General features: G+C 44.8%; 2 protein-coding genes across 6 annotated transcripts; both read left to right on the forward strand.

Annotated features, from left to right (window-relative positions):
• Positions 1-16,480: 16,480 nt before the first annotated feature.
• Positions 16,481-47,522, forward strand: phactr4b (phosphatase and actin regulator 4b). 5 transcript variants are annotated; one of them, XM_076280536.1, is made up of 14 exons: positions 16,481-16,784; positions 29,443-29,616; positions 30,133-30,213; positions 31,475-31,996; positions 33,749-34,123; positions 37,176-37,310; positions 38,616-39,189; positions 39,992-40,290; positions 41,121-41,340; positions 41,863-41,918; positions 42,754-42,815; positions 44,117-44,254; positions 45,172-45,248; positions 45,671-47,522. In XM_076280536.1, exons 1-14 carry the CDS (start codon positions 16,730-16,732, stop codon positions 45,684-45,686), a joined length of 2,784 nt encoding a protein of 927 aa, XP_076136651.1. In that variant the 5' UTR covers positions 16,481-16,729; the 3' UTR covers positions 45,687-47,522. The 5 variants fall into 5 exon arrangements, with proteins under 5 accessions (XP_076136651.1, XP_076136648.1, XP_076136649.1 ...); XM_076280533.1 differs by lacking the exon at positions 16,481-16,784 and adding an exon at positions 22,870-23,904 and having other exon boundaries at positions 37,179-37,310; XM_076280534.1 differs by lacking the exon at positions 16,481-16,784 and adding an exon at positions 22,870-23,904 and having other exon boundaries at positions 31,478-31,996.
• Positions 47,523-48,312: 790 nt separating this feature from the next.
• On the forward strand, positions 48,313-58,295 carry rcc1 (regulator of chromosome condensation 1). The gene is made up of 10 exons (XM_076279481.1): positions 48,313-48,408; positions 49,823-49,908; positions 50,022-50,248; positions 51,100-51,279; positions 51,477-51,573; positions 51,886-52,008; positions 52,178-52,324; positions 53,287-53,406; positions 55,961-56,113; positions 57,448-58,295. The coding sequence occupies exons 2-10, from the start codon at positions 49,836-49,838 to the stop codon at positions 57,621-57,623; spliced, it is 1,296 nt and encodes a 431-aa protein (XP_076135596.1). The 5' UTR covers positions 48,313-48,408; positions 49,823-49,835; the 3' UTR covers positions 57,624-58,295.
• Positions 58,296-71,740: the final 13,445 nt, after the last annotated feature.

Here is a 71,740-nt window from a genome sequence, read left to right on the forward strand (position 1 = left end):
TGAGAGAACATATTGCTATGCAGTGTGCCGTCACACAGCCGTCCAGGATGTCTGGTTTGTCTGAGGTATTTTACCAGGTTTTTCACTGCGGACAAGTGTTCTCCGCTCCACCAAGGTGTATGCGTAGTGCTCAGTAATGTCCAAAAATGAAACAAGAACAGCTTTGCGGGACATTAAATTTCCCAGAGGAGAAGAAAATGACCAAAGCCTCTTTAACCAACCCGTTGAAGTAAACTCCAGCTTGATCCTTCTGGATGTCTTTGGAGCAGGATGTCTTTTTTTTTGCCCATTAGAATGTACCGGTACTCACAAAGAGCCCTTGCAGATTGCTGGCCACAGAGTCTTTCTTGGAGGTTTGCTGATAGACTTACTGTCAGGATGGCTAGAACATGTCCTGCTCTCACCCTTCTCCAGATGTGACAGGCCTTTAGTTAACAAGCCGGCCGATGACATCGGCTCTCAGCTGTGCACTGTGTGCTGTGGAGCAGTGGACTGATTCAACATGCATGGAGCAGCTCGGATGGTATTAATCGTGTGTGTGTGTGTGCGTGTGCGTGTGCGTGTGCGTGTGCGTGTGCGTGTGCGTGTGCGTGTGCGTGTGTGTGCGTGCTCTTGCAGGCGCTCAGCTAGAGATGTGCCCAGTGGTGTTTGAAGAGTTAAGCGCTGTGACAGGAACTAGGCCATTTACATCCCCTTTTCACGCCTGCCATCCCAAGGGAGACTGGTAGGCTATGTGTGTCCAGCCTGTCAACTGAGTGTAATTGATGCACAACACTGTGTGTGTGTGTGTGTGTGTGTGTGTGTGTGTGTGTGTGTGTGTGTGTGTGTGTGTGTGTGTGTGTGTGTGTGTGTGTGTGTGTGTGTGTGTGTGTGTGTGTGTGTGTGTGTGTGTGTGTGTGTGTGTGTGTGTGGTTCAGTGTGGGTTAATGTATAAGCACTCTCTGTAAGGTATAGAACTGTAGGCTGTTCAGAAACCCCCTGACCCTACTCTGCATATGGAAACTGAGCTCCTGTTATTTTCTTTCAGCAAACAGTGTAAGACACAAGTGAGGAACTTCCATAAATTTGTGTTAATGTATCACACACACAGATACACACAAACGTTTGTATGTGTAGACACATTTGAACACTGCTAACTGTGTGTCTGTTAGGATTCATTGTTTAAACCCTTACTGTGTGTGTGTGTGTGTGTGTGTGTGTGTGTGTGTGTGTGTGTGTGTGTGTGTGTGTGTGTGTGTGTGTGTGTGTGTGTGTGTGTGTGTGTGTGTGTGTGTGTGTGTGTGTGTGTGTGTGTGTGTGTGTGTGTGTGTGTGTGTGTGTGTGTGTGTGTGTGTGAGCGAGTCACTGTGCTGACAGGCTTTGAAGTGTGAAGAATCATGTCATCTGGAGCATACCCTGACATCTGCTGCTTGTCATATTTCTGTGTGTGTGCTTGTGTATTTATTTATGTATGCTCACCATCTCCCACCTCCACACCTAGTGTGTGTGAGCTCTGCAGCATCAGTGTGAAGCTCTTCTCACTCCTTTATGAACCTGAAACCCCCCTGTTTGGTCTGCGGTGGCCTAATGGTTCATTTGGTTCCTCTCGCTACTGTTCCTGTTCCTACTGTGAGCTTCCTTCCCCATAAAATCACACACACACACACACACACACACACACACTTCACAAGAACAAATCTCAGCTCTCTCTGATCGGAAGCAGAAATGAACATGTGATGATGCATGTGAAAGGGACTTAGTCAGGGTTTATTTTGCCTTGCTTTGTTTTCTGTGCTGTGTGTTGCCACTCTCTGATGCAAGAGGGAGCCTGTGACATCATGGCAGATTGATCGATCGCAGCATTGATCGCTGACATCACTGACTGCCTGCCGTGGAAAGGCAACTACCTCAGTGAAGAGGCCAGAGTTCAGGAGAAAGGGCTCAACGCTCTGAAATCATCGACGACTAAATCAGAATCCCTCTGAACTCTGTGACGCCTAAAGCACAGCAAGAACTCTAGTAGGCACTGAACGCTCAGTAATCCTCAGCGAAAGGAGGCATTGTGAAAGTTTGTAAGGTGGCAGGTTGTGGAGCCGGGTGACATGGCAATTTGTAGCTTTCACTGATGGAAATAAACTGCTAACTCACACGGGTGCAGAGTTTGCAGTCAGAAACTGACAGGTGTGACCTGCTGTAACCGCTTTTTAGTGTGATGTTTTATGGATTTTTAAATTATTACTTTTGAATGTATTTAGAGTTTACATTTTTGATTCTCAGTTATTCACAAGTGTCATTGTCCAGCCCTGCAAAGGTGTTTTGACAAGTGTGGACATGAGCATTCTCATAATTCATGCCTGGTGCTTTTGATCTAAGATTGACCAACGTCCAACCAGTGAAGTTCAAGACTTAAGTTTACCAAGATCCCACCAGTGATGTTTAAATGTGTGTGTGTTTGTGTGATTAGCTGTAATGCTAAGCGGCATTATGAATGTCCTGCCTCTCAGCTTTCTGAGCGGCTGCACATGTCAGTCTTCTCTATCCAGAGTCCACTTCTCTGCCCATTCTCCTGCTGATTGTTAAGGTTAAAGCTGGTCATGGTTAAGACTTCCGGAGGCTTTTCCTGCTTCTGCTGACACGCTATGGTCAGGAACGTGCTCTCTCTGTGCTGCTGGAGGGAGAACAGATAGCCTGTCTGTCCGTCATGCTGGTCAGCTTGCTTTCTGCTGACCCTGCGGTCATCCTCACTCCATTACACCCCATACAGATCGGCCTCAAAGCCACAGTATCACAGCTTCAGTTTCACTGTGCAGCAGCGTAAGATCCTCAGCCCACTGCGGGAGTTATTCACCTCCACTGAATGGGAGACATGTAGCAGTGGAACAGCTACAGTAGATGTGTTTATTTGGCAGCGTGTGTGTTTGTGCCATGCAGGGTGATGGTGAATTGTATCAGGGTTGTTTTGTGTGGAAGCGGAAGTGGCTTAGGCTTTGACGTCATATTATGAGGCATATGTGTGATACTCAGTCTCTCTGTTTACTGTAGGGGGGGTTGAGTCACCATCTCATCACACCTGCCTGTGTTGAGTATGAGCACAGTGTCCCTTGGCTTTCTCCCTGCAGACTGCAGTGCAGTGTAGTGTAGAGTGGAGCTGAGTGGAGTGATATTTGCAGTAGAATCCTCCGGAGGGACAGCTGCTCCTAGTAGTGCAGCTCTCTTTAGGACTCGCCTTTACCACGGCCACACCATCTCCCTGTTACTGAAACACTCCTCCACAGCCACACCATCTCACACCATCTCACACCATCTCACACCATCTCCCTGTTACTGAAACACTCCTCCACAGCCACACCATCTCACACCATCTCACTGTTACTGAAACACTCCTCTCCTGCATTGTTCCCTACATTCTCTCCATTGTCCTTTGTCTGTCTGTATGTCTGTCTCTCTCTCTCTCTCTCTCTCTCTCTCTCTCTCTCTCTCTCTCTCTCCCTCCCTCCCTTCCTGGGCCCTTCTGTCTCCCTTCCCCTCCCTCTCTCACCACAGTCCCTCCCAGCTGTTCCAGCTTTCCTGTGTGAGAGGGCTAATAGCACAGCTCGTGAGTGAGATTTATGCGTGTGGTTAGCACTGTGCAGCTTTTCGGGATAATTCTGGTGGCGGAAACCCCAAATATGCTCGGCGCGCCAGGCAGCGCTCTGCCAGCCTAACATGGACAGCCCAGGGTCTGCTAACCCTTGAGTAGCACAACTCGTAGTGTGGCCAGATTCTGGGCCTGTGGGCATGTGTGTGTGTGCCCACTGTAAGGGCTGAGCTACACCAGGCACGTAACTTAAGCGTTCCGTTGCGTCTGCTGCAACAATTAGCTTCCACTATAGTCAATGGAAGTAGCTACACCAGACATGATAGCGGTGCGTACGTTCAAAAAAAATAGACCATTAATCTAAAATGGATTTTTAACGTCGAGAATGGAATGCTTCAGTTACGCGCCTGGTGTAGCTTCCCTGTAAGTTGTCGGAATGTTGAAAGAACATCAGGTACAGTGGGTAGACCCCACCATAGGGTCATGGCCTATGTTTGAGAGCATCATACAGTAGCTTCGATTACTTTATATGTGTGTGTGTGTGGATGTCTTGCCTAAAGTGTCACATTCTTTTGTCTGGCCTGAATCTATATGTAGGTATGTGTGTTTATAGAAATGTGCACACACACGCACATGCACACGCACAGCTTGTCCTTTACTGTCCCTGACAAAAAAGGTGCAGTGATGGCAGATCTGCTCGAGTTAGCGGTGCTAAAATAAGCTGCTAACGCCTTCACACACTGTTCCCAAGGTTCAGCGCTGTCCTTCTGACTGTGCCACTTGTTCACAGAATAGGTTTCTCTTTCTTTCTTTCTTTCTTTCTTTCTTTCTTTCTTTCTTTCTTTCTTTCTTTCTTTCTCCTTTTCTCTCTTTCTCTCTTTCTCTCTCTCTTTGTTCTCTTGTCTCAGTGACGTCTCTACATCCTGGGCAGAGGCCTTGGGTATCATCAGCGCCTACCGTTCTTGCTTGATTCCATACATCTCTGTTCTATGGTTCTTGGGATTCTGCCTATAGACTAGAGTTCTAATTAAAGAACCTTCTCAGAAATCTCCTGGAGGATGGACATCAGGGGTGTGCATGGGAATTTAACCCATGAATCTCAGAATTGCATTGAACATTATTTGGTTAGCACTTATTCAGCCAATTGTGAAATAAACATTGTCAGCCTTTAAGAAGCCTGCCATGGTTGTTATTGGAAAAGAATGAGGTGTTCGTTGTTCTCAGCATTCCCACAGCATTGCCTGCATTGTGTGATGGATCAGCCAGTCTGTGTGCCAGAGCAGAATAAGTTTTCTCTACTCCCTACCACTTTGCACTCTTCTTTCTGTCCTTTCCTCCACATCTGCTTTCCTCTGTTCTCCACCATTTCAAACTCTCCAAACTAAACTCCTCAAACTATTGGTGCTCAGTTGAACGCACAGGTATAGTCTAGTGCCAAAGCACCTAGGAGAAGAAAAACCTGTACAGAAGCCTGAACAAAAAAAAAGCTCTATTGGAGAAGCTGTGTGTGTGTGTGTGTGTGTGTGTGTGTGTGTGTGTGTGTGTGTGTGTGTGTGTGTGTGTGTGTGTGTGTGTGTGTGTGTGTGTGTGTGTGTGTGTGTGTGTGTGTGTGTGTGTGTGTGTGTGTGGAACTGTGATTAGGAGATGGGGAGGAGCTGTCGCTCTGGCGTGTCTCCGTGGCCGATCGATCCCTGCAGGGCCCACAGACAGGTTCACTAGCACTCCTCTCTCTCGCTCTCTTTCTCTACCTCCAGCGCCATCGACCGCATCTCTCCGTCTGCATCCCCTTCCATCTCTCACTCTCTCCCTCTGTCCTCCTCTCTGTCTTGCTCTCTACATTTACAGTATATTACCTCTCTGTTATCTCGCTCTCTCTCTACTCTCTCTACTCTCTATCCCTGTGCCTCTGTTTCTATCTTTCCCTTAGTTTCTCTCAGTTTCTCTCTCTCTCTCTCTCTCTCTCTCTCTCTCTCTCTCTCCCTGTCCAAGTCTATTATAACTTGGCACATCATCTCTGTCAGTCTCTTAATCGTTTCATTTTCTCTCTAATTGTCTCCAGCTCAGTTTGTCTAAGAATGCTCTGTATCCACAGATCACACACACTCACTAATCACGAGTTCACTGCACTGCTTCACTCTAGTAGGAGTTTCTTCTTCAATTAGAGCAGGTCGCGGAGCTGGAGCACTTCAGACAGGTGCACAAGGCCAGGGCCGTGCTGTTTGATGGTGTCGGTCGCTGCATAAATGCATTTAAAGTGTGGCCTACCAACCTGTCAGAGTGGGCTGAAGTGGGTTTTTTTTTTTTTCAGTTGAGTGAGTGTGCGTGAGTGAGTTCACAGATGGGTTCATTAGGCCCCTTAGTCATGATTTGTGTGTGTGTGTGTGTGTGTGTGTGTGTGTGTGTGTGTGTGTGTGTGTGTGTGTGTGTGTGTGTGTGTGTGTGTGTGTGTGTGTGTGTGTGTGTGTGTGTGTGTGTGTGTGTGTGTGTGTGTGTGTGTGTGTGTGTGTGTGTGTGTGTGTGTGTGTGTGTGTGTGTGTGTGTGTGTGACAGAGCAGACTGACCGAATGTGTTGTTTTCTCCTCTGACAGGTTGGCGTGATCAAGGAAGACGTGGCATATTCAGTGTGCAGCTGGACAAACACAGACACGCACACACACACAGGCGTACTCACATATTGACGAAGAAGACCAAGGCATCGCTAGGGATCTCCATCTTACAAGGCCAATGACCTTCAACAGTGTAAGCCCACACTATCACATGCACACACAGTCACACACACACACACACACACACACACACATATCCCTTTTCTATCAACAGAGAACCAGTTCCGTTTCCGTTCGCGAAACAACATTTGAACGGTTCGGAGCATTTCGACCAAACAGAAAACGGTTTGGAATGTGCCACTTTGGTTCGGGGCTTGAACCAAAAAATACTTGTTTTTTCCAGCGAACCGGAGTGGGCGCGTGATTTTACCGTTCAGATGGGAGAAGGCTAAAAGCATGAGTTTTCCCTCTGTATCAACGGTTGCCATGAGTAAACAACACTAAACAGCTAGCACCACACTGCAGACGTTAATTAGCATTTTACCCAACTAATTTGTGCCGTGTCATATCATCCTCCTGTTTATGCATATCATTAACTCTTCTTTATGCATGCAACAGCCTCTTTTGATGACTCATCCCTGGTTCCGTTCAAAACTGGTGGAAGTGCGAGCTGGTTCACTAGATCGCACCTAGGTTCAAACAATTCTTAACTGAACTGGTTCAAGAATAGGGCTGCACGATATATCTAAAATCTATCGTTATCGCGATATCAACGCTTGCGATGGACATACCGCAAAGATTACGTAATTTTCGATAAATTTCGATACATTTTCTGTGCCGTGCGCATTCCATACAGTCTGGTGTATTCACATTCTGAATGTCAACATATTTTACCAAACCGATGCTGTCATGCTGCCCAAGAAGCCCGTCCCCTACCAGTTTAGGTGTGTGGTGTTTTAGGTGTCGAAGCGGGAGCTAAGTCGTGATGGCTGAAGATAGTGAGTCGAGCGAGGTAGGCTACACTTGGGTGAAGAGGAATTAGTGACTAAAAGGAAAAGCACGTCTGTTATATGGGAATATTTTGGTTTTATGAAGGATGCCGTGTTACAAACACAGCGCAAATGCGTCCTTCTCCACCGTGTTAAAATAAACAATTTCTTTCGTTATCGTTATATCAGAAGATATCTGTCTTTCACTGTCTGTAAGGCTTGTATTTCATGATTTGCATTTAGCAAAAGCCTCAGACAGCAGCACAGAGGTAATCAGGATTCGTTATTTGTAAAAGTTGTTTAACCTACTTCTTAGCCTGGACTGTGCGATTGCAGCCCAATTACTTTCACTTTCCGCTGCCCTCGTAGTCGGCATGCCGGTAGCCTAATAACGTGGGATGCACAGCCTATGAGGTTACAGACTGAGATGACTGCCGCGATATAGCAAGTAGCTTCTTTGCTAGGCCCATCGAAGGCTGGCAATGTGGAATATTCCGCTGGTTGGTGCACAAGTGTTCAGATTGGCTGTCCATCCGTCTTTTATGAGGATTAGGAGTAGATCTTCCACACAACTTCGATAGCCTATCAGGTCTCTTAGCTGTCCACTTCCATCAGGCCATATATAGCCTAGGCTACATTATATTTTATATTGTTTATGTAGAAAATTATACATTTATTTCTGTAATTATACATTTACCCCCCCCCCCCCCCCCCCCCCAAGCAGAATGGGGGGAAAAAACATTAAATATACTGCTCAAAAAAATTAAGGGAACACTTCAATTATACACTGGATCAGTAATCTGACACTGTTTGGTTCTGAGCACAAGTAAAACTTTTGAGGCGAGTGTTTTATTTTGCAAGAACTGTTTGAGAATGGGGAAAAGGGTGGAAGGTTTCAAAAATGTGTGGAAAACCTTTTTTGAGCAGTATATTTAAATATCGCAAATTATATCGTTATCGCAGTACTCAATAATGTTATCGCATATCGCATGTTTTCCTAATATCGTGCAGCCCTATTCAAGAACACGTTTTCTGTTGGTCGAAAAACGCTCACAGTGATTTTAAGTACATTTTCATTATGGAAACTCATAACATAGAATGTGTCTTATAACATAATTAATATCAAAAGGCCACTCCGCATGTCTATTTGTTCTTATCTAAAACGCCATCCGAAGAGTGAAGGCCTTCATTTTAGGCTATATGGTGCAGAAGTATAGATTTCTAGGTGAACTAATTTCAGGGAACTCTTTTGTTGATCTCTCTCTCTCTCTCTCAGGATTATCTTGTTGTTGCATCCCAGGCTCTGTGATGGAAAATCGTGGTGAGTACTTTCCACATTTTGCTCTCTCTCTCTTTGTGTGTGTGTGTGTGTTTGTTTATTGATGTGTGCGTGTTTGTTTGTTGATGTGTGCTTGTGTGTGTGTGTGTGTGTGTGGGGGGGGTGTTTGAGAAGACAAATGAGTACCTCAGCCTCTCACTCGTGCGTGCAAGGGCCATTGCGTTATTTATCTTGTAGAGTGAGGGAAAGAGTGAGTGGGTGGCTTACAGAACGAGTGAGTGGGTTGACGAATGAATCCATCAATGGATGGATGGATGCCCACGTATGGACAGAGTGTGTGAATGAATGGTTAAACAAACAGAGATACAATCTGATGAATGAAAGGACAGTGACCCATCCTTCACCTTTGTGGTAAAACGCCAAGTGCTCTGTCCACTGCAGCAGTGAGAGGCATAGAGGGGGTTGCTTTTTGCCATACACTCACTCCTTGTAAACATCTGTGCAGAATGAATACAGCTCTGACTGTTTCCACATCCTGACCTTGAGCTGAGCCTTTGTCTGTCATTGCGGCTGTTTCTCATTCTGCGTAAATGTACGCAAAGCTCTCCCAAAGGCCCAGCTGCAAGGCTACACTTCACTTAACAGTCAGTCTGGTGTAGAGATACTCGATCCTCCATCCTCCCCTGCCCTCCCCTCCACAGTCCTCCCACTCGCCTCTGTGTGCTCTTCATCTTCCCTTGCTTTGCATACCTGACTGAACTCACAAGTGCCGCTCTGGATTACCTGAGCACGACCCATTTAGTGAGTCAAGATCAGTGTCATTATACTGATTTTAATCATGCATGATTGGAACAGGGGTGATTTAGATGGGTATATTATTTGGATGGATATGGATGGATGGATTGATGGATATTTGGATGTGGATGGATGGGTGGATATTTGGATATAGATGATGTGGATGGATGGATGGGTGGATATTTGGATGTAGATGGGTGGATGTTTGGATGTAGATGATATGGATGGATATGGATAGGTAGATATTTGGATGGATGGATGGATGTGGATGGATATGCACGGATGGATGACTGATTGTCAGTGCAGAGGGTGGGTGTCTTACTTGCATGATTGCCATGATTGGTTCGGACAATATACTGCTTTGAGTGTCTAAGAGTGGATTTCTCCAAATCTTTCTTAAACTCGATTTGCCCAACCGGAACTTGAACAAATGGTGAAAGATTGTTTCAGTTGGAGGTATTTTGAGAGGCGTGTTGATGACTCACTGTGTGCTCAGCTGATGTTGGGGCTGTGGCTGGTGGATGTATTAAAGAATAGTTGACCTCAGAGTGATACTTTGCCGGCGTCAAATATAACAGAAAAGGGCTTAAGTGCTTCCTATTTGAATTATATTTCTTGTGTGTGTGTGTTCGTGAAAGGGCTTTGGGGGCTTTTTATCATGACATCTTTTTGGGTTTGTATTTGTTTTTACTTATATTCGTGTGTGTAGCCAGACGGACCTGGGTTGCATAAGTGTAGAGACTGCATTTGTGCTGGTTGACTGATCTGTTTGGCGTGAACTAGTGGTTGTTGCCGTGACCAGTTGACCTTATGTGCCTCCCCTGGTGTTGGAGCTGGGGGTGTGTGAGTTTAGTTGAGCCTGTGTGCCGGCTATTTCAGTTTAAGGGGCCTCTGGGTTAATTACTGTGATAAAACCCTGATGGAGGTAAGCGCTCCTTAGAGACACGCTTTGTAATTCGCTCTCAGCCCTCCGGAACATTGCATCTTCTCAGACAACTCTCGTTCTGTTTATCTGTCTCTCTCTCTGTCTCTCTCTCTTTCTCTCTCTATCTCTCTCTCTCTGTCTCTGTCTGTCTGTCTGTCTCTCTGTCTATCTCTCGCTGTCTCTATCTCTCTATGTCTCTCTTTCTTTCTTTCTCTCTCTATCTCTTCTCTCTATTCATCTCTGATGTGTGTCTCAGTCTCTTGCTCCCTCCCACCCCTACAGGCATTCTGAGTTCAGACTGAGCAGGTGGGCAAGCCTGATAATTTGTTCATTTCTGTGTGCTGTAGAGACCCGGGGAAAGATAAGACGACGCAGGGAAAGGCACTTCTCTCTCTCCAGCCCCTCTGCTGCAGTAATGTAGCCCTCGCTGGCGCTGGGACCAGGGCTTTGTCAGTTAGTTGGTTGCAGCTGAAGATGACACCCTGTGAGGTGTGTGTGTGTGTGTGTGTGTGTGTGTGTGTGTGTGTGTGTGTGTGTGTGTGTGTGTGTGTGTGTGTGTGTGTGTGTGTGTGTGTGTGTGTGTGTGTGTGTGTGTGTTTGAGAGAGAGAAAGAGACAGAATGTGTGTATGTGTGTGTGTGTATTTGAGAGAGAGAAAGAGACAGAATGTGTGTGTGTGTGTGTGTGTGTTTGAGAGAGAGAAAGAGACAGAATGTGTGTGTGTGTGTGTGTGTGTGTGTGTGTGTGTGTGTGTGTCCACACTTGTGCCCCCTGGAGCAGAAGGTTCAGTTTAGCCCTTTTTTTGGGTCACATGAGGAGGTTTGGAAGCGTCTGCAGAGTGTCAGGCCCTCTTTGGAAGCGTGCCCCAGCAGAGACGCTTCTAAGTGGGCCATAGAGGACGGGAAGGCGGGCCGCAAACCTGCTCTCCTCCAGAAGTCCAGTCTCAGTCTGACCGCCACTTCTCTCTGCAGGAACCACAGCCTCAGTCACACTCCGCTCATTAGGTTGCCCCCCCCGACACAGTTTATAGCAAAGTCCTTATAGGCAAGTCCTCCCACTCTGCGGCCATCTTGCAACGCACTTTGGGTAGTTATTGGGCAGCTATTTTCAAGTATATCAAGTGAATGGGGAGGCATACAGGAAGGGGCGGGATATGTGTAGAGCCTGCTGCCATATTGGCGTTTATTGGGTGATCATGGGGCTCGTGTATTTTGCCTCTGGTATGGTTCTCTTTTAGGCAGTATGGTGTCTGGTAAGGTGTGATGTTGAAGAAGGTAGTTCAGACGTGAATGGAGCCTGAACAGATGGCTGGAGGAGGAGGAAGGCTGTTGTGGGGGTGTCCAGGAAGATGTGTGAGAGATGTCTCTCTCTCTCTCTCTCTCTCTCTCTCTCTCTCTCTCTCTCTCTCTCTCTCTCTCTCTCCTTTTTTGGGGTTATATTGCTCTGCTTTTGGGCTTGTCGTTTGTGTTCAGTGTCCGGTGTGGTGGAAGCCTCTTTTATCTCTGTCAGTCTCTCGTTGACTCTCCTCGTCTTCCTTTTACCATCTGTCCCACATTGTGAACTCTGTCTCTCTTTCTTTCTTCCTCTTCCTCCCTTTCTCTTTTCCTCCATTTCCATTTCTCTTCCTTCCTCTCTGCCTCCCTCTCTCTCCCTACCCCCTCTAAGCCTCAGACACTCTCCTCTCTTGAGAGAGGGGTGTGTGTGTGTGTGTCTGCGTGTGCGCGCTCAGAGAGCAGAGATAATCCCACTGGGTGTGCTGGAGTCTAGATAACAGCCCCTCATGCATGGAAATGAAACACACACACACACACACACACATACACACACTCACACACTCTCTCACACTCACACTCTGTCTTTCTCTTTCTCTCCCCACGTCACACAAGCACACACACATCCTCACTCGCACGCATGCACACAAACACCTTGCCCTAGCAGAGACCAGCACATCCCCCATCACCCCCAGCCCAGTGCCAGAGGGGCGTCTCTCTTGTGCTTGGTCATGCTGTCTTTTGTGTTTGAACGCAGTTTGCCATCGCCAGAGATGCTGCCTTTGGTGTGCACTGTCCACTGCGGAGAGTTCATCACTCTGTCATCACTTTCTTGAGTAGTGTCCTTATGAGCAGGCCCTGGAGGGTTGTGAGTGAGACACAGATTCTTGTGGTCAGCTAGAGCAGTGGTACTCAAGCTTTTTTCAGTGATGTACCCCCTGTGAAATATTTTCTTCAGCCATGTAACCAGCGCAAAGCATTTTTAGTTGAGAAAAAAAGACTTAAAACAGAGCACTCTGCCATCAGTCTCTAATTTATGAAACTTTGGAACTGATAAACGCATACAAAATTTAAACATTTGGAAAAAAACTATTTTGAACATTTTACATTTTAATAATCCATGACTACATTTATTGCATGATTCAAACTAATGTAGTAAAAACAGTGACCATAGCCTACTGAAATATAAAATTCATTTTATGAACTTATATTTTCCTGAAATATTTATTAATTGTTTTTAAAGTATTTTTGCATGGATTCTACTTTTTAAATATATGTATATTTAAAAATCTCACGTACCCCCATTTGAGAACCACTGAACTAGAGCATAGTGGTCAAGGGCCAGTACTTATTGCGATATATTTTTTTTTGGCCTCGGCTGTCTGGTTGAGTGTTTGCACAGACTTGTTTTGGTCTTTCCTCACATCATAGTTCAGGGGCTCTCATATAAAGAGAAACACCTGAAACCTTGCCTGTGGTTGTAAAAATCAAGGCATAGCATTTTATATTATTTAAACATATTAGATTTGTTTAGGAGCAGCATCTAATGTATTTTCACTGGTCACAATAATATTTTGGTCTCGCGTCTAGTGTTAGCTTGTGCCTTTTTCAACTTTTGGATGTTACATAAAGACAGAAGTTGAGAACAGGAAAATCAGGTTGATAAACTCATTGTTTCTGTTCCTGAAATCAACCTGATTTATTTTTCTCACATGAAAGTGTCTTTCCGTCCAGGAAGCCTGAGGGTATGCTAAATTGTGTGTGTGTGTGTGTGTGTGTGTGTGTGTGTGTGTGTGTGTGTGTGTGTGTGTGTGTGTGTGTGTGTGTGTGTGTGTGTGTGTGTGTGTGTGTGTGTGTGTGTGTGTGTGTGTGTGTGTGTGTGTGTGTGTGTGTGTGTGTGTGTGTGTGTGTGTGTGTGTGTGTGTGTGTGTGTGTGTGTGTGTGTGTGTGTGTGTGTGTGTGTGTGTGTGTTAGTGTTGTCACGATACCAAAATTATGACTTCGATACGATACCTGCCATAAATATCACGATGCTCGATACTAAAACGATACTACGGCGAAATCCTAAGATATCTGGAGAAAAAAAGGACTCATACCTCCTCCAAGTGTATTGAGTCATTTGTGTTGAATTTGGTGCACTTATGTGTGTAGGTCAATTCTGGGTTCTAAATTTCTAAACTTCCTACATAATTATTATTTTTTATAGTCAGTAAAGTAGTAGGGCTACTTTCTGTGATTAAGTCCTTTATTGTTTGTTATAGTTAATTTACATTGTGTTGTGTTTTGGCAATAAAGTAGCTTTAAATAGCCAAACTAGGCTAGATCAAGGTCAGTGTTAAAATTACTGCATGCAAATCACTGAATGCTATGCAGAGGGGCCTAATCTTTAGGCCATCTGATGTACAGTATAGGCTACCCTAGGCCTTCCCGTGTTCATGGGATTTCTTTGACAGTTGCAAAGGGGATAATGTGAGGATAGTCTTCTTTGCGCCCATTGTACAAGTACGACGTTCCAACCACTCAGGTCTTCGTCAGATAGGCCTACACCATTACCTGTTGCAATATATCTGTGTGCATTCCTACATTACGTCTATTTCTTTGATAACATGATTTGCTAGCACGTACTGTAACAATACGCCGCTATTATTATTAGGACTCAACACGCTTTGGTGGTATTATGCTGTGGGCTTTAATTAGCGCATTTCGGGTAGCCTATCCTACATCTGGGCAATAATTATTGAACAAATTGCAGTCTACATGCCATGACAAATATTACCACTAGTAGGCTACTGACCGAACATGAAATAGATCGTTTACAAGTTATGGTAATGTTATTCTGGCGTGAACATTGCGCTTTCATCACGTTAGCACCCTATGATTACAGCTCGTTATGTCTCGTCAAAATTAATTGATGAAGGAAGGTTCGCTTTATCCCAGAGAACCATACTCGTTTCACTTAGGCTAGACTAAAACATAAGAGAGGAACTTGGCACTAACCATAGTCGTGTTTTCTATAGCATATTCGTTAACCTGTCGTTCTTTGAACTCTTTAAAAATGTTGGGATATGTCTGCGAGGTGTTTAGCCAAGTTCCATGCGTAGCCTACTGCTTTTAAATGACTTTGTGTACCTGATGGCTTGCCTTAATTCGCGATGTATCCGAAATAGTTGCAGATTTCACTGCACCTTTTGTTTTATCCACAAGGCCTAGAACTGTCAGCAAAGAACTATGTTGATGTTGGCTGCGCACTCACTCACTCAGAGCTGCCTGCTTGACACGCCCACTTGCCTACATGCGTGCAAGGAGCAGTGAGAGCAGCAGTTCACACAGACACAGAACATTATTATTTTAATAAAGTATCGATTCTAAAAATGTCTGAAATCGTATCGTTTTTTGCGTGAAGGCATCGCGATACCTTTTTAGTATCGATACACCGTGCAACACTAGTGTGTGTGTGTGTGTGTGTGTGTGTGTGTGTTGTATGCGTTGTATGCATTTCTTACAGAGCTGAGTAGTTGGATGCATGTTTTGCATTTTTAATTTCTGCCGATGTGATTTGTCTGATGTCAGTGTCGAGCGTGTTAAAAATATCCACACTGTCTGTGCACTTTGTCAGAAGACTCTGCCCTTCATTGTCCATGTTCTGTCTCTTTCAATACTCTTTATACGCTTTCAAACGGTCCCTTTTTCTTTTATGTCTGCCTAGCCTCTCCTCTTTTCGTCCCTCTGTCTGTAGAGTTGTTCTCTCACCATCCTCTCCTTGTCCTGCACCACTTAGATTCTTTGTATAGTCATGCCACATGCGGTTAGGGACCTCTGTATCCCATTCTCACCCGTTCATGCCCTTTGACCCGGAAGTGAAAGCAGTGCAAGTGAATTGAGTTCATTAACCTACAGCCCTCATCAGCCTTTTCTACCTCTGCTTCAGGAACTCACTGCGGGCCTTGCTGAAGTGGAAGGACTCACATTACACTGGGTCTTTGAAGCATTAGTGTGGGGCAGGATGAAAGGCAGGCAACGGAGACCATGTGGGACTCTGTGGTCAGTCAGGGGAGAATACCCCCCCCCCCCACACACACACATACACTCTTTCACCTCACCCCACCTCTCCAGGCTTATTATCAATGCAGGCTGGATCCACATGCCAGGCATTCCAGTGGCCGACTGCCATGTCCAAACACACGGGTGTGCTGCCCATTCTGACCCCCAGGGGGCAGCACATGCAGTGTTGCGTTGCACGGAGAACTCCATTGTTTTTCCCACAGGAGGTCCTGCTTGTTGTCGTGCAAGTAGCTGTGTGTGTGTGTGTGTGTGTGTGTGTGTGTGTGTGTGTGTGTGTGTGTGTTTAGGCTTTGTGGGGTGTGTGTAAGAGAGAGTGTCTTGGGACTGTCTGGTCAAGGGTACTGCATGTGGACCGTGCAGTGGCCTGCGGAGAGCAGTTGCAGTGGATTGGCTGTGATTGTAAGTCATGCCAGCGGAAGCATCAAGCACCATGGGAATGATGTCACTGCAGCACTTGTGTTTCTATGGCTCTTTGTGAATATGGAGCTGTGTGGTGGGAGAGCTTTGAGATATGATGTCATTTCCTCCCTCTCCTTCTCTCTGGCCAATCCCCCCCCCACCCCCGAGCGCACACACAAGCTCATCACATAACACACTCAACTGGCACACACACTGGCCTAATTAAAGTTTTGCACCTCCCTCCACACTCCCCCCCCCCCCCACACACACACAGAGCTGCCTCTTAATCTCTTACATTCTCTCTCTTTCTCTCACTCCTTCACTTTTTTCTCTCACCTCTTCCCCGAACCCCCCCCACACTCTTTCTCATTCACTTTCTCCTTCTAAACCACACACATACATACACACACACACACACACACACACACGCACGCGCACACACTTACTTTAACCTTTGCACGCTGGAATGATTGGCATCCATCTGTGGCAGCTCAAATCTGCTGGCTTACATATGAACTGGGTGGGAGGGTCAGCATATGTTAGTGAGCCGGGGAGGGGGAGAGAGGGAGGGAATCAGGGAAAGAGAATAAGAGAGGGAGGAGAGAAGAAGGAGAGGGTGGGAGGAAAGGTTGGAGAGAGGCACCGCAGGAGAAGGAAGGGGAGGAGAAGGCGTACTGTTGGGAAAACAGATACTGTGAGAAGCAGAGAGAGAGAGAGAGAGAGAGGGAGAAGAAAGAGTTTGACTGCAGACTGTGTCTGAAGTCTGTGGAAGACTAGATCCAGACTCCGGAAACAGAGGGCAGGTGGGTCTGGGGCCAGGTTTGCGTGTGTGTGTGTTGTGCCCGGGGCGGTGCGCGGAGCGTCTCTGGGCAGTGTTACACACGCTGGAGCCCTGACGGGGCAGGAGCATGGGCCAGACCTTACCGGTGGAGAGCACACCTCAAGACAGCAACACACACCGCGGTGAGTGATCCCCCTACTTATACACTCTTAAAACAAATGAGTTGAAAACAACACAACTTGCGATGTTTTTAACACATCTCTGTGTCCAGATAGGGACAACACAGTTTGTGTTGTTTCCTTTTTTACTTGTTACACAGTATATGTTGAAAAAAGCACAACTTGCGTTGTTTTTTAACACATCACTATGTCCAGATATGGACCACCCATTCGTTTTAAGAGTGTACGCCTACACACTCATGCACATAAGAGACAGCACACACACACACACACACACACACACACACACACACACACACACACACACACACACACACACACACGCACACACACACACACACACACACATACCCAGACTACGGGTACACACATTCACATGCTCAGATGCATGCAGGACTACACATTTTTCGATTTAATAGTGACCATTCCACTTATACAAAAACACTGCATTTTGGTAGCCTTTTAGAGATGTTGCACAGGCAGTCAAATGTCAACCAGCACTAACTCATGTCTGTAGGTCTGTTTTCAACCATCTCTCTGTACCCGCCCAACCCTTATTCATCGCTAATATCCAACCAGTTTACCGTAAGCCCAGACCTATGACTAATATCTTCACTTTTTGTCAGTGTTCAGTATTAAAGTGTCAGTGTTAGGTTATAGCATTACAGCTTGACATTAGCAGTGTACCAGAGAGCGCAGGTTTGCATCAGTAATCATCCCTGTGCGGCGGAAAGGTGGTGGTGGTGGTGTTGTTGAAGCTAGGGCTTGAGTTCCTTTGGACATTGAATAAGGAGAGAGAGAGAGGAGAAGGAGAGAGAGAGAGAGAAAAAGATTGGCGGTGGCCCCTCCTGAAGGGGAATGTTTTCGCTTTGAAGTAAAGTGAAGACCGGCTGGATGCTGAGGAATTTTATGATGCAGCCCTTGATAAAATCCATTCTACACAAGAGCACACACACACACACACACACACACACACACACACACACACACACACACACACACACACACACACACACACACACACACACACACACACACACACACACACACACACACACACACACACACAAGCAAGCAAGCCCATATAAATACATTATCGCAAAGGCCTTTATTTTAGGCTATGTGGTGCAGAAGTATAGATCTAGGTGAACTAATCTCTGGGAACTCTGGACATCTTGTGTTGATCTCTGTCTCTGTCTCTGTCTGAGGTCTATCACTAAGGTTGGAATGTAAAGTCAAGAGGATCAGTAGAATTACCTTGTAGTGTTTATATACCTCTTCCACTTCCACTCTCTCTCTCTCTCTCTCTCTCTCTCTCTCTCTCTCTCTCTGTGTCTGTCTGTGTGTTGCTGAAAGAATGTGTGTAAAGACTGCAACTGTGAACAACAAACCAAAGGCATTCTCACTTCTTAGTACATTGAAAACAAAAAGCTTAACCAAAGCAGATCCAAGTGTTTATGCAGGAAATGTGGGGAAATATTGGAAGGTTTGAAAATGTATTATTCCCCCCTGTCTCCCGGGGGGATTAGGGGGAATAGGATTGTCTCTGGTGAGTGTGCTGCTCTCCAGTGTGCTGGCTGGGCTCCAAGCCTTTCCCTTTAAACGATGCCTTGTTATTATTATCATGGGCTGTCACTCTTTTGGTTTAAAGAGAGATGGAGAGGGGGGGTGGGGTTGTTGTTGTCGTTGTTATGACTGTTTGCCCACACAAGTAATAGCTCTTGAGAATGTCAGCGACATTATTAAAAAAGGCTTTTTGTCTGATCTGGTTTGTGTGTGTGTGTGTGTGCGTGTGTGTGCAGGCGTGTGAGTGTGTTTATGCATTCATTCATCCATGATTCCCATTCAGCCATTTCTGTCAAAAAGGCCTTCACCCATAAGAAAAACCGTTAAGCAGAAAAGACTCTTTTCTTAATATCTTCCTCCTGCTGGATGGACTAACAATTTGAGGACTAGACTTCTCTCAGTGTGCCTCTGTGTTACCTTTCTCCTTTGGAGGATAGACATGGCTGATCCTAGATCAGAGGGTCGTGTCACTGCACCCTGATGAGTGTGAGTGTGCAGGGTTCCCACGGGTCATGGAATTTTGATAAAGTCTATTCCAGACATGGAAAGTCAAGGAATTTTATCATATTTGGGGCAAAGTCATGGAATATCAGTGAATTTTGTTGTAGCGTTTTAAAATATACTTGCCAAAACACATTCATACAAATATATTACCACATAGATTTGGAGTATATCTGGTTATTAGCTTTACTGCTTGTTTGAGTGGTGATGATGGTAAGCCCACCTTTGTTTATTCAATGCCCATTTATTCATATTCGGCTCAAAAAAAGTCAAAGATTCTTGAACGCTACGCGGCTGCTCTGAAATCTTATGTCATTATAGGTCATGGAAATGTAGGGGTTTTGTCAGGGAAAAGTTTTACATTTGGTTTTGAGTGGGAACCATCAGTCTGAGTGCATGGCGATGGCCTCTCTCTCAGGGGGAGCCTGTGAACGTGGGGGTCTGCAGGCTGCAGACTGGGCTGAGTCACTGAGCTAGGAAACATGAGCAGGGTTTCATCTCCTCCTCTCATAAAGCACACACACACACACACACACACACACACACACACACACACACACACACGCTCTCATAAAGATTTGACATTTACACACACACACACACACACACACACACTTACGTATATCTGACGGTGGTCCTCCCTCTCCCTGTTTGTCTCTCTTTCTCTTTCTCCCTCCCTCTGTCTGGCTGTCCTCTCACTCACACTAGGTTCTCCCCTACTGTTAGTCTTGGCCGGGGGATATCATGCCTGCTACGGCTCCTAATGATTTAAGTATAGGGGAAAGAGACTGTTTCCTGATTTAAACACTCACAGGATGATTCTCCTCCTTCACGACTGGAGAGCTCTGAGACTGCCGGCAGTAATGCACAGGTCATGTGTCATCGCTCACTGTCCATGTTAACGGCACTGTTCTACAGTGTTGCTCAATGCTCATCCTTTGTTATTTTGAGGAAGCATTTGGAAGGTCTGGGGGATGTGCTGTGAGGCGAGGTTGCTGGCTTACCCTGGAAGCTTTGGGAGTAACCTCTGACCTTCAAAAGAATGTTTTACTGCATGTATTTGTATTGCTTCTGAAGTGACAATTGTGACAATTGAGATCAGTGGTAACTCCCGACGTTACCTGGGTAAGCCAGTAAGCTGGTGTACCCCTCAGCTTTTTTAGGCCAGTGTTGTTCAGCTTGGGTGTGCCTACTGTGTGACCCAACCCTGTGTGTTGTGGTGTGTGTTGGAGGTAGTGTGGTACCCTGATACCGGCACGTCAGGTGTTCATGTGAGTGGACCTAAGTGAGTCATGGACCTAGTGATGCTAGTAAACAACATCACAGAAAGGCCTGGCACAGAAAGTTCTGCTTGCCATCGTCCAATGGCAGAGCGGCTGAACAGCATTGGCACAGAATTATTTATGGAACATGGCATCTGATGCGCTGCTCTTGGATTGTGTTTGTGCAGATCTACTGCTGAGTGTGACGTCATGACCCAGAGTGGAAAAACTGGAACATAAACACACGTGCAAGCATATGCACACACACACTCCTCTTTCACACACACACACACACACACACACACACACACACACACACATGCATGCATGCATACACACACACACACGCATGCATACACACACACACACACACACACACAAACACAAACACACACACACACACAGCTGAACATCCATTTCTGCATGGAAAGGCTAATCAAGCTCAGAGTGGTCATTTGCCCGTCTGGGCAGGCCAAGCAGCATGTTTGGGTTTCACGTTTGCAATAGTGGCCTCTTTGTTTTCCCTGCGGACTCCCTTCTCTCTCTCTCCAATCTCCGTTCCTCTCTCTCTCCAATCTCAGCTCCTCTCTTGGGCTGCCTGTTGTTCCAGCTTCAGATGGATTGGCTTACAGGTTGTCCTGTACTCGGCTCCAACAGGTGAAATGTCACCGCGTGCCGGGGGATTTGGGGAGTGTTTTTTCTTTTTTTTTTCAATCCAGGGGAATCAGAAACATTGAAATGGGTCCTCTTTCTGTGAGTTGAGGAGAGAGAATGAGAGAGAAAGAAAAAGATAGAAAAAGAAAGAGAGAATGTGAGAGAGAACTGAACATGGTGAATAATGAGGAGTGTAGTTGTAGAGTGTACAGTGTAGTGCAGTAGGCTTTGAGCCAAGTTAAGTTGGTGGGTAGGAAGGAGCTGACAGTCTTTTGAAGTGAGCTTCCAGTGCCCAAACAAGGGAGAAAGAGAGTGAAAGAGAGAAATGGGTAGATGGGGGGGGGTAGTGAGTGAATGATGAGTGAGAGGGCAGGGGGGTAAGAGAGAGAGAGAGAGAGAGAGAGAGAGAGAGAGAGAGAGAGAGAGAGAGAGAGAGAGAGAGAGAGAGAGAGAGGAGAGAGAGAGAGAGAGAGAGAGAGAGGAGAGAGAGAGAGAGAGAGAGAGAGAGAGAGAGAGAGAGAGAGAGAGAGAGAGAGAGAGAGAGAGAGAGAGAGAGAGAGAGAGAGAGAGAGAGAGAGAGAGAGAGAGAGAGAGAGAGAGAGAGAGAGAGAGAGAGAGAGAGAGAGAGAGAGAGAGAGAGAGAGAGAGAGAGAGAGAGAGAGAGAGAGAGAGAGAGAGAGAGTGTTAGTGATAAAAAAGGGGTTGAGTAGGGAGGGAGGGAGGAGTGTTTCTCCTCAGTGCTCCCGGTGGAGGCAGACTCTTATGTAAGCACACAAGCTGCTCCAGGCAACCTGCCTGCCTGCCTCCCAGTCCCTGCCTGCCTGCTTTTCTGCCTGCCTGCTGTTGCTGCTACTACTACTACTGCACAGAGCCATCACAGCTCTTCTGCTCCGAACATGGGTCCTCTGCACACCTGATGCACATATACCACACACACACACACACACACACACGCGCAGCATATACAGCATATACAGAAAATAGGCACTGATTCACAATTAAGCATGAAGGGGCAGGTGCACCATATGATGCTGCACCGCATGTGCAAGTGCAATGGTGAATGAGTACTGGGATTCAACAGCAGAAGAGAGAGTGAGAGAGAACGAGAGAGAGAGTATACGAGAGGGAGAGAGCCAAAGGGACAGAGACAGAGGGAGGTTTGAGAAGTACTACAGTCTGGTACAGACTCTGAGCCCAAAATTAAAGCCTGCTATGGCACAAACTCCAAAAATGTGTTGGATTTATTGTTCTTATGGGAAATGTTTGTTTCTAAAGCATAAATTCATCAGTCTTGCTGACGGCCAGGGTGTATGGCCTCGGTCAGTCCTGGATGAGCGTTCAGCATGGACTGGTGGTCACCTCCTGTCCCAACTGTTTGTCATTCTCTTAAGACTGCACCCATGGCAACAGAGCGCTCAGAGTGACGAGCTGGAAATGCCCCATCTAATTCTAAACGGTTGAAGTTAACTGCTGACTAGAATAAAGGCCTGAACTTCGTTTGACTCAGCAGGTCATTATCACAGCCGGACCTCCACCTCCTCATCTCTCGACCTCTCCACCTCTCCATTAGTCTGCTCAAAGCAGAGGAAATCGTTTCCTGCTCACTAATACAATATCATCTAATGGCCTCTTGTTTGAACGTGGTGGAGATGGGGGCTGGGGACGGAGCACTTAGCCGGGAGCTCTTGACTCTCAGATGGCTGCGATGTCGGGCAGCCTGGGCTTTTGGCTTTTACGTGCAAATTCATGGTGAAGACCACAGAAACCAGCTGGGGCGTGAGTGGCTTTCTGTTTGTACGTCATCTCTTTGTTTTGGGTTTGCTCTGTTTTTGTACAGCCGACGAGGGGGCGGGAGGGGGGGGGGGGGGGCGCAGGGGGTTCTCAAACACGTATTCACAAACACACTCTCACTCTCTTTCTCTCTCTCTCTCTCTCTGTTGTGATGAGGGTGGGGTGTCGTTTCCTCCCTCTGTTTCCCAGGCCTCTCCCTCCTCCCCCTCCCCTTCCTCTCCTCCTCCTGCTCTGTGAGGGTGTTTTCTCCTGGAGTCAGTAGCTTAGTCAGTGACACTCACTAGGGCACACTAGCCACACATATGGAAGTAGCTCCTCTGCCATCCTCACACACACGGCTGCGAAGACCTGCACTCGTCGGCACATCGCTGATCAACAGCACAGAACCTGGCCTCAGACAAATAGCCTCAGAGAGAGAGAGAGAGAGAGAGTGAGAGAGAAGGAGGGAGAGGTGGCTTCCAGCCCATCGTGTTGAAACCTGACTGTTTCGTTGTTGTCACTGTGCTCTCTGGGGAGTTTGCAAGGTTGCCTCTGCTAGTTTCTCTGGGATAGACAGCAGGAGCCAAGGAACCACCGAACCAGGGATCTGTACCTGTGGGATTACAAAGCAGTCCTCCTCCTGCTGGAGCTAAGGGCCTGCAGGGTCTCCTGTGCAGTCGTGGAAAGAGACCTATGTGATTTATATTATAGAGAATGGGCTTGGGCGGCTAATGGATTCCCAAACCTTAAGCATTTGCCTTGTGTTTGGCATAGTCAAGAATTAGCAAATTGAGCTCTTTCTTTCTTTCTTTCTTTCTTGCTTTCTTGCTTTATTTCTTTCTCTCTCTCACTCACTCTCTCTCTCTGTCTCTCTCTCTCTCTCTCTTCCAACACTTTCTTTCTTTCCCCCTTTCTGTCACCCTCTCTTCCTCCCTGCTCTGGTCTCTCCAACACAGCCAGACTGTTGACTGTTGACTTGTCTCTGTGTGGCTCCTCGGCCTGACAAAGAACGTAGTTTTCCCCTCATCTCTGACTCACTGTTTGCCCAGTAGGCTGGAAGTCGGTTGGATGTTTGAAGCACAATGTCTGTCGTGGGACCTACATGAACAAGAATGGACATTTCCTCCATGTAACAGAACATTGGGATGAACGAGAAGGGAACTTGATTTACTTTTTTGCCTTTCCTTCGTATCTCCGTTATGCGATATGTCTACTTTTTGACCCCATTTGTTACCTGACCGACGGAGATAACGGACAAAGAGCAGGCTTGCAAACCTCCTCTTCCTCCTACTCTTCTTCCTCATCTTCCTCCTGTTTATCCCCCATGGCTTGCTGCCTCTTCTCCGGCCACCATGGCAGTTGGACCCCAGGTTAGGACAGCTCTGGGCTGGACCTCTTTAGCAGCCTGATGCTCACTGATTTCCCTGTCTGCAGGCCACGCTGATGCTCGTCAGGGTTGTGTTTCGGAGTTAGGATGTGTCACACCTTTCCTCTGGGAGGGGGAACAATAGAGCCCCCCCACCAGCACCACCAGCACTCTCTTTTTCCACTCTGTTGCAAAGTTGAAAGCCTCTGAGTTGTACAGGGTTAGGTGCAGCAAACTTGAAAATAATCTTGAAAACGTCTTTGCACATTTGAAAATAATCTCGCAAACACTTGTTGCTTTCTATGCTTTTGTAATGTAGCACATATGACCTGGTTGTAGGCAGTTATTACAACTATGATTAACAATAGCTAGCTGTGCAGTTCTCATGGTCTTTCACAGTGAGTATAGTAAGGGACAACAGTTTTAGCCATTTTGCCATATAACTTCAAGTTAAAGGAAAATTCCGGTATTTAGCACTTTGAGTGTTTTTTCTGGTTTGTTTTGGATGAACTACAGTGGTGGACACAGAAATTTTGACGATTGGTCCTGTCTCGATTTTTCTGACTCGTTTTGAATCGCCTTTGACTACTTCAGAGTGGCTGTTACAGGCATGCACAAACATGTCCTTAAAACAAACTTTCGTTTTCAAAACTGTGCAACTCACCGAGTGGTTAGTGGCGTTCGTTGATGTTCCAAAACAAGTAGCATAGCGAAATACAGTTTCTCTTGTGTTTTATTTGGCATTTTGTAAAATCACATTGATTTCTGTTGGAAGACTCATTGCACGTTGATATTACTGCGCCACCGTCTATGCTTCAGGCTCAAATATTGAGCGGAAGTTTATACGCGGTTGCGAGTTGTCTGAAAAAATAGTTCCACAATAGCAAATAAGACGGCTGGAAATTATACATTGCGCCGATATATTTGATTTTAATAATCAACGAACACCACTAACCACTCGGTTAGGGGTTGTTTTAAGGACATGTTTGTGCATGCCTGTAGGCAGCCACTCTGAAGCAGTAAAGGCGATTCAAAACGAGTCAGAAAAGTCGAGACAGGACCAATCGTCAAAATTTCGATGTCCACCATTCTAGTTCATCCAAAACAAACCAGAAAAGGGACTCAAAGTGCTAAATACCGGAATTTTCCTTTAAAGGACAATTCCGGTTTAAAAACAACCTAGGGTCTATTTTTGGATGACATGGGTGTAAACTTGCTAGGAGAAGTCGACTTGTATGGACTATATCCTGACAAGATGGCAGCGACCGGAATAATAGTAAGATAATACACTTACAAAAGTAAAAATGCTTCAGTTTGTCTGCAGAGACCCTCACTATAGTTGCATAGATGTGTATGATTTTTTTGCAAAGTGATATACTTTGATGTAGGGAAGCTGCCTCCAAAGGCTATGCTATATGCTATTTAGTTATAAATGCATACTGGTTTTACTCAGAACCACACCAATTAATGTTGTTTTGGTCTCCAACAAACGTTTACACGTGTTATCATCCAAAAATGGACCCATGGTTGTTCTTGTGCTGGTTTTGTCCTTTAAAGCTGGGGCATGAAACCCTGCACTCTTAAAATTAATGTGTTGTCCCTATCTGGACACAGAGAGGTGTTAAAAAACAAAAGTTCTGTTTTTTTTTAACGCGAGCGGTGTTATTTTCAACACATATTGTGTAACAAATAAAAAAAGGAAATAGCATATACTGTGTTGTATCTGGACACAGAGATGTGTTGAAAACAACACATGTTGTGTTGTTTTCAACACATTCGTTTTAAGAGTGTAGTTGGTTCCCTCAGGCTGTCTTTGTGTTTGTGTATATGCTGACATATTTTACATCATGTTTTAGTTTAGTCTCCTGTTAGAGGAAGTTGGGGACATTGGTAATTTCCTCTGTCTTGTTTGTACGGCATGGAGCATGTACGTAGCTTGATGCAGTGTGTGTGTGTGTGTGTGTGTGTGTGTGTGTGTGTAGTATGTCGCTTAGTGGAATGTGTGTGTATCAGCAGAATCACCATGGAAAAGGTGTTTCACCAGCAGAAGTGAGAAGGGACGTTCTCTCCCACACCTGGCTGTCAACGGTCTCCCATTTTAATGACAAAGTCTACATTCAAAGTGGTACTATACAGCCAAAATGAGATCCAAAATAATTTAATGTTACATTACCAGGGGTTCGTGAAATAAAATGATGCTCAGTGTGCACCAAACTCACTGAAGTGTAGGAAACAAAGCCAGTCTGATCATGTTACTTTCTAGTGAAGCCTAAACAGGAAGATATTACATCTTTAATGGCTTTTGCACACTTCCTTGTGCAATATAGCCTATATACGGAACTAAGTAGTATTTATTTTGTGGCTCCTCTATTGAAATGGTTGATGTAGGCTCAAGAGGGCTGAGGTTTGGCATCTCACAGGGCTGATATTGCTATGGGGCTGGCTGTGGCCTCTTCCCCTTCAGAGTAGACTTAGTGCTCCGCACTCACAAGTAACTTCTCTGCAGCAAAATCAACTGGCACTATTTCATCCTGCCGAGCCAACCCAGCCAAGTCAATAAGCCATCTATACATCCATCCATCCACCCATCCAGCAAGTAGCGCAGGTAACCGTGACTGTGTCAGGGCCTAAATCATGGACCTCTCTGGTTAATGAAGTAAGCACCGGACTAATCCACCGAGTGTGCAGCGTTACGCTGCTTACCCCACTGGCCAAGTCACAGCTGATGACCATCTGGGCCTGTGGAAGAGAATGATATACGCGCGCGCGCACACACACACACACGCATAGCGCACACACGCATAGCACACACACACACAAAACTCCCACCCCTGCCCCCAACCCTCCCCTGCTCCCAGTGGGACTCTGTTGGCCTGCTTACTGGAGTTGGCCCACCAGCTTGGTCAGCCGCTCCAGTGAAAAGCCCTCCAGAGCTGGGCATCACGGCTGGGAGGCACTCCGGCGAGGCGACCCAGTGTTGTGGGATGCGGCCCGGACCTGATATGTTTTGGGAGCTGGCGTTAGGGAGCTCAGAGTGTCGCCATGCCAGGACATCCTGTGTATCCTGGGGCCAGTGCTGATGCTTTTAATAGTAAATATTGTGTCTTGGATATGGCGTGTAGCTATATCTTGGAAGAACATGCAAGTGTACAAGATTGATAGGTTTTTGTGCGTTCTTTAAATAAACAACACATGCTTTTGTGAATGTTTAGAAACACGGCACCATGTAACGTCACTAATGGCGTGCTAGGAAAGCATGTTTATGACTGTTCTTCACTCTCTGAAATTAGACATCACAGGGCATGACAGACATGCATGTTGTTGTTTGTTCGTTTCCAGTGTGTTTGTTTTCACCATCTGTCAGTGGTGTGTATTATATTATATTAGTTAGTGTGTTTATATATATATCCATCCATCCATCCATCCATCCATCCATCGAACCCCGACCAGTAGACACGGCTGAAGTGCCCTTGAGCAAGGCTCCTAACCCCTCACTGCTCCCCGAGTGCCGCTGTTGATGCAGGCAGCTCACTGCGCCGGGATTAGTGTGTGCTTCACCTCACTGTGAGTACACTGTGTGCTGTGTGTGTTTCACTAATTCACGGATTGGGATAAATGCAGAGACCAAATTTCCCTCACAGGACCAAATTTCCCTCACGGGATCAAAAGAGTATATATACTTATACTTATTAGCAATGATCCATGAGCCTCCTTCACAGCCAGGATTAGCAAATTATTAGCAATGTTCCATGAGCCTCCTTCACAGCCTGGATGTGGAGGGATTGTTTCTTGTTTTAGTATCTCTGTGCGCGACGAGGAATCTCATCCTTGGCACATGTTAACTGGATCGCCTATCAACACACTGAATCCAATTTCAGCCTTAATCATGCATGCATCTGCTCTTGACAAACCACTTGCATCACTGAAATATCTTGTGATGTTAATCTTGTCGGTTACAAACCTGTTGATACAGCAGTAAAGGAAATGGTTATTCTAGTGTCTTTCATTGCCTTGACTAAAACACTATTATCACAGTACGCCCCTTTTGAATTGACACATCCATGGGGCCTATGATGACTATAATGACGGCTAGAACTCTGATGATACTACTGTCTACATTGGCCAATGATAAGTTAAAACCTCTCAGAAATATCAATGTTGTCATGTGATTGTTTTAAGATTGGATGGTCTCTGAATGGCTGTTTCTGTTCACACAATCGCTTTGAAAGTGATCCCTCTGCAAATCATTATCGTTTTAGTGTGCAGTTTATTTTTTGTTATAATGAGTTGCATTCAGGAGTCCGTGTGGCCCTTTAATCACTGTTCTGTTTGTCCCTCAGCAGCAGTTGTGCACACATGCTCGGCGTAGTCTTGCTGTAGGAGAGGAGAGGTTGAGGTAGAGGAGAGGAGAGGAGAGGAGAGGAGTTCAGGCTGTGAGTGGACTAGGGGCGGAGGAGATGGTCAGCTTCTGATTCTGGTCATGATTGGGTTTCTGTGCAGGAGTTGGTTAGCTTATTCCCTTGGCCGGGCCAACACACACAGCCCTGGAGTTTAAAATAATACCCACACAGATGAGGTCCATCACTCCTCTGTGTGTGTGTGTGTGTGTGTGTGTGTCTGTGTGTCTGTGTGTCTGTGTGTCTGTCTGTGTGTCTGTCTGTCTGTCTGTCTGTCTGTCTGTCCTGTATGTGTGTATGTGAGTGAAAGGGCTTGAGTGTGTGAATGTAGTGCATGTCCTGTATGTGTGTATACACAAAACAGTTTCGTTTCGTGGGTGTGTGTGTGTGTGTGTCTAGGTGGGTGGGTGGGTGGGTGGATGTGTGTGTTGTTGCTCCCTGCCTCATTGTGGCGAGAGCTCTTTGATGAGGCTGGGAAAGGTGATGGGAGTGTATGAGGTGTTTTAAGGGCAACTCGTCACTGTCGAGGCCTTCTGGGCACACACTCACAAACACACTTGTGTGTATGCGCATGGTTTTGTGTTTGCGCATGCTTGTGAGTTTGCGCACAGTTTTGTGCCTATACATCTGCATGCTTTGTTCTGGTCGTGATTTACATAACATGGTTACATAAATCTTAGCTTTGCCGTTGACATAGTTATCCGGTTCACTTAATACAAGCATTTTTTATTATTGTTGTTTTCTTTCTTGACATTGTGTATGTTTAACTATATAAGTATGTATAAGTATAGACGGCCACGGCTGCCCCTGAACTTGTATGATGGCTACGTGTATGGGCTCTCAAAAAATGTGTTAGTGTTCAATTTCAGCCCACAGAAACAGCATGTGTTATATAATGCTTGTTATTGCTTGTAATATATTGTCATTTATGTAGAATGCAAGGCAGTATAATTTAATGCAAGACGCACATACTCCAGTATGTATGGAGACACAGTGATGTTTTTTTTAGAAACAGATGCTTTGTGTCAGAAGAATGCCAGTACTCCTGTGGTCGCTCTGGTTGGGCGTCTCTTCAAAGTCTGCAAACATCTTGTGCGTCTGTTTGTTGATTGTGTTTTTTTGCCCCCCCCCACCACCACTACTAGATGATGAAGGAGATCACCACCAGCACAGCACACCGGGCGACGAGGCAGGCAATGCAGGGGATGGCACCCCACCCCCGAAGCGCAAGGGCAAGTTCTCCACCCTGGGCAAGATCTTCAAGCCCTGGAAATGGCGCAAGAAGAAAAGCAGTGAGAAGTTTCAGGAAACTTCAGAAGGTATGCACACTATGGCTTGTCTTTCCCTCTCTCACTCTTTAATTTTTTCTTTCTTTCTTTCACTATATTCTCTGACTTCATAAGTCATTTGTTTCTTTCTATCTTTTTTCTCCACTCTCCTTGCCGTCTCTCATTTCTCCAACTTTCTCCCATTCTTCCTCTCCCACTCTCTCTTCCTCCCTCTCCCACCCTGCTTCTTTTCTCTCTCTCTCTCTCTCATGTTCTGTTTTGTTATTTGTGGTCTACCCCAACAATACAGACTTTTCCTGCTGAGACATTGTTGACATTAGCTGCACTGGCTGCCTCAGAATACAATCCCATTCATTTCTAAGACTATAATTGTGCTCTCAGTGTAAGCCACAAAACGCCCTCCCCTAGAGCAGTGCGGTCTTGCAGTACACAAGCAAGACGATTTGTTTGTCTCTGAGGGGCATTGTTGTGTTTTGGTCCGCGCTGCTGTGTTCGGTTGAAAGGCTGGGAATTTTTTTCATGGCGTCCATCCGTTTCCTCCTGCAGTCCTGGAAAGAAAGATGTCGATGAGACGGCCACGGCAGGAGCTGATCGAGCAAGGCGTGCTGAGGGAGCTTCCTGACAACGGTAGGACCAGTTCCTCTTGGGCCTTCGACGAACGCTCACACCCACCACACCAAACTCCATCCCATCCACCGCAAGTCGAGCAGAGCATCTGCTCACATCATGACAAAACAAATTGCATTCAGAGTGACGACCAACAGAAAGATAAATCTCCACACAACACAAGGTTTCTGCTCGCTGTATTTAAAGTACAGTGTCTTCAAACGCCTGAATCTTAACTCAATTTTCAAAGTGGTAGATTTGCTATTGTTTGCTATGGTTGTGCAAGTGAACAGTAACCACCAGGCATAATGCGGTGTAGGAAGATTTGCAGTGTCACTCAACAGGGGGGTGGGCTGTAATCTCACTCACTATCGGGCCAATAGAACTGACAACACCCAGTATCTCATACATTGATATACCCCAATTCTGTCTTTCTCTGTCCCTCTGTCTCTCTCTCTCTTTCTCTCTCTCTCTCTCTCTCTCTCTCTCTCTCACTGTGTGTGTGTTGCAGCCATCCATGGGGAGAATTTGGTTGCCTTTCATCACACAAACAAAGGAAATTTGGTTTATTGTTTTTTTTTATTTCCCTGAGCATCTCTAGTTTCATATTTGGGGAGGCAAGAGAGACGTGCTGTTTTTCCTTGCGTCGTGGAAAGTGGAGCAAATTGTGCCTGAAAGCCAAAAGCTTTTCAAAGTCACTGGCTCACGTTAAGGGCCCGACTCTCTCTACCCAAGAGGTCCCGTTTACAGCGCCTGAAAAAAACGCTTCTAAATTCCTCAAACTCAGAAGGAGGTAAGAAAAACTAAATCAAGCAAAGAAATGCTGCAAGGAAGGTGTCATGACTTCAAAGCAGGTGGTTATCTCTCACACCTGTCTCGAGATGAGAGAGTGCTCAGTCTATCTGCTCCAGATGCAGGTGTATTAGTAGTGCACCACTTTAAAGGCAGAGTCTGTAATTGTTGTTTTTTTTTTTAGATGAACAGCCAGTCAGATTATATCCCTTCCTTCCGTGCTCCTGGCACAATGTGCTGATTGGCTGGAATTGTTTATTGCTTGGGCCGAGCCACAATGTGGATTGTCTCCCACTAAGAGAGCCAGGACTGTTTACAAACACCAGAGTTTGTGTATTTTTACCCTATGGATGATTTCTCACATTCACCAGGGCACGGTTTTCTGCTAGTAAAAGTGTTGTGATAATAAATGTATCAGTGCAGTTCAATGATTGGTTGGTGTGTGTGTGTGTGTGTGTGTGTGTGTGTGTGTGTGTGTGTTTTCTCACAGAAGCCGATGACGGCCACCACGTGTCCAAGCCGCCTTATGTGAAGAACGGACACACCCTACCAGTGAGGGGCCCTGGGGGTGGTGGACGGGGCCGGGGCCACGAGGCCGGCAGGCACCCCTCCGACACGGACCACCACGCCAACGCCAACCCAACCTGGCTGCCCCAGCTGGAGGAGCAGTGGGTGCGCGTCCCCCAGGACGTGGAGCGGCGCGGCGGGGCCTTGGCTCACCGGGCGCCAGCAGGCCAGGAGGAGCCCAGAGAAGGCCGGAGAGGAGGCCGGCAGGGCGGGGAGGAGCGGAGGCCGGGGCCGGGGCCGGGGCCGGGGCACGGGCACGGACCGGGCTGGCACACGGACGATGGGGGGCGGCGTGGGGGAGGAGGCCGAGGGCACCTGAACGGGGACAAGAGGCCGGGTCTGCAGAAGGGACTGTCCGAAGACGGCCGGAGGATGCGGTCCGAGGCCGAATGGAAGCCCACCCTCCCCAGGCACGCGTCTACTGAGGAGGGGAGAGGACGCAGAGGTCAGTCAGGGGGTCAGCAGGGGTCATGACATTTAGGTTACATCAGACAGATGCAACCAGCCAAAAAAAAGACTCCTATACCTCAAAGTAAAATGGTGTTTAGAAAGGCATTAAAATGTCAGTTATTAAAGGAGGCAAACTAGACAGATAGATGAATGAAGTAACATCTAGGCTAGGAAAAGGGAAGGAGTAGTAGGAGGCATCAATAAGAGCAGTGTAGGAGAAAAGGACACAAGTTCAGGCTCACAAGCACGTGCTCAGGTGAGGGCAGTAAGGGAGTGCTCCCCTGTCTCGCTAGAGTTACTACTGCGGTGTCAGTGGGGGTAGACTCGCTCACTCTCCCCCTCCCCCCTCCCCCCTCCCCTTCCACCTCTCACATGGTTTGTTTGGTGTGTTCCTCTTCCTCACCTCTCTCTTATCTTGACCCAGCATACTCTCTCTCTATCGCTTTCTCTCTCTCTCTCTCTCTTTCTCTCTCTCTCTCTCTCTCTCTCTCTCTCTCTATCTCTCTGGCCCAGACCCAGCTGGAGAGGAGCTGCCTGTCCCCCCTCAGGTCCTGCTCCAGCTCCGTTTCTTAATTCAGAACAGGAAGGAACATCTCAACTCGTCTCTTCCTGTTCTCTCTCACTTACTCTCCTTCCCTCCCTGTCTCTGTGTCTCACACTCTCTCTCTCTCTCTCTCTCTCTCTCTCTCTCAACCCCCCCTCTCTCTTTCTCTCTCTCTTTCTCTCACCCCCCCCCCCTCTTTCTCCTCATTAACACAGTATAGTACTCTCTCGCCACTCTCCCTCCTCCAGCCTGAGTGCTGCCATTAGAAGCACACCGATCCCTGGAGGAGACCCGTAATAGCTCTCTCTTTTCTTCACCTCCTATGTAAACAGTCATGTCCGGCCCTTTTACAGACGGATCTAGAGGTGTTAACAGAGAAGTGTGTTTGAATGGGCACGTCACAGATGTTTTCATTTTTGTTCGTGTACCTTTAGACTGTTTCCTTTTCTCATGCTCACTTGTCTTGTCTCTATAAACCTCCATTCTTTCCTGTTCATCTATCTCCCTCTTCCCCTCCCTCCCTCCCTCCCTCTCTCTCAATCTCTTTTGCTGACCTACATCTCAAAGCCAGAGACTTTTCTGTGATAAAAAAAACCCTCTAGTGCTAATAAATAACCCTGAACTTGAAATATCATGTTGGAGGAATGATGTTGAGAGAGAGAGAGAGAGAGAGAGAGAGAGAGACAGACAGAGCGAGAGACAGAGAGAATGAGATATGGAAAGTAAAGCTAAGACATGGAGAGTGAGAATAAGAAAGGGAGAAAGGATGAAATATTGTGAAAGTCCGTTTGAGAGTGAAAAGAAAGTTGTGAAAGTGAGAGCGTTACAGAATAGAATGTCTTTGGGCAGAGAGTGAGAGAGTGATAATGGTCCTTATATATCAGCTGCCGATAGACAGATACAGAGAGGAACACACAGATGTGTTGGCTTAGACTCTAAAGTGGTACATAATACCCCCCCCCTCCCTCCATCTCCCACCCCCTCAGTGATGTCCACAGCTGGCACAGATGGCAAAAGGTCAGCTGTTTATAATCAGGCAGTGAAAAGGACACAACCTCCGCAAAGTGTTAACAGTGTAGTATTAGCCAGACTATGACTCATTAGGCTGCTTTGAGATGTGTTTTCTGAGCACCATCCTCCTGAACTGTACTGTATGTGGCCATGAACTCTAAGCATCCCTTTTCTGGTGTGTGTGTGTTCCAGAGTCTGACAGTCACTTTGTGCCCGACTGCGATGCCATCCGGGACACCTTGCGGGAACCCCTGCCCCCGAAACAGTCCGTCATGCCTCCGAAGTGGCTGATGACCTCCACCCCAGAGCCGGGCACCGAGGGGCCGCCCCGGACCCCTGTCCACAACCCCCCCGCCGCCTTCTCCTCGGCCTCCTCGTCGTCCGCCGGTGGTGGCAGCAAGCCTCTCAGGGCAGTGTCGTCCGCTGGTGGCAACACGCAGTCTTCGGGCACGCTGCCACCACCCTCGTCCTCTGCCGCCTCTGGTGGTGGTGCCACCCAGCAGGCGAAGCAGCCCCCGGTCCCGCCCCCCAAACCCGTCAACCGCAACAGCAACGCTGGCATGCTGGGTGAGCGCTTATTGCTGCTTGCTTTTTTTTTTTAAGTGAATTTACATTTATGCATTTATGCACTAAGCTGACACTTTTATCCAAAGCGACTCACAAAATGACGAACAACATTCAAGCTACATAGCAATGGAGACTTTAGGTAACAATAAGTACCACTACGGTAAACCTTACTACCAGAGGATGAAAGTGCATGAGTTTAAGTTGTAGTTAATGTGTAGTTGGAGGAGGTAGTGGTAGAGGGAGAGAGAGGGCAGAAATGAAGTGCATGTTGGGAGTATTGGGTTGTTAGATGTGTTACGTGAGGTCCTTTTGGAAAAGTTGGATCTTCTTGTAGAGCTTCTTGTAGAGAGTGATGCCCCTGTTCTGGTAGAACTTGGTAGGTAAAGACTTCCTTCAGTGGCCTCTGTATTTAATGTTGACCAAACAAATATCCCAGAATAGCTCAGGCCAGACTAACAGCAACCATGTCAAAACATACTTTAAAGACCAATGATGTAGATATGTTACGATGGTTGGGTCTTTCTAAACCACTAAAGATCTCCTCTTGGCCTGAGGATCCTCTGAATAAATTCTCTAGCTGCATTCTGATTCACTAGTTAACATTCATGCATCTTGACTACAGCTCACACTCACAGTATTATACAAATGCCATCTTCATGTGCTGATGATGTGTGTAGAAACACTTTATTCCCCGTCCATCCCACACCCAGATCAATACTAGGTTCATCTTAACTATGCTATTCATAATGTTACTCCCTTAGTGTTGACTTTTTTTCTTTAATTATTACTGCTGTGTCCTCCATAGAAAGGTTCGGACATGGAGCTTATCGGTCAGGGGATCAGAAACTGGGCTGCCTGCCGTTGCGTTGCCATGTTTGACGTCTTTGTTTTTGTTGGAGTATGTTTTCCCTCCATAGGGATCATTACTCTTGTCCTACATCCTTGCATTTGACTTTGATCTTTTTTTTCTCCCCTCCCTGCACCATCCGTGATAAGACATCATCCTAAGGGTATAATCATAGTCCTGATTAATACACAACACAAACACACACACATACAAAAAGCACACACAGCGCAGCTAACACTGCACAATGCTGCAGAAACATCAGCAACCCTTTCTGCAGAGCTGCTTGGCGCAGGCGACGGCCATGGGCTGGTCAGACGCGCCTGCAGTGGTCAGTCCGTCTGGTTTAATCTGGTTGTGTAACATTGGGGTTAGCATGGAGGGGGACTGAAGGGAGGGGGGGGGGGGTCTGTTTGCTCCTTAGATACTTGGCATTTTTCAGTCAGCTGCTTGCCTCAGCCTCAGCCACAGGCGAGCAGGCCACTGGAACGAAGGCCACAAGATTAGAATAGATTTGAATGTTTTTTTGGGCTGCAGAACATTATCCAAATCTAATGCCTCTGTTTTGCCACCCCAAGCTGCTTACATAATACAATCCATTGTGGGTTTTTTTTTTTTTTTGTTCTCTTGTAGAAAGGACAGGGGATTGGCCTCAAAACACCCATTTAAAAAAGTCCCTTGTTTTGTATGCTGTTGGGTTTGAAATTGGGGATGAGATGTTTAACCACACATTCGTCTGACCATACAGTGTTACCTCTTTCTCTCTCTCTCTATCTCTCTATCTCTCTCTCTCTCTATCTATCTATCTATCTATCTATCTATCTATCTATCTATCTATCTCTCTCCCTCTTCTTCTCCCTCTCTCTCTCCCTCCCTCTTTCTCTCCATCTCGTTCTCCCTCTTTCTCTCTGATGTAGAGTTGCTGTCTCCTGTATTTTGCCATATGTAGGGACTTTCTTTCATAGCACATTTGTACTTATTTATGTATAGGCCTGTAGAATCAAACAGCTGAGAAATGAAAGCCCAGTTCTTCCTATAAGGACTCTACTGGTGTGTAGACCATACACAAGGAGTATTACTGAGTGAAAGATTAAAACACCTATTTGTGCAGTATAAGGTACTGCTAGTTGCCTTCTATTTAATTTATTTCTCTGTGGAGTAAATTGATTTCCAATCCTGCGGCAACCACCACAGCAAAAATGTCATGCCTATATATTCAAGGACTTGCCTTGCATATGTTTTTGCTTTTTGTGACACACTTGCACTGTGTTTTGAATTTGAACAGTTTAAGACTACTGAAGGAGATGTGCTTGAATGTAGTGGAGATTTCAACTCCTTGATGGCTGCCTGTAACTCTGCCTCTGTCTGTGAGTGTCTAAGTGCAGGCAGCTGCTCTCTCCTTCACTTCTCCATGCGCATTCCTGCACTGCTCCCTGTCAAGGACTCCCAGAGCCCCTGATGGTCATTAGTATCAGATGGTTAAGATTAGCCCCGCATGAAGGACTCACCCACCTGCCCAGAGATTTTACAGATGGGCAGGCTTGGCAGGCTGGCCAACCATCATCCCCGATACTGGCCTGCGGTCGATGAGCTGCACCAGCCTCTCTCTAGGTTCTCTCTCTGGACGGAGCTTGGAGCCTCTCTCGGCCATGGATGTCTTTTGTATTGATCCGCTCATGTTAAAGAACTGCAGCAGAGGAGGTGTAGAAGAGATCATTAGACATGTGTTACATTCCTCCCGAGCGCCTCGCCCCCGTGTGCCCGGTCAGGTCGCTCAGGGTTGGACCCTCGATGCATATTTTATGGGTTGAAGTATAATGAATCTCCTGCTGAATCATATTAAAATGCTTTGCACAACTGCGTAGGGTGGGTTATGTATGAGGCAATGCCATAGATGTTGGTACCTCGGTCTGTGAGAAGACTGTAAGGAGTCTTAATCGTGCAGAGAAAAGATGTGCAAAGAATACTGAAAGGTGAAGGGACACTTTTTAGTCCTGGAGCATTTCTTTTTTTCTTCTTTCTTTCTACTGTGAAGCATCTTTTATTGTTATCTTGCACGGAGGGCACTATATTAAATAAAGCCTAATTGATTGATTGATTGATTGATTGGTTGATTGGTGCTGGAATTAGCTTGGTACAGTAGCCTACAGTAGCTCATGACCACTGTGGGCTACCTTTCCTGCCCCCTCCCTCCTCCTCCTCCTCCAGCAGCGGCCAATCTCCACGGGGGAGATAACCCCCAGCTGCCCCTCTACTGGTCCTGCTGGAAGCGGGAGGGCGAGTACGACGTCTACCTGTCCCTGCCCGTCTACCTGTGCAAGCGTCCGGGAGCTGTCCGCGCAGGTACGCTTCTGTGAAGCCAAGCTCAGCTAGGTGGAGCTGAGCACGTCCTCTCTGTCAGACGCCCTCCTGGTCTTCCTCTTTGTTGTCCTCCTCCTTCCTCGTCCGCGTCGCCTTCATCGCCATCATCGGCTGTCTGTCGCTCTGCCCGGATGCAGAACTTAACAAAGCTGCAGCGAATGATGGCGACCTTTTGACCTCTCGTTTGCTAGTCTCGCTAATGAACTGCATGTGTCCAGCTGTTGTCTTTCATATGCGTCTGAGTGTGTGTGTGTGTGCGCGTTTGTGCGTGCGTGCGTGTGTGTGTGTGTGTGTGTGTGTGTGTGTTTTTGTGTGTCTACATGCACGCACTTGCTTGCTAAAGAGTGTGTGTGTGTAGCTATAACAATGCGAGTTTGCAGTGTGTGTGTGTGTGTGTGTGTGTGTGTGTGCTGCAGGTGTGAATTGGCCCGTATGTGTCCTTGCTCCATTCTGCCATGGTCCACGCTGGCCCAGAAATCTCACTGACCTGTTCATCTGAAGCAGCGGAGCTCCAGCTGCAGTTTTGATAAAAACAGCTAATCCACCCAACATCTGCTGTGGCGTGCAGAATTAGACTAAGTGCTGGCCGCCGCTAAGAACTGACGAGCCCAATCCACTTTAGTGCATGCCAGGAGTCCGCAGATGCTCCCCCCACACACACACACACACACACACACACCATTTTGCGCTCAGTACGCTCTATGGGTTTTAGGGCAGCTTTTTGTGGTTTTGTGTCACACAACTTTGACCAGACACATGCAAAAATAAATAAACTTAAGAATAAGCGCTGCATGAAGACTTTGCTCTGGGAAGTCACCGAGATGGTCACCAACATGGCGTGCGTGGTATGAGAATGGCTGCAGCATGAGTCCTTACAAAGACTTTTTGCATCAAAGTAATCTCAGCTTCCTGCCTCCCTTGTATGTTCCTTATTGTTGCTTTGTCTCTTCGCTTTGGCTGTGCGACAGACCGTCCTCTGGTCAGGAGCTGTGTGTGTTTGAAGCCGAGGGGCTCTCTCCTGTCACTTGGGTCAGCCACTGGTCAAAGTGAACGCCATATGATCTGTTTGTCCTGCTCATGTGGCTGCATTCTAAAGAGTGTTGAGATCAGTTGCATTCAGTTTTCACAATATGGCTTTTAAACTGGATGGATACTTGAGGAACACGAGTCAGCCACATGACGTCTGTATAAACACAGGGATTTGTCTGTTTTAAAACACACGCAAGAAAGCTGAACTCTTAGTCGCAGTGTTTTTCAGTCGTTAATTTCTCTGTGCTTCTCCCACAGCTGAGATCCACCAGATCAGTGGAGGCCACAGCATGGTTCCTGCCAAGCCCTCCCCACCCATGCCCCCTAAGAGAACCACACCGGTCACCAAGCGCAACACTGAGGACCCCTCTTCCTCCTCCACCTCCTCCACCCTCCCTCCCCAGAGCTCCGCGGCCTCTTCCGCCCTGACCCCAGAAGACCTCTCCGGCCTGCCCGCGGGCTTCCAGCTGCCCCCGCCGCCTCCCTCCCCACCCCTGCCCTCCCACATCCCCCCCTCGCCCCCACGGCTGGCCCACACGCACTCCCACCTGCTGCCCCACCAGCACTCCTACCCGCACCCCATCCCCCAGCCCATCCCGCCGCCCCAGTTCGACGCCTCCAGCCCAGAGGAGGAGGAAGAGGAGCCCCCGCGCCAGGCGCCCGTGCCGCTGCACATCATGATCCAGCGGGCGCTCAACTCGCCCGGGCCGGCCGTGCCACACCCGGACAGCTCGCAGCGCTCCGCCCACGCGCTGCTCTTCGAGACGCCGCCCGAGTACGCCGCCGACGCCCGCGGTCGACCACTTCAGGTCACCATCCAGCCCCTCAAGATGTGAGTAAAGCGGGCACAGGCAAGCCAGCACTGGCCACATCCACATGCTGCAGATGCCAGTGTTCATATCATCAGCAGCCTGCTTAATTTAAAGGTGCACTAAGCGATGCCACGCGTTTTTTAGGCTAAAACGTTTAATGTCACTTACTGCAAACATCACCTAACCAACCGCTAGCTGTCTGTGTCCTGAATACACTGTAACAAAAACACGATCTCTGTGGACAGCCCAGGCTTCAAAAAAGGGCAACAAAAACAACCTGGGCAAACCTAGCCCATAAAAACATAACAAACTGTTCCAGCGAATCACAGACGAGATGCGCGTTTAGGAGAGTTTTAATTACACGGGAGCAGCACGGGAGGGAGGGGGAGGAAGTAGCGAGCTAGCTCTCTGTTTTGTTTGAAAGTCAACAGAAGTGACGTTACCCAGCATCGCTTAGAGCACCTTTAATGTAGTGGGGTAAAGGATTGGAAGGGGAGTGAAATCATAGTGTACATACAGAACGATACTCGTCAGATACGGTCAGATGCCTGATAATGCAGGTCGGTCGATGAGCATCTGTAGCTCCAATTGGTGTGGAGTGTGCAGCTCTGCCAACATCAACGGACCTCCGTCGACTAGTTTACTGCCGTCAGAGACCTCGGGATGGACGATGGACAAAAACCTGTAGATTATTAACAAACGAACTGGATTAGGACTGAACTTACTCATACAGAAGGGGAATCCCTATCACGTATTTCAGCAGATTTGGTCAGACTGAAGACTTGATGATGTGTCGCTCACCTCTTCCCTTCTGTCACACAGGCACGACGACGACTACTCGGACGAGGACGAGGAGGACGACGAGATGGACGAGGAGGACGAGCCTTCCCCAGAGCACCTGCCCCCCCCTCAGCCAGAGCTGGAGCCGCGGAGCCGGCGGTGCATGGTGGGCGACCCCAGCATCAGCGTCATCCCCGAGGGGGCCGACAGCAGCGAGGAGGAAGACGAGGAAGACGAAGAGGACGGAGCGCGGCGCATGGGGGAGGAGAGCGACTCCGACGGGCCAGTGCTCTACAAGGACGAAGACTCGGACGAGGATGAGGAGGACGAGGAGCCACCTAGTACGTGTGCCCAGCTGCTTTGGTTTGGTGTATTTAAAGGGTGTATTGGGTGGATTTAAAAGGCTCCGCTGTCTAGACTGCCCGCTCACTCCCATTGACTCCCATTGATTTCTGAGAAGTTGGATCCGTAGGGGAGTGGAAATGAACTATTAGGCAGCTCATCCACTGAATTAATAAAGGCCAAGGCCAAATAACCACCATTCTATGAAATTCATTAAATGTATATATTCCTTTTTAATACTATGTTTATAAATGTATTTCATGCAAAAATATGTGTGGATATGCTAGATGGACCTTGTTCATTCTCTGTTGACAAGTTGTCTATTGACTTATACTATACATCGTATGATTATCTGGACAATACCTAAAGGTTAGATAGATAGATAGATAGATAGATACTTTATTGATCCCCAAGGGGAAATTCAAGATTAATGGTATGTTGACTTCACCAGCCTTGTGGCTGATGAGAGGGACCAGCGTGAGTCCGACCATACGTGTCCTTCAGTACATTTAGTTTTGAGCAACAGCCAGGCTCTGTTTTTCACCACATGGTTTAGCTCAGGCCATTCAAATTGAATGTAATCATGATTGATATATTTTTTAATCTCTACAAAAAAATGCATTATGCCTAAAAATGCTATAACATCTGTTATTTCTACATTTGACCATTTGTTTATTGCTTCTCTTTGTCTCTCTCTTTGCCTCTCTCTCTATGTGTGCTTGTGTGTGTGTGTGTGTGTGTGTGTGTGTGTGTGTGTGTGTGTGTGTGTGTGTGTGTGTGTGTGTGTGTGTGTGTGTGTGTGTGTGTGTGTGTGTGTGTGTGTGTGTAGGTGCTCTGGCTAGCCGGGTGAAGCGGAAGGACACTCTGGCGCTCAAGTTGAGCAGCCGGCCATCGGCCCCAGACCGCCAGCAGGCGGAGCGGGAACGCCCGGTGAGGGACCGGCCGCCGGGTCCAGACTGGCCAGGCCGAGGCGAGCACACAGGCCTCTCGTGGCAGAGCAAGGAGCAGTGGGAGGCCATCCGTGCACAGATCGGCACCGCGCTGACGAGGTAGCACTCACACGGACACACACATGAACGCACACACAGTCAGGCATGGGCACACACACACACACACACATGCTCTCATACACACACAGACACAGACACATGGTCAGGCATGGGAACACACATATGCTGTCATATACATACACACACACGCACAAACAAAAACATAGTCAGATTGTTGTGTTTTGTACAAATACAAAATACAAATGCGTGCGTGTGTGTGTTTAGATACAAGATCAAATGCTGAGAGATACAGTATGGCACACAGCTCACTGTATTCACACATGAGGATTGATAGTGAACTGCAGGCATACATACAGTACATACATATGTACGTACACAACACATGTGTTTGTTGTGTTATGGTTGTCTAAGCTACTGGATGCCTAACATTTCCCTCGGGATGAATAAAGTGTCTGTCTGTCTGTCTGTCTGTCTGTACACAAACACATACGTACGTGCATGCACGCACAAACAAGTAGGCTGTGAAATAATAATTACTAAAAACTAATGATGTGTTTGCAGACGCCTGAGCCAGCGGCCTACAGCAGAGGAGCTGGAGCAGAGAAATATCCTTCAACGTGAGTCTCTTGCTCTCCCCCTCTTTTGTCTCTCCCTCTCTTTCTCTCCATCTATCGCTCTCCCTCTGGCTAACACTCTGTCTCGCTCCCTATCTTTCTCTCTGTCCCTCTCTCTCCCTCCCCATCTCTCTCGCTCTCCCTTTCTCTAACAATCTGTCTCTCCATCTATCTTGCTCTCCCTCTCTCTAATGCTCTGTCTCTCTCTCTCTCCATCTCTTACTCTCCCTCTCTCTAATGCTCTCCCTCTCTTTCCATCTCTCTCGCTCTCCTTCTCATTCTAACGCTCTGTCTCTCTCGTTCACTTTTTCAGCCTTATCTCTTTTTCTCTGATACACTCTGTCTTTTGTCTTCTGTTGTCCTCTGTCATTCCCTCATTATTGTCTTCGTCTTAATTGCCCTTCTCTCTCTTTCACCCCTCCTCTCCGTTCTCCCTCTCTCTTCCTCGCTACTGTATGTCCCTTCCATCTTCCCCACCCTTCTGTCTTTTATCTGTTTGCTATACTCACCTCCCTTCTCTCTAGTAGGCTTCTGCGGTATGAACCCCAGTGCCACCCCCCCCTCACACACACACACACACACACACACACACACACAAACTCAACTCACACCTATACTTACATACACTCCACAAAGTTTGTGATGGAATGAATGTCTGCCTAAGTCATTTGCACAAAGAATATGTGTCCGAATGGAAGGCTTTAAGCATACCTCCCTCACCCCAAAGCTCTGGTCATTGCACATCGATTACAGCATGGAATACTAGGAGCCTGCTCAGTTGATGGACCCGTGGTTTCATGTTAGTTGACTTAGAGGTGTCTGTATCTTTCATCTCCAGCCAAGAACCAGGCCGACCGGCAGGCCGAGGTCCGCGAGATCAAACGCAGACTCACCAGGAAGGTAAGCTCATCTTGGAGACGAGATCCGACCAGGGGGTCTTCTTTAATTCATCTGGTAAAAGACATGGAAGCATCACTAAAAGGCATATTCAGAGGGTGTTTAATATCAGCTCTAAACATATGAAGAATTTATTGGGAGTTTGCATTACTTGAAGTTTACTGAAGTGGGCATGTGGGCAATTTGTTGTATTTTTTGCAGCCGAGTTAAAACAAGGCAGGCATTAAATAGTGAACATCTGCTTTGGGGAATGATGAAAGTGTTTGCTTCTACACGGCAATATCTTCATTAGGATCAGGGAGCATACGGGCAGATGCGCACACACACACACACACACACACACACACACACACAGTCTCTCACACTCTCACACACCGTCTGCGATGATTGCTTGCTGTTTAATTACATACTACTTACATACTTTATACTTTATTGTCCCCAAGGGGAAATTTGTCTTGGGCTTCACGATCAGTGCATCACACATACACAGCTCATACATAGGCAATTAAAAAACAACAGTTACACATACAGCTCCACACCACCACAGTTACAAAAAAAAAAAAAAAAACTCAGTCAGAGCTGCACACTGGATAACATTTAGGTAGCCAGCTACCTATCATTGAGCATCTTTATGGCAGTTGGGATAAAGGAGTTTTTGTATTTATTTAATCTACTCTAAAGCGTCTACCTGAGGGTAGGTCTTCTACAATTTTCAGTGCCTCCCTGAGGACTGACTTTTCATAGAGTGCCTGCATGTAGCCCTGGTCTGGATGACCTACAATCTTCAGGGCAGTTTTGACCAGACGCCCCAACTTGGACTTTAACTGAACTGTCAGATTGCCATACCAGGTCTGCATGCCATACTGTATCACGCTCTCTAAGATCATCTGGAAAAATAAAAACAAGAGCCCGCTACTGACACCATACAGCCTCAATCTTCTCAGAAAATACATCCTCTGCTGGAGCTTAGAACAGAGACTTTCTATATGGACATGCCATGTGAGTGAGCAGTCCATAAAAACACCAAGGTATTTATATGAAGAGACCTGACGTATGGGAGTGTTATGGATGCACACTGGACTTGATTCAGAAACTGCTCTAGGGTCAAAGATCATTTCCTCAGTCTTCTTTACATTCACAACTAGATGCTGAGCATCACACCAATCTACAAACTTAATTGTTTGCCTTATCGTGCAAGCCCAGCCAGGCAGAGTGCCGCTCCTCTGGGAGATGCCTGTTTGTGTTGTGTGTAGAGTTCTGCATATTTGTGTTAAACGGCTGCATGGCTCTTCTTCCTTCCTCAGCTAAGCCAGAGGCCCACTGTGGCTGAACTCCAGGCCAGGAAGATCTTGCGTTTCCACGAGTATGTGGAAGTGACCAGTGCGCAGGACTACGACCGCCGTGCTGACAAGCCCTGGACCAAGCTCACGCCTGCAGACAAGGTGAAGATGAGTGCCAACGCTAGAACTCCCAACAGTCTACTGACAGTTATCATCACCTTAAGTGACCAAGTTTGCCAATGTGGGCAAAACTCTAATGTCCATTCACATTTACGCCAGTGCTTCAATTGCATTTATCCAAAAAATGATGAACAAATTTGGTATTTAGACTGTCAAAGCGAAGCCATTAGTCCCAGTACATCCCATTGCTCAGTTTCCCTCCCATCGGACCAAGTGCTGGGTCAGAAAGGGCCAAAAGTAGAGACTTTAGGTTCACAGGAAGTGTGTGGGAATAATCGGAGCTTCTTTCACTCCCATTTGGCTCTGTGTGTGAGGTCAGCTGTGACGTTCCCCTCGCTGGTCTGTTTCCCATCTGTCAGGGCAGACGTGCTCTTATTTACTTCACCCTTGTCCCTGGTGCCGCGCCTTTTCCCCAGTTTGCTTTGGTTCACTGTTGAGCGCAGGAAATTTAAGGTGACAAGGGAATGTGTATGTGTGTGTGAGAGGGAGAGAGACTAAAACTCCCTCACCCACCTTCCCTCTCCCTCCCTCCAGCTGTTGTTTGTGACCCTGTCCCAATATTTCTGGCATGCCGTAAAGAGTTATGAATAAAACAACAAAACCAGACAAAATATCAACATGAATCAGAAGTGAGCTGTAACTCACGCCCCAGGACTCTGTATTCTGTGCTCCCCTAGCTAAAAGAACACTGGGCTGTGGTAATCTATGGATCGGTAGGGAAAAAGTGCCTTGCTCAGAGCATTCAGATGCCTATTAAAATCATTGCCATGGAGGTTACTCAACCGGCATATTTCTTTCCCAGTGTTAATTCCCATTAAAAATTCAAAAGGTAACTACTGGCACCCTTAATGGACGGGTACAGGATCCAGTGTTGCTCACAACCTTTCCATCTTTCACAGGCTGCAATCCGGAAAGAGCTGAACGAGTTCAAGAGCTTAGAGATGGAAGTCCATGAAGAGAGCAGAATCTATACAAGGTATCTTATCAGCATCCTATCAGAATCTATCCAGTCTATATCTTTTCAGAATCTATCCTATCAGTATCCCATCAAAATATATTATATCGGTATCTTGCAGTCTATTCAATCTATTTCCTATCATTATCTATCAGAATCTATCATATCAATATCCCATCAGAATCGATCGTATCAATATCATATCAGTATTTTGATGTCTCCAGACCAATATTTACTTTGCATTTACATTTGGCTTGGTCAGTCACTGAGGTAGCATTTCCATTGTACTTCTCTGGAGTGGGTAATGGGTGGAATAAAGAGATATCTTTGGAAGTTGTCATCTCCTGTTTCTACTTCCAGTCATGATGTACACATGGCAGTATGCATGAATGATGTCGGCTTAAGAAATTTAAAGTTTTTGTGTTCTTTTTCCTGCTTTATAGGTTCCATCGGCCCTAGCCCCCTTGCAAAACTGGACTATGAAGCACTTACCTGCCGAAAGGCAGCAAGGCCAAGACGTGCATTTCTGCTGGAGCCTCAGGGTCCTAGTGCCACCCGTCTCTCACTCTCTCTGTGTCTCTCTCTCTCTCTCTCTGTCGGACTGCCTTCAACGTTTCTGAATGTACTGTATAGACCAACAGGGAAACCTGGACCACCACTTAAAAGCAAAAAAAAAAAAAAAAACACTCATCAGTCCCATCCGCTCACATATGTAAATATTAACAAAAATGCACAGAGGGGCGGAAGCGCAGAGGCAGCCAGGTCAAGCCTGGAGGAATAGCTGCAGTATTTCTCCCCCACCACCGGGGGGCAGTCACGTGCCAAGGCACTAATGTGGCTTTTTTGGAGGGGACGCGGGACTAAACCATTACACAAGAAGAGGGACAAGGTATGTGGTGGCTTAACACACACCTGCGACAGTCCTCAGGGAGCAGTTCAGGAAGCGGACACACCTCCCTCTCCACCCAGTCCGCTCTGTTTGGGAGCGTTCAGGAGATCACTGTTTACTCTCTCTTGCGCTCTCTCTCTCTCAGCTTTTACATTGGTATGGCACAGTTGTTTCGCTCTGTGGAACTGTAATAAAATTATTCACATTAATAGTAAGAATGATGATAATTATAATAATAATATCTATGGTGACAATACAGTAATAAAGCATACAGTAATAAAAGTGTTAGTTACCGGTTGCTATGAAGAGAGTGGGCGTGGACAGCCAGAAGGACTGCAAGGCTGTCCATGCATGAAGGCACAAGCTCTGGGATTACGTGTTTATACGTGAGTGTATGTATGTGTGTATAGACTGTTGTAATATTTGTCATTTAGACTGACAGTTTGGAAGGTTATTATCATAAGATGACTGTAATTGTCAAAGGTTTTTTTTTTTCATTCTGAACACAACATTATGGCCTTTCATGAAACTTTCTTTGAAGGTTGCCAGGTTACAGTTGCCATTTTAGCCACGAATTTAGAGGACAAAGAAGATAGCATCATTATTTTAGTTGCACTTTTTCTCTTTGTTTTTATTTTATTTTATTTTTTTTACATGTTTTACAATTTCAAAATTTCCTATTGCTGCTGTTGTCATATATTGAGGTGCAGATCAGGTTCATTTCAGGTTAGAAATAATTGATCTGTTGTGAAGCCCTGAAACACAAGGTCCACAGGTGTTCAACCTGATATCGCACACTAATTATAGTAATAGAGCAGACGTACCAGTAAGAATGTACAGACAGTGCTCCAAAAAGCACTGAAACATGTATGTTTTAGCAGATGAAGACAACGACTGAATAAAAAGGTTCACTGAACACTTTTTAAAATTGATTTTTATTTTCTTGTGGCAGACAGGGAAACAATTTCGGCAGGAACATCCTTATTTTTCACTGCTTCTCAAGTGTATCTCATTCATGGCCAGTAGAAGAGAAAGTGTTCTGATGTATAGATTGATGCTGTAGATTAAACTGGCTGTGTATATCTGGTCTTCCTTTTATTTTGAAAAATATTTTAAATATAATAAATGTGATATAGGTTGCTATTTTTTTAAGCAAAAAATAGTGTATGCTTCTACAAGGACTCTACAAGAATGGGGATGCCTATTCTATTATAGAGATGTACTGTATGTTTCTTTTTTTAATATGACAGTGATATTTCAGTAACTGACGATAACAATTTCTCATAGTTGTAAAGTCATCTCAAAATCTCAATTAAATGCTTTGAGTATTAAGAAACTTGTGTTGTCAAACGTCATGTTTCTAACCAATGCCTGCTCTTCTGAAAAATAAATGTAGGCTATTGTTATTAATTGTTTGTGTGTAGTTAGTTCAGATATGTGCCATATGATGTGGACTGGCATGTTTTTTGTTTTTTTTATCATAGACTGTAATGGGTTTTTTATCAGTCTGTTGTTAAATTGCCATTCCATTAGCATGTCAATCAAATAGGGAAGGAAGGTTACTTGGCCTATATTAGCCTATAGCAGTGGTTCTCAATGTGTGGGGTGGGCCCCACTAGTGGGGAATGGAGACATGGCAGGTGGGGTGCCGATCTTTATTAATGAATCTTTATTAATTAGATCATACATTGAAAACAAAATAGCCACACATAAACATAGGATTCATAAACAGGCATATCAAATAAAACCTCATCAGATCCAGGGAACTGAGGCGAGAAATGTAACGAGGAACCAAAATGCAAAAATATTATTTTAACATCACCATGTTGCTGCGGTGATGCAGGTGGGGCTTGACAATTTCCCAACTCCAAAATGGGGAATGACAGAAAAAGTTTGAGAACCACTGGCCTGTAGTAAGAATTTATTTACATGGACTGTGCCCTCACATACATATGGTCAGGCTAAATTAAGGTATATTCCTAAGATAGCATATGACTGCACTGCATCTGGTAATATCAGGCCAATTAATTTCCACCTCATGGAAATGGGACAGGGCAGAACAGATGTGGACAAACAAAATAAACTCAAGACCCTCTACAACTTCTTCCCTTACACCAGGTGGCGCTCTGCAAACAGAGTGCAAACTACAGCCGCGTCAATACAGCAAAAGAAGTAGTTCAACATGCATTCATTTACGCCGCACAGTGCACGCTCCACCAAGGTGCAAAGAAAGCGGTAAGGCTAGCAAACTCCTCGGCGTCAGTATCATTTCTTATTCACTCAGAGTAACTGGTAAGTGGGGCAATTCTCATTTAGTTAAAATGTATTTGATACAACATTCACTCGGGTGTTCTAAAATGAAAACTGTGTGTGTGCAGTCATGTATTTACCTTGTTAGTCAAATGTATGGCTGTCCGGAGCTACCTAGCTAGCTACAGTCGTGTCGGCATGGCAAAGCAAGCAAAGCTAATCTAAAGTTTCATGCACAGAAATATTTTTGACTTTGTTGTAATGTTGAGTGACAGGGCTAAACAAACACATTTCACGACGTCTTCTTTTAATACGAAATATTGTAGTGTCTCCATGGAATTGGTCCATAGCATCACATGGCTAGGTGAAGTCAGCTAAGTAAGTTAACTTACCGGACGTTTCGCCATCGAAAAGGTCTGTTTTAAAAATTAGCGGGTCAATGTTAGCTATCTAGCGATCCTAACCGAGTAACCGAACCTGGACACGCGGAAACAACCTCTATTACAACGCATTAGCCGAAGAACAACCAACTTGTTGGATAGCTTTCAATATGAACAGATGTCGGGCTTAAGTAAAGGTGTTATTGGACTGAATAGAAGTTGACGTTCTCAAGTAGGTTCGCAACATTGGTGACTGTCCGTCAGCTGTCGGGGCGAATGCCATTTCTCTACAGTGCACGTAGCATACATGAACAGCTGTGTATCAGCACAAAGTAATTCATTGACAGAAGCTCTAACGTTATAGTACTGCTATGCCGAGCTTAGCCAGCGAAGCAACTGCTGTGGACGTGGGGCAGTGTCGGCTGCTTTTAATTCAGAAATGTCTAATGTTATTCTTAACCAGTGTTAGTAGCAACGTGACTTGACTATTTTTATTTATGACCTTAAGTTGTTGTTGTTGACCTTTCCATGCATGACGTAGTTTATTATCGACGCAAATGGTGGCAATTAATCAGAAGTGCACAGGGTTCATTAGTGTATGTTGCTATCGCTTAAAATAAAGATGACCGACATCAAATTTAACCTAGAAAATCCAGACCCTGATAATCTAGAAAGATTAAGGGTCTGGCAAAGAGCAATGTAATGGCCCAACTCGAGGGGCGGCAACAAGCATGCATTTAAAAATCTGACTGCACGCAATTGGATAACACTAGACCATGTTTACTCTGAATGATTTCGGACTTGGACGCAATCGGATAACACTACGACCAATGTGTACTGTCCTCCAACGTTGCAGCGCTGTCTTTATCAATTTAGCTGGTTCCCGGAATGCAAGGGGGAAAAGTAAAGTGCATCATTGCTCTTTGCCAGAGTGTCTCGCAGAGACAATTCCATTGTTCTCTCGCGAGAACTCTGGATTTCCAGGGTACATCAAATTACTTATCGATCTGAACTGAAGTGGCACAGACTCTCATGTTCTACTTGTGTATGTACTCACTTAGCCCTTCTGTCTACAGGTGGAGAGCAATAATGCCTGGGAGAAAGCCTGCTAAGAGGAAATCAGATGTTCCCACACCAACAAAACAGACTAAAAAGGTCAAAGGTTAGTGTGACTGTTACCTGTTAATTAGTCCTTTTTGCATATTACTTTTATGGTCAATTATCTTTGCCCCCTTATATTTTGACCTCCCAACATGCTGTTTCTCTGGCCTTCAGGAACTACCATCACCCCAGAAGAGGGGGAGGCTTTGCTGGTGCAGCACCGGAGCCATGGGAAGGAGAAGGGCTTGGTGCTGGTCCTGGGCCAGGGAGACGTGGGCCAGCTGGGCCTAGGCGAGGACGTGATGGAGCGCAAGAAGCCCGCCCTGGTCAACTTGCCGGAGGGGGTGGTGCAGGCGGTGGCCGGGGGTATGCACACAGTATGCCTGGGCGAATCCGGAAAGGTGAGTTGCCCAGTGAGATCAGTGTTGCCACCCTGATGAACAGACTGGGAGACAGATTTGGGGCTGCTGCGATTGAGTCATCAATATTTTAAATAGACACATTGTGTTTTTTTATGTTTTTTTCTTATTTGTATGGATATACATTCAGTGCCCCTCTGTTATCAAACGAGGGTATAAAGCAGCGTAGATCTGAGGGCAGAAATCATCTTAAGACGGGGCTCACGTGTGATTCATGAAAATGTTGTTTCATGAAAATGTATCAATAAGAATAAATGTGTGTTGATAAATGTGGCAGCTGGAAAGTAGTGTAATTTAAATATCACGCCCCTATATATGCTCGTTTTAAAGGCCTCGCCACTAGAATTTACGACATGGAGATGCATATTACGTCGCAGTTGCAACAGTTATATATAATAAAATGTGAGTATGGATGCCAGTAGATAGCCTTGAAATACAGGACAAACATTGAAGGAAAAGGAGTGTATGGGTTACTGTGAGCTTCTTATGATCCCCCTGTGAGCTACACTTGTCTGGCACATTGCATGTCACAGCAGTACAAGCTATGCATCGTGTTTAGTTTCTTTCCATCCTCTTTGAGGTCTTTAATGGATGGAAACTTTAATGCTAAGACACTCTCACAGCAGAATTGAACTCCGCTGCAGCTGCTGAAGCACATGGTTCTGTTGCTGTTGGAGTTCCTGTGTTTTGCATGACTTCTTGGATAGTTAGAGTAGGTCACAATCTGAGGTGTTGAGCTGTGTAATATCAGGGGTCAGAACGGGCAAATGGTCTGTGTGTAATTGCATGGCACAGGGTTCATGTCAGTGTTTGCATCCCACCCTGTGTTGCAGGTCTACACGTTTGGCTGTAACGACGAGGGCGCGCTGGGCCGCGACACGTCCGAGGAGGGCTCGGAGATGTCGCCCGGCAAGGTGGAGCTGGAAGAGCGCGTGGTGCTTGTGTCAGCTGGGGACAGCCACACCGCTGCCCTCACCGAGCAGGGCACCGTCTACGTCTGGGGCTCCTTCAGGGTCAGTGATGCAGACCAAGGAAGTACACACACACACACTCTCTCTTACACTCTCTCTTGACCTGTGTTATGTTAGATCACTAGACAATTTAGCAGCTGAATGCTATATCCTAGTAGCCCCCAGACACTGTATATAGCAACTAGATGTGGATGTATTTGCTGTGTTTAGTAGGTACTGATTGACTGGTTTTATTCTAGGATAACAATGGAGTCATTGGACTGCTGGAACCCATGCAAAAGTCTGCCATCCCTGTGAAAATGCCCATTAAAGAGCCAGTGGTGAAAATTGTATCAGGTGAGATCTGTTATTTTGTCAAACTAAATATAGTTTTGCCAGTTATGAAATGATTTGCAAATGTATAAAGTATTTTTTTTTTTTCTGTAACTCTGAAATGTCTTCACTTTCCCAATGCTTATGTGTTTGTAGGTGCACAATAGTAAACAACCCGATACTGAGTTGTAATGATAAAGATGTTAAATCTGTGTGTAATTGTAACTCGTGTGCCATCATCTCTACCCGTGTGTGGTTGTAACTCCTGTGCCATCGTCTCTACCCGTTTGTGGTTGTAACTCGTGTGCCATCATCTCTATCCGTGTGTGGCTGTAGGTAGCGATCACCTGGTGATGTTGACTAAGGCCGGAGACCTGTACTCCTCGGGGTGTGCGGAGCAAGGCCAGCTGGGAAGAGTGGCAGAGTGCTTCGCCAACCGGGGAGGCAGACTGGGACTGTGTACGTAGCCGTGTGTGATACACACAGTCGCTCACAATACTCACACATACCACTCCCACTCATACATACTTTTATAAATGATTTCCATATCCTTGTAGTCAAAAGGTTTGGGCATTCCAGTGCAAATTACATGCCAATTTTGTGTGTGTGTGTGTGTGTGTGTGTGTAGTGAGGTTGCTTTCACCCCAGCTGGTCCTGGTGAACTCTCGGGGAAAGACACGCTTCGTCGACGCGTTCTGTGGTGCCTATTTCACCTTCGCCTTGTCGAAAGATGGCCACGTCTACGGCTTTGGCCTCTCAAACTACCATCAGCTAGGTAACTCTAAGCAGTCTGCCTTCTCAGATCTGTCACGTCTTTGTCTTTGTTAATTCATGCTAACTTGACAGGTAACACTTTACTTGATGGGTGAGTTCATAACACATTCATAGCAGCTGTCATAAACTGCACATAAAGCATTCATGACTGTTTCATGAGACATGACTCAACATTCATACCAAACCTTTTATGAATGTGGAAGACAGAATGATGACAACTTGTCAAAATAAAAGTCCAACAATCGCAAAGCAGCATTGCCGTTTTTCTCTCAAGCCATATTTCATGAATATCTTATGAAGTCTACATCGAATGTCACTTTACTATACAAGTTGTGAAGTATTCATATTCACTGAATTTAACACTGGGAGGTAAACTAGCCTACATTCAGCTGACCTGTATTTGTGTAACCTGGAACGGTTGGACATTCCCAGTAGCAAAAGATGAGAAATCATCTGCAAAGGTATCATAAAACAAATACATTTTTATGAAACAAAAATTATTTGCTTGACCACGTTCTGTCTTTTTGGCACTGGAGTAGCCCATTGACTCAGATGTGACGTGATCAGGTAAGAGGTTTGGAACAAAAACGGCAATGCTGCTTTGCAATTGTTGGACTTTTATTTTGACACATTTTTTGGCGTTCTGTCTTCCACATTCATGAAAGGTTTGGTATGAATGTTGAGTCATGTCTCATGAAACAGTCATGAATGCTTTATGTGCAGTTTATGACCACTGCTATGAATGTGTTATGAACTCACCCGTCAAGTAAAGTGTTACCGACTAGTCTAACTTAACGTCATAGGGATGTAGTAACAATTATTAGTGTTAATAACAATGATGACACAAACATGCTAATTATACTATACATATAATTTTTTTTAATTTTTCAAATGTAAAAATACATACAGTACATGTACAATACATAGTTTTCTTGTTGCCGTGTGTGTGTGTGTGTGTGTTAGGAACCCAAAGCACAAGCGTGTGTTTCACACCTGTGAAGCTGACGTCCTTCAAAAACTCCACCACCTCCTGGGTTGGCTTCTCAGGTGGACAGCATCACACGGTCTGCATGGATTCTGAAGGTAATTTACAAGTGCATCTTCTGTCCAAGAGTTTTGGCTGAAGTAAATAACATTCTCCACATAGTTCATAGCACAGATAAAATTCCTAAGTTCTTCCAAATACATGGCAACTTTGATATTTATGAGCTGCTGGCCAGTTGATCTGATGGTACTATGAGCTATAGCATCTTTTACTTTCCAAATAGACTAAACAACGTTTGATCTTCAAAGACTACACCTTGAACGGTGTTGGAGAAATCAGACAGGAGCCAGGTTTCCAGAAAAGAAAACCTATTTTTCATGTATTTGTGTTTTGAACTTCACTTGAATCTTCAAGGTCAAAATGTTTCAGATGTGTACAGGCTGCTGTTCTACTTAGGGCGTAGTCACACTATGCCGTCTGTACCGTGCCCCTGTACACTTGTCCCCTAAAGGCTAGTTCATTGACTAGTGTGGTCGCTCCGTAGCGTGCCCAGGCACAGGATGCTGATCCATGTATCGGCCTGCTAGAAGAAGTGGACTTGGTCACGGTTCTGTTGGACTCAGGCACGGTACACATTTAGTATGATTGCAAATATTAAGGTTTTGCACCTCCGTTCTAATGTTACGTCACCGTTTGTTTACAACTAGAGTGATAGGCAAGAATGGTAGGCAAGGCACTGCAGAGTGGTAGGCAAGCCTACAACAGTCGGGTTGCATAGGCTATACATAGTTACAAATAGCTTCAAAATTGAAATTTTAATATGAAATATTGACCCGGATGCCGACCACTTGTGTAGGCCCTAACCGTTGGTTTTACAATAAGAAGAAAAAAGGCGACGAACAACCTTTTAGCCTACCTATCCTCATGGTTGTGAAGGATGATCGTTAGCAGCTGTGAAGTCTTTTATTCTCAAGATGGCCTTATGGTGTAGCCTAGGCTACTGTCTACGAAGACGTAGGCTAAAATACAACTGTATATAACTGTAACTGAGATAGGCTATGAAAGGAAAAAGTGCAGCATTTTAAACATGGAAACATTTTAAACAAGAATATTTTTACCGGAACAGTTTGTTCTTATTTGTCTAGTGAAATTTGTGCTTGTGGATCAATCACCTTCTATTTTATCACCTTCTAAGTTATCATGAGTGTCATTTGATTATATAATCACAACAAATGCTAATAAATGAAAACAGAATAGGCTTATGTGCTATAGCCTACAGTTAGGCAAACTCCTGTATGTCAAAATAAACTGATTTGATCCTATGAATTGTTTAGCGATCACACACAACTTAACACAGCAACCTCAAACACCACTGTTGAACCTAGGCAACTGCTTTAGTCATGTACGAAATAAGCAGTTTATGAATTATCTTTACCCGTTTAATGAAGTCCACATGACCAAAATAACAGCATATTTAAAGGCTGAGCTAGCATAACAGCCTAATATAGCCGATGCTGCAATGGATAACAAATAAAAAGTTTCATACTGTTAATGAACTTTATCACTCACATTCAGAGTTTTTCTGGGTGGTTGTATATCCATGCAGATCGTCTTCGAATAAGCCATCGCTGTTATATGTTATATGTTACAGGATTCATGTTACATGATGCTGACTGACGCTGGCTATAACTGTAGGCTACCGTTTAAACGTCTGCTGAGTCTACTGCCTACCAAAACCTGAAGTTAAATGATCAAATATTGTTTGACTTTGTGTCAACTTTCAGAAGAAAGACATGTTCCTTTCTGGCCAAATTTCACAGCTTCTAAGAAAGCCTATCGTTTTCGTGTAAACCGAGTTTTGAACATAGAAAAAAAGTTAGGCTACATGCAGGTTCTCCCATAACGTTATTGATACAGATCAGTGCACCAAATCAGGGCGATTTTAGCGAAATAACGTTCCTGTAACAGGCTATTAAATATTGAACAATGGGATAACGTTTAATCATCACCTTTATTGATGCCTGAAATGTTGACATTGCTGAAATACAGAGATGTAGCCTACTGAGAGGCAGCTGCAGACAACAATGTTCAATGGGTTCAACTTGTCCCTTGCCTACCAGGTTGATGTAAACAAAGCTATAGAACCTAGAATACGTCACATGAAAAACGTTAATACCTGAGTGCAGAACATGGATTATGATGTGATAAACACAACTGTTCTGTTAACTGCTTGAGTACAAGGTTGTTATGGTAATAAGACACTCTCAAGCAAAGATTCTAGAGTGCTTTGTCTCAACCGTGATGGATAAGTGCAATGTGATTGTTAGCGGGGGTGAGGAGAGGGGGGACAATCGTGCTCTGGCACGGTACCTATTGTGAGTCCTCTGGCACTGTGTGAGTACGCCTTTAGACGACAAAGCTGATGCAAATACAATACTGACATACATGCCAGCAATCTGTAAACATCCATACTTTCTAGATTCCAAGAACTGTAAACCAGCGTAGATTGTCACCCAGCACTAAAACGAAGACTTTCTTTCTTATCTTTAATTATAAAACCTAGGCCTACCGGGCAAAATATCAGAAATTCAAACTCCTTGCCTGTATCAGGCCAAACTAATTCAAGCTGTGTCTGTTGTGGTCCCCCACCAGGCAAGGTGTACAGCCTGGGCAGAGCGGAGTACGGCCGTCTGGGTCTAGGCGAGGGGGCGGAGGAGAAAACCGAGCCCACACCTGTGCCAGGTATCGACGGAGCCCAGGTGGTGGCCTGTGGAGCCTCCGTCAGCTATGCAGTCACCAAGCAAGGTGAGTGTCTGGGCTGTGCCCAGCTTTGGCTGCTTGCTCTTTGCAATTTGCCCTATTCAGTCTTGAATCTGTCCAATTTAGGGTGCAGACTTTTAGAAAGTTAGACTTTTGGCTACTTTTCTGTCATTTGAAAGAGACACATGTGTTGGTACCATGTCAATACAATTGTATTGAAAACTCTGTTAATACCCTGCCAAAGTGAGCATTCCATCCCTGTTCTATTAGGAAATACTTACACATTTTCATACCGTTCATGTCTGACAACTGAATCATATTCACTACATTTGATTGCACAGTTATGAAATATTGAGTCTTACTTTCAAAACAAATGATCTAACTATGTGCTTTTGCTGTTTTTTTTTTTTTTTTTTTTTTTTTTTTGTCATTCCGATTCCTATGATTCAACATTCACACTTTTTATCAAATGAAACTAGGGATTCATCGATCAGATTTTTTCAGTCTCGATACCGATTCCTGGGCTTTGTGTATCGGTCGATACCCATCAGGCCTGACTTAAACATTCTTTCCCTCGCTGCTACCTACAACCTTCCCAGGCAGATCCCCCCCACTCACCCCAAAGAGCAACTTCAATTTTACAGCTAGATGCTCTTAAAGATGCAGTCCTATGATTCAACATTCATACTTTTTATCAAATGAAACTAGGGATTCATCAATCTGACTTTTTCAGTCTCAATACCGATTCCTGGGCTTACAGATAAGCGATGAAAATGATAATGTGTTTGGTTTGAGTATTATTTTGTGTTGACCGTCACGCATTAAACGTGTTGCCTAAAAATGCAACAAAAACTCATGAAGATTGTAATTTATCAATGACAAATGGTGGTTAATAAAATAATGAAAACCAGAAATATAATGACTGGCAGACTGTAAAGATAATGATGTAATGACAAACCCCAGACAAAAGGTCTATTTAGTGGCAATTGGCTGGTGTGTGTCATTGCTCAGTCTTTGACGTTGAAGTAAATTTGGATCGGCTTATGAATCTGTATTTTTCCGATCCCCGATCCAGCTATTTTGTACATATCGGGGGCCGATATCGGATCTGTGCACCCCTAAATGAAACAAATTGACTCTCACGATTCCCTTGCTGTCCACTTTGAGTGTTTGCACTCAAAAAGCCTCCTGTGTTCGTAGACACTCCTGCCACTGTATATAGAAAACATAACGCCATGGTTTGGACCAAGCTATAACCAAATCCAGCCAATCAGCAGATTGCCTCAGGATAGAGGGGTGTTTTTTGATGGGCTTTTGAGCTCCTTGACATTTAGCGATTGAAGGCAATGATCCATATTGTGTGTCTGTGGGTCCATCAGGGTCTGTGTTCGCCTGGGGCATGGGCACCAACCTGCAGCTGGGCACGGGGGAAGAGGACGACGAGTGGAGCCCAGTGGAGATGACGGGCAAACAGCTGGAGGGCCGCACAGTTCTGTCAGTGTCCAGCGGGGGGCAGCACACCGTGCTGCTGGTCAGGGACAAGCAGGAGAGCTGATGAGCTTTGCTCAGCGGGGAGACGGAAGTGAGAAAAGAAGAAAAAAAAGGAACTGTCGATTCTGTTGGGTATCTGTAAACGAAGCCTTTTTAAATTAGGGGCGGGATGGTGTTGGGGCGCTTCTCTGTGCTGGGCCAGTCTGTTGGAGAGGGGTTGAGGTAGGGTTTTATAATGGCTGGAGAGGAAGAGAGAAAAGTGTGTTTTTGAGGAGTCCAAGTCGTGACCAGAGTGAACCCAAACTTTTCACTGGATGTGATCTGATAGATCATGACAAGAAATTATTAAAAAAAAAGAACAAGAGACTATTTTTATAAAACACAGGTTGTGCTTGATTCTTTTTTTTTATTCTTAAATCCTTTTTAATGAGAGCCCGTAGAATGCCTTTCAGGGATGCTAACCCATTTCTGTGTGTGTGTGTGTGGGTGGGTGCGTGTGCGTGTCCACATGTATGTTTGGATTTGCGTGTGTTTGCGGGAGTAACAAAAGACAATGGATCTTTTTAGTGGCTCATCCCATCTTTTAAGTTCATTGATCAGTTAAAGCAATAAATCAAGTTTCCCCTCACAGTTCACCTTCCATACTCCATTAGACAGTAACTGTACTTGGGATGGCTCAATGATGTATTGCATTTATTAAACTTTTGTTCAACATTAAAGTTCATTCAGCTGTTTATTTTATCGTTCTACTGTAATTAATGCTCTATTTATCCTAGTTTAAAGGTGTAATCTAGTATAAGTATATACTCTTTTGATCCCGGGAAATTTGGTCTCTGCTTTTATCCCAATCCGTGAATTAGTGAAACGCATTCAGCACACAGTGAACACAGTGAGGTGAAGCACACACTAATCCCGGCACTAAACTGCGGCGCTCTGTGTTTCTAATCCAGTACACTCTAATTATTCTGTGTGATCAATGCATTATGTCAGATGCACGGATGGGAGTGGAGTAATTTGATTGGTTGATGAGAGAATCTATAACGAGATTTGCTAAACCACTAATTTGATCGTTTATTGACTTCAGAATCACTAAGCCGGTCTCTAAATATTATTTACTCTGAACCTCGTATGCTTCAACTGATCCGAAGTCATGTGGGGGTGTCATGGGTCAGTGGTCTGTAAACGCAGTGTGTTTAGTGAATGTGGGACCTAAGGGCTATATATACACGAAGCTCGATTAGTGGGTTAGCGAGGTATGTTGCGCTCCAAGCTGTGACACTAAAGTGGCTCTGTTTTAGTGTCGCTGTATCACCATGGTGTCTTATGCTGTTAACCTCCTCCCGACCAGGTTTGGTTATCAGCTAAGACTTTCGGGTTCGATCGGCTACTCAAAGCACTAAGTGCAGCTTCCTAGTCCCACAACCCAGGTCATGAGGCTATGGAATATCTTTCAGTGTGCCCTGCTTCGTAATTATATTAGTCTAGAAACCTGACCAGTCTTGGTCAGAGCTATGTCGGTAATGCTTTAGATGTGCATTTCAAATCTAAAGGGTATAGTTCAGTTGAATTTGCAAGTGTCTTCCTTTTAGCTGGTTCCTTGTTCCATATCTCCAACCACTAGAGGGCAGTGGTCAGTCATAAATCACAGCTATGGATACAACAGTGTTTCATGATTACTTGAGCTTTCATACCCCAGACTTGCTGTAGCCTACTTGCATGTAAACATGTCTAAATATGGTGAGAGCGAGAAAGATGCAGAGAAGGTGTTAGCTCACAACGAAATTGAAATCCTGGTTAAAAGGTACTTGAGATATTGAAGTGTGTCCGTGGCATACATAAGGTTAGGATCAAAGCCAGCTGTCTGTTTTGTGTTCCCTCTCAGGAGAACAACTAATGTAGGCCTATCCACCCCCCCCCCCCCCCCGCCCTTCTGTTTTCATTTCACTCCAGTCTTTGCTAAATGACTCATAACGTATGTGGGCAGAAAGAAAGAATGGGTCCTCCAAGACTCGTGGTTTGATCAGTCCTTTGATGTACCCACAGTCTCTTCTGGAAGCACTTAATTGATGTTTTTGTCATTTCATCCCCCTTTTAACGGATATTGGTCCCAAAGAGCCATCTTACTATAGCTTAACGTTTCCTGTTTTGTTTGCTGTTTTTAATGGATTCCCCAAAAGGCATCTTTACATCCGGCATCACTGGCGCATCTGCATCCCTCGTTTTTGATTGTAATGGTTTTGTAATTATATAGTTTTTGAATTATATAATGATGTACTATTGTGTTGCTCTGCAGGATTTTTAAGAAACTGCATTTGGTCCAAAGTTCTTCTGCCAAAAATATGTAATGGATATAAGCTGTTGCTATGGAAACTTTGGGAAACCAAGATCTAGCCTAATCTTTAGGCTCAAGTGAATATATTTCATTCTATTTTTCATGAGTTAAAATTGATTAACAGGATGTCACATTTGACTGGAAAACAGCCTTTAGACTGCAAATGACTTTTCCCTCTTTTGAAATAGGCTGTCTTATCTGGCTGTCTGTTTTCAGACGTAAGGGAACTTGGAACCATTTCCATACAAACATATAGTCAGAAAATGTAATCTTAATATATTTATGTAAGCTACAGCAGTGTTTCCCACAGAATTGAATTCTATTTGTGGTGGTAGGTTTGTAGAATTAACTTGAATGCAACAGTTTTTAACAAATTAGCGCAGCGTGGTTATGATGCAGATTTAAGCACAATTTAGCCAGTCGACTTTTATGCCAACAATTGCAGGATTGTTAATGTTTTCTTTAAACGTGCATGTAGGTTGTTGAGAGACAAGGAGAGGCTGCGCAAAAGTGCACATAGCTCTACTATAAACTAATTCCATCCCATTTAAATAGTACAACATGGCAAATCATTGTGTGGTGGTCAGTGTTGTGGGCCGCCACAAATAAGTCAATGTATGGGAAACACTGTACAGTGCATGGAGCACATGAAAAGTCCCTTACGAAAAAATAACTATAACAATCATATAGTATCTCTGGTAGTCTATATGTTATGTGTTTGTAGCCTTTGGAATGGTCATGTAAAAACTGGCCTACTATTGAGGTTAGGAAACTATTGTGGTTAATCATCGTGTTACACATCACTGTCATATTGTTGGTTCTATAATCACAAAAGGCACAACCTAATGTATCTATTCTATAATCTAATGGCAATGCTATTTATCACACAAGTACCTACCATGTTTAATTGTCAAAACCTTTTACTTAGTGATGCACATATTCACACTGCTCATAGAAATGAGTGAACAACAATTGCATTGCTGAGGCGTGATGTGTTGCCACTGATTCAATGGCCCATGCCCTGGTCTCACCCTACTGCCCACTCACCACTAATGTGTGTGTGTGTGAGAGAAAGATGTGGTGTTTGGGGGCAGGCTTAGCTTACAATGAATTAACTGGGTTATGGTTTTTCCATGTGACTGCTCACAGCTTACTGGTGTTGCAATCAGAGAGCACTGTTATGGGCCTACATGCTGCAATCATGCTGCCTTCCTCAGCCCTTGCATCCCAACGTTACAGTGATCTACAGAAAGTGGCTGCTCTCAGGTGTGCAGCTCATGAATAAGTTGTGTAGACCAAAGGCAGTGTTTTTGGCCTGCTACATATGGGGAAGGCAATAAATACAGCACACGGGGTAAGAGTGTAGACTCGTGCAGTCAGTAAAGTAGATTGGCTGCCTCTGAAGTACCTCATATTCATGATGTGAGTGTGACAGATGATGTCTCACACGAGCATACAAGCAAGCGCTCTGCACAAATGGCCAAATGTGCAGTGTAGCGTGTGAGCTAGATTCTCTCGCCTGGTGAAGTCAATGCTACTTGATTGGCCGCAAATATTTGGGACTTAGCAGATGAGTGCAGAAGTCGGAACAAACAAGAGAAACAACAGAGACATTGAGTTCTTGTATTGCATTACTAAATCCCCTCATGCTGATGAATAGGATCCGCCTTGTGTATGTGAAGAAACCCAGTGCATTTTATAAAGGCATGAGAGGTGCAGGGAGCTGTTCGCCTAACGTCCTGATATGACCTCCTCCGTTCCCATCAGATCACCCAGGCGATTAGGTCTACATCCAGGAACCGCAATGCGATTGGGTGGTTAAGGTTGCAGTGGCTCAGCATGAGTGCCCCCGAGCCTGCCGTCTGTGTGTCCGTCACTGCCGTTTACGAGGACAGAGCGCTGCCAAGTTGTCTTGAGAGTCCGCTGCCCCACGTGAACTCGCCGGCTCATGCAGCAGGTTGGCCTCTGGAGGCTTTTAGACACGACGGGCAGATTTTGTTTCATTCCTGCTGCCAGTGTTTGCTGTATGTGGTGTGTTCTCTTTACCCTGGGCTGCTGTGTGGTCACATTATTTGTCTCAACAAAATGGGAAAAGGCATAAAGTACATAGAAATTTAAGAGGTGGAAGTTGAAGTAATTTCTGCCATAGTTAAATTGAGTTTTTGTCAATAAATACAGTACTGAAATCTCTGTTAAACCCATACACAGGAATTGGGAATTACTTTACATATTGATCACAAAAGGTTGATGAGTCTGAACAGTGAGTAACTGAATACTGCTAGGCTGTAACAGAGTGGCAACATTTCATTGTCTTCTTTCTTTTAACTCTTCATTCAGAATTAAAAATATTCTGTCTGTCTTTGATTGAGTTACTATCATCATTATTTGTCAGCCTGTACAGGTAAAATTGCAGTACAGGTTATATGGTGTTAGCCATTATTCTTATCCATGGCCCCATATTCTTACTCTGTCTACTCCCTATTTCTTGGTGTTTTATGCCCCCAACGTTGTCTTCAAGGCAGCGCTGCCTGGAAGGTGCTATGGTTAGGCATGGGTTAGGTTTAGGTTTAGGATAATGTGCCTTTAAGTCGACAGTGGCAGCGCTGCCTGGAAGACGACGTTGGGGGCATAAAACACCATGAGCTCTACTCCCCTTGGGTAGTAGCCTAGAGGCAAATGTGTAGTTGTAGTTATAGTAGTTGCAGTAGTTGAGAATTGGGTGTTTGCTTCTTCCTAATCAAAATTTAATTAAAGTAAAAGTCTTTATTTATTATGAAAGCATATTGTCTACTGACCACAGTTTTATTCAGTCCTTCAGTCGCGTTCCTTCTAGTAGCAGAGCTGCCAAACAAAGCTGTAAAACATTCTGGTGTATTTTAACTGCTGCAATATTAATCAGATCAGTGTCTTAAAGGAGAAGTTCGGTGTGAAATTGACCTTAGCTGTACTGAAAGATGTTGCCGAGTACTTACATGTGTCCAATAGGCACCTTCGCTCACCCCCTAGCATTCCGAATTACGCCGTTTTTAGCCAAGTAGCTGTGGGGGGCATAGCGTAGCCTATGCAGCTAAATCGCTATTTTTACACAATTAAAAAGGTTCCAAGACCCTCAGAAGTCTACCAATGCAGTGTGGAGTTACTTGGAACCTTTTTAATGGTGTAAAAATAGTGATTTAGTTGCATAGGCTACGCTATGCCCCCACAGCTACTCGGCTAAAAACGGCGTAATTCGGAATGCTAGGGGGTGAGCGAAGGTGCCTATTGGACACATGTAAGTACTCGGCAACATCTTTCAGTACAGCTAAGGTCAATTTCACACCGAACTTCTCCTTTAAGCAAACACCACAGTAGCAGATGCTGTACATGCATTGCTGCATAGATCTTTCTAGAGGTTGCAGTCAGGTTTTCATTCACCCTGATGATAAGGCAGTGACAGTGCAAGTACATCTGATGCCAAAAGCACCCTGTGTTTGTTAAAGGTCATGTCAACAACTCCCTGTCTGTCTTAACTTTGTCATTTGTTAAATCATGCATGCGCCTCAGCTTGAGTTTAAGTTTTACTCATGTATCATGGAATTGCTCATGCCACTATACTTTGAAGGCTTGAAGAAACAATTTTCAAAAATTGCACACGCTATACTGTAAGCATTCTTGGAAAGACGAGAAAAGCAGCTCGACATGATCCACCTAATGGTGTTGACATGATGTGCAAATGGCCCGGAAACATTTGGCACAATACTCTTTACATATTAAACAAATACAAAGACAAGGCCCATAGACATGGCAGATCTGTTTTTGGAGCTGAGTATTGTGACCACTAAGCCATGGTAATGAGCTCTCAAGCACCCGGGTGTCTTTGTTACCGCCAGAGATTTTCAATCATCTTTTTTTTTCCTCCACGAAAATTGGAGAAAAAAGCCATCCTTTTTGCCTGCCTAAATATAGATTAATGGTCCTCCCATTCACGTCCTCTCTCTTTGCATGCACACACACACACACACACACACTTGTTTACTTTTGTTGCACCGAGTCGTGTCTCTATTATTCTGTTCACAACATATTCATCACTTTCTGAGTTATGTTTGTGCGTCTATGGGCATGTTTTGTATATTTTCAAAATAAATCTATTGTTGTATTCTAGAGTAGATAAACAGTGATCGGTATAGATATGGATCAGATCTTAGCTAACCTTGAGATTTACTTGATTTAGAGTCACCTTTTTTTGTCCTAATTTGTCTAATGTTCTTTGACCATTTCCTTTCCATGGTCATTACAGACAGGAAGAACACAGTCAAATTGGAAAAGCTTAGTACATTCCCTAGTCATTGATATATACAATATCTAAGTATAAGTATAAGTAAGTATATATACTCTTTTGATCCCGTGAGGGAAATTTGGCCTCTGCATTTATCCCAATCCGTGAATTAGTGAAACACACTCAGCACACAGTGAACGCACAGTGAGGTGAAGCATACACTAATCCCGGCGCAGTGAGCTGCCTGCAACAACAGCGGCTCTCGGGGAGCAGTGAGGGGTGAGGTGCCTTGCTCAAGAGCACTTCAGCCGTGCCTACTGGTCGGGGTTCGAACCAGCAACCCTCGGTTACAAGTCAGAAGTGCTAACCAGTAGGCCACGGCTGCCCCTAAGACAACAAGAAAAAATGGTTTCCTGCGGCATGACCCCTTTAAAGTTATTTTGATGTGGATTGATGTGTAATAGGTTCGGGAAGTTATTGGACCCCCAGTGGGCATAAGTCAGAGGGTAAGACATTTCCCCTTTCTGAAGTCAATTTAAAAATGTGTGCATGCAAACAACTGCACCAGTGTTTTAAGGACAAATAAAAATAACTATAAATAGCAAATGCTATTTAAATATTTAAAATCTCAGTACAAGTATCAGCAGTCTCTCTCAGGAGCAGTGCTCCTGTGCAAACTTTTCAGCAACTAAATGTCAACCATCTTGTTACATAACTAGGAACCTACTGTGTTTCTGATTGGCTGACAGAAGGTTTTGGTTTGAAGGTATAAGACTTTCTAATTTCCCCTTAAGGACTCCCACTTATTGTTCAAGGAGATATTAGACATGTCACCTGTGGCATGCATAATGTAGTTATGAGACGTAGAGTCAATCAGTGAATAGAGATAAAACAAAGGTTGTCTGATTGTAGACCAAAACACCCTTATCGCTATATATTTATATTTTACTTTGCCGTTGTAAATACCCTACTTGTCATGGCTTGTTCTTCCTGTACACAATGAAAATGCTTTTGTTGTGGAGGCAAAGGACTAACAACAGGCAAAAACTATCTCCAAAGAGCTATATCTACTGACAAGGTAACGTTTCACGATTCATGCAAGATGTCTCTGGGTCAGCAATTCTTGAAGTTGCATTGCTAGTTCTCTTGGTAGCGTCCTGCTACGGCTATGCTATAGGTGAACGATTCCCCTATTACAAGTTTGTTTACCATCAAATTGGCTTCATAGAGGTTATATTTTAAGGTAAAATCTTACATAGTGTACCTTTAAAGGCTGGTATAAAAATGAACAAAAGGATCTGTGGTGTGTATAAGATACTGTTTATCATTCCATGTCACATCATGGCCCAGAGAATGTATACAGTTTCCGGGAATGGGAGGCCAGATGGTTAAGTTTAATGAATCAGTTCCACCTGGGAGCAGTACGTAAGACCACACAAGATCAAGGCCATATGCTAAACAATTATTGTTCTCACAAAAAAAGGCTTCAGGCATGTTCTCAAATATTTATAGATTATATAGAAGTAATATTGGCCTGATTTAACCCTAAAATGACCTAAGGAGGAGTTTCATAGGTAATCATTTTTAAATCAACTTAAATCAAGTGCAAAAATGTCTTGTAATAAGCAAATAGAAAAATAAGCACATACTCACTTGATTTAAGCTTATTTATCTCACTTTTTAAATTCTATTTAATTCTTTTCTATTCTAATTTAATTCTTTGATTTTAAATTCTAGGATTTTTTGCAGTGTTAATGAAACATTGTGAGCATCGCAAAAGAAACTGGTGCATTCTGTTCCCTTATTTGATCCTTATGGAGTCACATGAACAATGTTATCTGCATCATCAAACAACCTTGGGATTAACTAGAATAGACACTGTGAGCCAGGCAAAATGAATGGGCAAAATGTCCACAGATCATTTAAAATCTTTCCAATTTTTTCTTTCCATTAATACCAATATCAATTTCCAATCTTTCCATTAATACCTATGGATTTAGAATGGGATGTTATTGAAGTTCCTGTAGGTGTAATGGCAGGCATCCCAATACTTTTGTCAATAGTGTATGTTCAAAGGACTTACTGTGAAGTCATGTTCCTAGCCCATGCTTAATATGTAGGGAAGCAGCACACAGAACAAGATCCTTCACATTGCAATTTTACCTCAAATAATGCCCAATAAGCACTTCAGCGTGATTGTTTTCTGGTGAAATTGAATTCAACCACTTATGTGGACAACATGCCATTAAGGAGATGCGCTTGTGCTCACCGCTATTTCATCCTGTGTGTCACCTACACCCGCTGCACGCTGAAAAGTCAGCTCTACCTCCACGGGTGTTTACGCACAGAGAGCTCTGAGGCCTGGAGGCAGGTGCCATGAACTGCCACTCTGGCTGTGTTATGATCTGGGTCATGGCTCATGCGTGGTGGTGGTGACACACTGTTCTGGACAGGACGCCCCAGTGGGGTCCTGATGCGCAGACAGCTGAGAGGAATGTGTACGTCAACATGACACACCGCTGTCATGCAGAGCTAGGAAGACATCATCAGCGTACACTTTCTCATCTGGGCTTAAAGGGGGTGGTGGCCCTTCTGGGATGCGCAGAGATTTGATTAAGTGACATACGAGAGATAGGGAAGCAAAAGGAGATGTAGTTCTGCCCACAAGCGATGGAGTCTTTTGCCCACAAGTGTGCTCATCAGTGTCATCTCCACCAGTGAGGAAACATCAGCACTGGGGAACAGGGTATGCATCAGCACTAAGGACCTCACTGTCTACTTCCTCTCACCAAAAGTATCCAGATTTGTATTGCTTGTTTTCTTTTTTTGTAATCAGCTTGTCTGAGCATAACCCCCCCCCCCAACCCCCCCATGGTGTTTCACTCTGAGAAGATATATTCTGCTGCAATATAATTGCTCTGATCCGTATGCACACACGCATATTTACATCGACACAGCACAGTCCCTTACCTCCTCTGGCACTTCTCTGTACACCCCACCCCCCCTCCACACACACACACACACACACACACACACACTTTTTATATTCAGATCATGCTGCAAGCACTTGCATCCCAGTGGGGAATTGCAGTGTTTGCAATATTCAACAGGGTTATGAATGCATGGAGGGTTAGCGGTTTAGCGCGCTGCACTGTGCCGTGCTTTTGTGCTTTGCTCCGCTTGGCTGCTGTGTGTGTCCTGTTGCAACCTCAGGCAGGCAGCTCAAGCCAACCACAAGCTGAAGGTGTCACAGATGCCTATCGACATCAATCGCATGCCCCGAGCTTGGAGTAATAAGCCTTGTATCCAACCCACATTGTTGTGCTTCAGCATCCTCATTCTTAATTTGTTCGACCCTTTTTTTTTTCCATTCTCTTTTGGACGATCAGATGAGCTTGACTGGGGGAGACAAGTATGGTTTGTGTAAAATGTCTGGCATGCATCCCTTTCTCTCTCTCTTTGTGATAATACAATGTCATAAATCTACATATCTATCTATCTATCTAGATCTGTCCATCACAATAATATGTGGGTGTGAAAACATAACCGAAGAGGCACTTAAAAAACTGGTAGCTGTTCAAATGAGTAAACAACAGAGCACCAAATAAAATACATTTGCGACAACCTAAAATGTGAATATGGCACTACAATCATGGCACTGCGTCATAGTGAAGTGCATTCAAATATCTGGTCAAAAGCAACTACAAATCTGCCTTCCCTCCGCCTCACTCATTTGATGCAGCAGCAGACTGGCCAGCATGTGTACAGTACATACTGCACTACTGTTGTTAACATATTTAATCAAGTGTGGTGTACAAATTCGCTTTGTTTCGCTTCACTGAAACATTAAATGAATTAATGTCCTGAAGTAGTCCTTGGGATACATATAACTGCTTTTAGCTAAATATTCGTTTTCTTGTGCATTGAGCTGAGCAAATCACAGGGGATGATAACACTTAGCATGTGGGTCATGCACCTATTAACATTTAAGTATGAACTCTCAGGAGAAGTTGTCTATGTCTCTCTGTTGAGTCCTGCAAAACATTGGCTAATGGTGCGTTAGGCAATTCCTTCCATGTCCAGGGAGCCATGCTGCGGTCTGCCTTGGTCAATCTGCCCTGAAATCATTTTCATAATGTGATCTCCCAGACAGAATGTGCAAAAGGGTTGCTGAGTGTAATGTCCCTTCAGTACTCATCCTTCTGCACAAGTCTAATCATCACCATAATTTTGAACAACAACAAAAAACATCTTTCCTTTTACACCTCGACCTCTCAGAGTTTAATCTTATACAGAGCAAAGGACTCTTTGCTGGGCCTTTTGAAGATAGCTCTGCGTGTGTGTGTGTGTGATCTTGTTTTCTTGCCTTTTGGATCCAAATAAAAACATCTAAATGTGTGCGTGCGTGTTTGCATGTCTGTCTGTCTGTGGATAAGTGGGCATGTATAGCCTACTTGTGTTTAAATGTCCATGGGTTCTATCAGCTATCAGTTGCAGTCACATGATAATCACTTTTCACTTGTCCATTTGCCTCCTCTAAGCGATTCCAATGGTCCTGCATTAACACACTCATGCAATGTTCTGACAAACATTGCATTCTTTCAGTGGACCACCATTTTTAACAGTGTCCCTGGAAAAAGGTATTAGCCAGCCCTTTCAGTTGTCAGGATTACCAGCATCTTCCAGTGACTTCCAGGAATTCAGTTATGTTGTCACACAAAGTGGACACACTGGACATACAGCCTTTGAGCTTTATAGCTTTTGCAAATGACCAAGACACATTGCCATTGCTGACACAAAAGCCCATTGTTTGCTGTGAGGTGATGCTTCACGCATTTATTTGTATAAAGATAGTGTGGCTGTGCATTAATTTGGGTCATGTTAGACTCTTTTCACATATTAATATTTAGTTTCTTTTAAGGCAAGGGTTACATATTAGGATGGTCTTTTCATTTCACTGCTGTGTGACGAATTAAAGTCTGAATTAGCCAGTAGCCCTGACACATTTCACCATTTTAATAAGCTCAACTTTGCAGTATAATATCTGTATTTATATTAATGTTTACATATGTATAAGCTATATTTATGTACAGGCATATTTACATGACTTACCTACCTCGGTATACTGGCAGGCATAGTCCTTGACTTTTTCAGGGCTGTTCTCATTACATTTAGTATCTTGTGAAGACATTGAAGTATCTTGTGAAGACATTGAAGACATGTCAAGTGTATTAGATTACAAATAATACTTCTCCTCCATGGACCCTTTAAAATAAATTGTTATGACAGGCCATCAAATATAACACTGCCATCTGATTTTCTGTCTTATTAGGTAAAAGGAGAGGTTTTCAATACAAACCAATACATTTAATGTGTATTATGATATACAGTTGTTGAACCAGGCTTGAGCAGAATTTACCTTCGCAATTTGATTACGAAACTGTCAATAACTGTTACAGTTCCACCCTCCATTACTCAGTAGCATCATTACAAACACTTCACTCAGCTAATAACAGAAGATAATTACACAGTTTTGAATTCACAATTACACACATTTTTATAGACCATTTCCCACATTTCTCACTGACTGATAGGTGAGTGGGTGATGGCAAACCCACTATACTTTGACCACATTAAACATTTGTGCAAAAGGTTACACAGCTCCATAAGCACATCCCATGTTTGTCTAATGACCACAAAAATGACCACCACCATAAAATATTAAACAAAGAGGGCATTGCCACATCCAGCATAAATTTAAAGCAGTATAAATAATGATCACAAAGGCCATAAAAACAACATATCAGACAACTATGGACAGCAATGGATATCTCATCTCAGATATCTCAGACAAAAGCAAGCAATTTAAGGCAAAACGTATAATTTACATGTATTAATTTAGCAGACACTTTTTTATCCAAAGTATAAATGGACACACTGCTGGAGGTAGACACGGCCTCATATCTCACTGACTGCCATGATGCAGTTTGATAGGCCAGGATCACATCTGAAAATGAGTCTTTCAGTTCTCAATATTTCCCTATGAAGGCCATATTCAATGCAACATCCAGCAGAAGCTTGCTATGAACTTGTACAGAAGCAGCCACGTACTAGTTACAAAATGTTGGTATTTTATCAATGTTTATGGGAATGACTGTAAACAATAGAAATACTTTTTGTTCACCATAAACAACTAAAATGTCTTATAGTATATAGTATAACATACTCTGCGATAAGATATATATCTTAGGGACGCACCGAATCCTTTATTTAAAATTCTGCAGAATCTGAAAGCGAATACTGAACCCAAAATGATGTACGCATAAATGTAGTAAACAACACCAAAAACAGCTGTAGATGAATGACCTCATGCATGAACAACACATCAACTAAAACATTAGGTACGTTAGGTACATCATTGTGATTTATGATTTCTTAAGCATGATCATCATGATGACATGAATTTAAGGTTAACTGCTCATGAGTTCATCATGTCTGTGGCCCCTCAACTAAAGTTGTGAATAATGACGTGTTTAAAAAACTGCACAAGTTGTTTTAAAATCAGAATTTTAAAAATTGCCCATTTTTGGCAAAAAAACAATAATCATGATCATGCTTAATAAATCATAATTCATCGTGATGTGCCCACCGTACTTAAAGGAGAATTCCGGTGTGATTTTGACCTAAAGTGTGTTGAAACATGATACCGAGTGTGAACGTATCATAGCTCATTTCGGCTTGTCCCCTGCACTCAGAAATCTGGCGCTAGTTAGCCAATGCTACCAACAGTTTTTCAATGGGAGTGCCTCGGGCATCGGCCTAGCCATGCAAATAAATTACTGTTTTACACCATTTACGAGGCTCAAAGTAGCTCCATACTTCATTGGTAGATATAGCACGATGATATTGTTAAAATAAATTGTGAGTTTATTTTTCGCGTGTATAGAAGTGACCAAGAAGCAGCAATTCTTGTCCAAAAAGTATTGCTACACCACAATACTCAATATGATGTCCAATGGTGAGTCATTTTTACTGGTTTTTCCTGGACACTGGATTTTAGGGTTCCCCCACCTGCCAAATCCTACTTTAACCACTGCATGTACCCTTACCGCAAAGTGTTACCAACAGGACCCCCAAAGGCCGTTATCCTGCTTATCACCCAGTTGCTACTATAGGCAATAGTCATGCCTTTATAGCACGCAAAGGAAACAAGCGGTTCCGTTTAAAAAGAAGCCGACTTGTTCAGTTTGTTGTACAACTTTCTTTGGCCCTAACAGCGATAACATGGACTGTTAGCTTGTTTACTGTTGATTCCATTGTTGCAAAGCCTGCTTCCAGGCTCAACCGTTGTCCTACTATGGTTGTTACAGTTACCATTCATAAACATTGATATGGAACGGTGATTAAACTTTTTTTTACCAGATCTACTTCATAGATGTCCTGTTATTCAGAATTATTACACGGCTCTTCAGAGTGCTGCAGAATGCTCCATTCACTTGAATAGGCCTTCCCAACGTTTGGTGGTCTGCTAATTCTTAATAAGAGACCGTTGCTAAGTATAACAGACCGCTGTCAAGGTAAATGGGCTTTGTGC

This window comes from Alosa pseudoharengus, unplaced genomic scaffold, assembly GCF_046254945.1.
Source record: "Alosa pseudoharengus isolate Yale_2024_CS ecotype anadromous, Long Island Sound unplaced genomic scaffold, YU_APseudo_1.1 YU_APseudo_1.1_scf_12, whole genome shotgun sequence".
NCBI lineage: Eukaryota > Metazoa > Chordata > Actinopteri > Clupeiformes > Clupeidae > Alosa > Alosa pseudoharengus.

Bases quoted from the DNA above. Each gene is read 5' to 3' on its own strand.
- phactr4b (XM_076280532.1), top strand. From the start codon at position 23,637: ATGAACAAGAATGGACATTTCCTCCATGTAACAGAACATTGGGATGAA. The intron at 29,617-30,132 runs GTATGCACACTA...TTCCTCCTGCAG, and splicing joins GTTTCAGGAAACTTCAGAAG to TCCTGGAAAGAAAGATGTCG. The intron at 34,124-37,175 runs GTGAGCGCTTAT...CTCCTCCTCCAG, and splicing joins CAGCAACGCTGGCATGCTGG to CAGCGGCCAATCTCCACGGG.
- rcc1 (XM_076279481.1), top strand. From the start codon at position 49,836: ATGCCTGGGAGAAAGCCTGCTAAGAGGAAATCAGATGTTCCCACACCA. The intron at 49,909-50,021 runs GTTAGTGTGACT...TCTGGCCTTCAG, and splicing joins ACAGACTAAAAAGGTCAAAG to GAACTACCATCACCCCAGAA. The intron at 51,280-51,476 runs GTCAGTGATGCA...GTTTTATTCTAG, and splicing joins ACGTCTGGGGCTCCTTCAGG to GATAACAATGGAGTCATTGG.